The 72,089-nt window shown below is 47.0% G+C and overlaps 1 protein-coding gene across 1 annotated transcript; it reads right to left on the reverse strand.

Moving 5' to 3' along the window:
- Positions 1-11,857: 11,857 nt before the first annotated feature.
- LOC141212743 (uncharacterized) lies at positions 11,858-52,584 on the reverse strand. Its single transcript, XM_073665052.1, has 7 exons — positions 52,519-52,584; positions 32,063-32,196; positions 31,754-31,933; positions 31,547-31,670; positions 20,066-20,163; positions 19,778-19,868; positions 11,858-16,738 (listed from the first exon to the last, which is right to left on the reverse strand). Exons 2-7 carry the CDS (start codon positions 32,153-32,155, stop codon positions 14,625-14,627), a joined length of 2,700 nt encoding a protein of 899 aa, XP_073521153.1. The 5' UTR covers positions 32,156-32,196; positions 52,519-52,584; the 3' UTR covers positions 11,858-14,624.
- Positions 52,585-72,089: the final 19,505 nt, after the last annotated feature.

Below are 72,089 nucleotides of genomic sequence, written 5' to 3' on the forward strand. Positions count from 1 at the left end.
TTCATGTTGCTGTAAGCCCCTCCGGGGAGCTGTGGAGCAAAAGTAACAAAATAGCAGACGGCAGCTATACCGTCTGTGGTCTCTGGAGAAAGGTAAAATCAAAAACGGAAAATATGGTATCACTTTCAAGCCTCGACGATCAACCCAAGATAAGTTATCGCAAAAAACAGATATCTAATAAAAATATGAAGGCTGGAGACCAGCCCCCGTGATGTCATCACAGGGGGTGTGTGGGCAGGTCTCCCCTTAGGCATAAAAGAATCCACGGAGGATGGATCAGCACTTATGTTGGAAGTTACGTATTTTGTGTAGCACGGGTCACATTCGCTGAACGGGCATCGGAGTGCTTCCCTCAACCTATACTAAGTCGTACCTGCTAACTGTATAGAGTAAGTTGAGAATTGGAAGACAACAGTAATGTGTTGCCTGACAAAGGTTTTCTATAGAGTGTGGTGTCCACTTTATGAGATGTTACTATCCCTGTCAGGAAATTATCCAGAAATGGAGTGGAAATCAAAGGTTCGCTGACAGTGAATTTTAAATTTAAGGAATAAGAATTCAAATACAAAACAAATTGTGACACTAACTGGGGGTCACCTCTCCATACCAAAAGTACATCATCAACATATCTACCAAACCCAAAAATGTGCTCAAAAATGGATTATCATCAGAAAAAATGTAGATTTCTTCCCACCACGACATGTACAGAATAGCCAAAGATGGTGAGAATTTGGTGCCCATGGGGGCTCCCAGTACTTGTAAATAATATTTAGAATCAAACATAAAATTGTTGTGGGACAACAAATATTTTATGTTATAATGAACCTTTTTAAATTCACAGAATATCCACTATATTTATTTAAATGGTGTTGAACGGCAATGACGGCCAATGCGTGAGGGATGGAGGAATACAGGTTGACAACATTGCTGGTGACAAACCTATATTCTTCCTGCCACACGAACCTGTCAAAAACCCTCAGGACAGACGTAGTATCTTTCACATAGCCTGGTGTTTGAATAACCAGAGGATACAAATGTTCACCAGCCATTGGCTTAAATTCTCATTCAATAAACCCATACCCGAGATAATAGGGCGAAGGGTGTGGGAGGGGAGATACCCTTGTGTGTTTTGGGGAGACCATAAAAAATGGGTAAAATGGGATAATCAGGTAACAGTCAGCGCTGAATTTTGTTATTAAACACCGACAAATAAATGCCTTCCTCCAGAATAGTGGACAACATTGTTTTATACAAATTGGTAGGATTCATAGAGAGCACCGGAGCAGATTTCCAATATCAACAGTTCTAATAGCACATACTCCGGGGGAACAAAACATTTTGTGTCCATACAGAATACTGATCTCACACATTGTTCTTTCTTTGGTCTTGAAAAAGTTAATTATCCGGTAAGGGGTGGAAACAGACAGAAACCCCTTAATATGCGTGAAGCCTTCTGGATCTGACGTGTAAATACTAAATACCCTTCGGGTAATGAATTTCCGCAATGACCGGTTTTACATCTATTGATGAAATTCATACTGGTTTATTCCCAGCAGACATCTATATGGTGACATTCCAGGTTTTCTGAATTTATTTTGTGTTTTTCCGGTTATTATTTGCCGGTGTACTTATTTGCCTTTCTGTATATTGCGCTATCATCGCTGATTCATCTTCGCAGAACGCACAGAAATGATGCAAATATCTTAAAGATTTTGCAGCAATGACGGAGTATTTCCATTGCAATGTTCTGCAGCTTATTTATCCATTACTCATATATTTATTCTTATCAGTTTTTTTCGCAATATAATTCAATGATTTGTTTTTCGCTGATACAGATAGAAATTCCCGCTACATCCACAGCTTCACGATTCAGTTCTGCATCAGATATTTGTTTTTGTCAGTTTTATTATAATGTAATGACCTGTTTTTCGGTGATACAGATAGAAATGCTTGCTCCATCTATAGCCTCATGATCAGGTTTTCCATCAGACTCTATGCCAGGGGTCTCAAACACGCGGCCCGCGGGCCGCATGCGGCCCCTTAGGCTGCTTTATGCGGCCCGCAGGCACAGACCCCTTGATGATCCCGACCAGGTCCAGGAGGAGCCGCCGACAGCAGCGCTGCATTGCCGCACAGAGACTGTTTCCCAGCACTGCATTTCCAAGGCCAGCCGCTGGCCAATCAGAGGCCAGCAGCTGATATCTGCGTGTCGGCGCAGCGAGTATGACGTCATTGCCATACGCAGCTATCAGCTGCTGGCCTCTGATTGGCCGGCGGCTGGCATTGGAAATGCAGTGCTGGGAGACAGTCTCTGTGCGGCAATGCAGCGCTGCTGTCGGCGGCTCCTCCTGGACCAGGTCGGGATCGTCAAGGGGTCGGACTCTGTGGTGCCTGTGGGCCACATCTGCAGGAAGGCCGCCGAGGGAACGGAGGACAGGTGAGAATCATCTTTTTTTTTTTCTATTTTATGTGTGTGAAGAACAGGGGGCACATAGCCACAAGAGGGGACCTGAATGGGGCACATAGCCACAAGATGGGGACCTGGATGGGGCACATAGCCACAGGATGGGGACCTGGATGGGGCACATAGCCACAAGATGGGGACCTGGATGGGGCACATAGCCACAAGATGGGGACCTGGATGGGGCACATAGCCACAGGATGGGGACCTGGATGGGACACATAGCCACAGGATGGGGACCTGCATGGGGCACATAACCACAGGATGGGGACCTGCATGGGGCACATAACCACAAGATGGAGACCTGGATGGGGCACATAGCCACAGGATGGGGACCTGGATGGGGCACATAGCCACAGGATGGGGACCTGGATGGGGCACATAGCCACAAGATGGGGACCTGGATGGGGCACATAGCCACAGGATGGGGACCTGGATGGGGCACATAGCCACAGGATGGGGACCTGGATGGGGCACATAGTCACAGGATGGGGACCTGGATGGGGCACATAGCCACAGGATGGGGACCTGGATGGGGCACATAGCCACAGGATGGGGACCTGGATGGGGCACATAGCCACAGGATGGGGACCTGGATGGGGCACATAGCCACAAGATGGGGACCTGGATGGGGCACATAGCCACAGGATGGGGACCTGGATGGGGCACATAGCCACAAGATGGGGACCTGGATGGGGCACATAGCCACAGGATGGGGACCTGGATGGGGCACATAGCCACAGGATGGGGACCTGGATGGGGCACATAGCCACAAGATGGGGACCTGGATGGGGCACATTACTACAAGATGTTTGCCATTATTACTATATGATGCTAATTGTAAGACAATATTACTGAATGTGGCCAATTTTGGGAAACAAAATTGTAAAAATCAAAAAAATAAAAATAAAGCATGAAAAAATATTGGGCACTAAAAATGCTGTTTTATATGTAAACTAAAGTAAACACAAAAAAGTGCACGTTTATTATCGCCACATCCATAACGACCCAAGCTATAAAAAAATAAACACGGAAAAAATGTTCAAAAGGTGTATACAAAAAAAAATGGTATCACTAAAAATGTCACATTGAACAAAGAATGCGGCCCCCCAAATTCAAATTTTTTCCATGTGCCGCCCATATACCCAGCTGAGTTTGAGACCCCTGCTCTATGCAGACGTCTCCCATTGCCATTGATCTGTTATACATTCAGCTCTTGGATATCATGGATTTGTACGCTCCATCTAATCTGATTCGCCATTACAATGCTCCACAGTAATCTGATTCGCCATTACAATGCTCCACAGTAATCTGATTCGCCATTACAATGCTCCACAGTAATCTCACCAGTGTTCTGTACTTGTTCTCGTCTGTTTTACAATGATGCATCTATTTGCCTCCCGTTGATATGACAGATAATGCTCGGTATATCTGCGGCTCTATGATCCTTTGCCAGGATATTATACTTTGCACCAGATCAGATGCGGGTGGATTTCCTTGTAAATCTGCTACTATATAATCAATTTTGATTTGCATATTTTTTTTCCCCTTTATATGTTCATTGTTATAGGTTTATAGTTTCTCCATATTGGTTATTGTGCATATTATTTTATATTATATTCTTACGCGTGTCAGATCGATAAGAACAATATTTCTATTCACAATTTAGACATTGATGCGTTTTATCTGTTTATTGGACATTGTTATTGCGATGCTCTATACTGAATCTATCATCCATCTCATGTATACATGTTCCTGTCCCTCTATAATCAGTATATCCTCCCACCTTCCGTTGCTATAGTTGATGGCATTTGTGATGTTCTGACCCTGTGATCTCACACCTGTACACTTAATCCCGGTGTTGTGTTCCTATATGGGATAATCCCCTGGCAGCTAACACTGGTGGTCTTCACACAAATGTCCTGCAATAAACAGTTTATATACAGAGGGGGATACGGATATGCATGAATAAGAGGATGAGGTCTAATTCTATCTTATTTTTCACCATCATGGTGTTTTGCATTTCTGGCTTGTTGTGTGACGCTTGTAATGATCACCTTGTCTGTATTTGATCTCGTTGTCTTCAATGTGAACTGTGGCTGGGATTTTCTTCACACCTTTTGCATGTCTGATTGATTTCTCATTTCGTGTCATGTGACTCCATTGTGCTTGTATATATATATGACTTCATTGTCCTTTTCTCATCTGCTATAACTAAGGGCGCAACCCTAGCGCCAGAAACGCGTAAGAATTTTACATTTCTTGTTTTTTTTAAATGATCCAATAATTTTTTTTCATATTTTACCTGTTGGAGTGCTGATTTTCTCCTTTTTGTTTTCTTCATATGTCTGTGCTCACCAGCGGGACCGGCACCCTTCAGTGGACTATCTTCACCCTGTTTGGATTCAGCGTTGCAGCTCCCTAACCCTCCCTCCTGTTTCTTTACAATATTTTAACACGTATCCTAGGCCTCGATGTTCCCCATACAAACTTGCTGTTAGAATTGTTGAGACGGGAGAAAAAGGTCTGAGGAACGCAGACCGGAACGGACTGAAATATATAAAGAAGATCTGGTAAAATGTCCATTTTGATCACACTAATACAACCAAACCAGGACAAGGGTTTCAAGTTATAATTCATTTGATTTTTAACCATTTGTTCAAGGATGGGGGATATAATTTAAAAGATACAGATCATCCAAGTTCCCCAGAATTTGTATACCCAGGTACTTAATTGTGTCTTTCTGACACTTAAAGGGGAAATTAGAAATTAGTTATTGTGTCAGTTCAGGGTTAAAAGTTATGTTCATGGCTTCTGTTTTAGAGTAGTTGACTTTAAAATTGCTTTCATTGCCGAGTTATTCAAATTCTTTTATTATAGAGGGAAATGAGATCATTGGATTTGAAACATAGAGCAACAAGTCATCTGCGTATAGAGCTAGTTTATAGTGATGTGAGTCTATAGTAACTCCACTAATATCTGGATTTGTGTGTAATGCTACCGCTAAATGTTCCATCACCAATGTGTATAGCAGAGGTGATAAGGGACACCCTTGTCTCGTCCCCTTTTTAATAGAAAATGTGTCAGATAGAAGGCCGTTTACCCTATCGCTTTAGGGTCAGTGTAGAAGGATAGAATTTTAGATAACAAGAAAGAGTCCAACCTAATTTGTGGTAGGGTGCTCTTCACGAAAGTCCAATGCACTGTGTCGAACGCTTTTTTAGCGTAGACAGAAACAAGACACATTGGGAGCCCCTGTTTTTTTCTTGTGAAATTAACAACGTTTTATTTTTATTATCACAAGCTTCTCTGCCCTTAATGAAGCCAACCTGAGCATTGCTAACAATTGAGGATAGATAGTGGGAGAGCCGTGTTGTAACCACTTTAGAGAATATTTTACATTATTTAATGATATTGGATGAATATTAGGGCAGATATTTGGTTCTTTTCCAGGCTTTGATAAAATCGTTATATGAGCCTTAAGTGATTGGGGGGCAAAAGGGGGAGTCTTCTGAGATATCATTGAACACTTTGGCTAAAAATGGTAATAACTGGGGGGAAAACATCTTATAAAATCTATTATTGAATCCATCTCCCCCAGGTCTCTTCCCGATAGGAGAGGCCAATAAATCATTCCCTATCTCTTGTTCAGTGAAAGCTTTGTCTAGTATCTCCTGCTCAGGGGTCTGTAAGGAAGGAACGGCAGTGTCCATAATATATTTGTCATTTTTAGTTTCAAGAATATTAGGTGGCATGTCGTGGTATTATCCATGAATATTATATAGCGAACTATAAAAGAAACTAAATGCTTCCGCTATGTCAATGGGGTTATGAGTTTCTGGCCCGGGTGCCCCTTTTATTTTGGATACGTATGTCCTTTACACGTGTAGATGTAACCTCCTTGTCAATGAGCAACCACATTTATCTGTGAATTCGTACGAGTACCTTCACATGTGATCTTGGCATTTTGTATACGTTTGATCTAGTAAAGACCTTCCCTCCTTTCTTTTTTTCAATCAGATCATTTTTATTTAACAAAACAAAGAAAGACCAACATTTCTTTTTTTAAATAAACTTTGTGACAAAAAAAATAAAAAGAAAAAGAAAAACCAGTAACAATACAAGAACCGGTTTACAATGATATAAATCCCAATATCGCTCTATAGTACAATGGTTTGGAACAGTAATTTTACATTTGTACATAAATATCTGAATACTTCCTGACGGCTTATTTTTTTTCATATTGAGACATCAAAAGAAAAAGAATATATCTAAGAAGGGGCAATTGTGTGGACTGAGACAATTATTATTTGCTGACACCTTAGGTATAAGGATAAAAATTCCTGGTTTACTGTAAGGAAATGGACAAACGATCCAGTATAGTATTTCTGTGAAGGTTCTTTGAAGCAATACCTGGGGTAATTACCATTGTTTCCATATGTGTATGGATTTCTTGAGAGCGTTCCTTTAATATAAGCTCCACTTTCCAAGCATAGAGTGCTATTTATCCTGGATTTTAGTTCTGTTATCGTTGGGGGAGAATTGTCTATCCAATGTAGTGCCATCAACTTTATGGCTGGGAATAATATTCCTGAGCCACCTATTGCCATATGGGAGTCTGGGTCTACGTCCTCTCCCAGGAGTCCTAGGATACAGATTTTAGGTTCCAACTGAAGTTGTATCCCAAATACAGATAGTACAAGAGCGATCACCACGTTCCAGTAGTCGCCAATATTTACACATTCCCACGTCATATGCATCAGGTGGGCGTCCTTTTGAGCACATCTAGGACATGTGTCATCCGTTTCTATTTCAATTTTAAATAAAGTACTTGGGGATCTATATACTCTTATGAATGAAAAGAATTCGGGACAATCTTTGTGACTCTGACAATGACAGATTCTGTGTCAAATCCAGTATTTCCCCCATTGCTCCTCAGATAACGGACCCACATCCTCCTCCCATTTTGTCTTAACTATCAATATTATCCAAATGTAGGGCCAGTAACTGCCTATAAATAAGGGATATTAGACCTTTTGTATCCACTGCTTTAGCAATGGTATATATTGGGTGATGTCTATCAATCAGTATGACGTTTATTCTAGTACTCCTATCCTCCCACTCACTAATATTATTTAGTTTCTGTAGCTCTGGTAAGTTATAGTTGTGCCATAAAGGAGTATAGTTTGTGTACTTTCCAATCCCCAGAATATTTTTACCCCTATCCCACACCTTATATATTAACTTTAGTGTACGACATTTTAAGTAATTTTCTCGAGGAGGCCCTATATCTAGTACCGAGAATGGAAGCTTTCACTTGGTTCCTTCCATAAGTAAATGCCCTGAAATTACACAATATTTGCAAGTACCCCATCCATGAAACTACTTTAGCTCCCTTCTAGCGTTAAGCGGGTCTGCGTATACCTGGAGGGAAGCAGATCATTTATGTTGTTTGTCAAGGAGATCAATCCGCTCAAGCAGATGAGACTTTAGCTGTTCTCTCCTTTTTTTAGCTTTTATCTATGTTTTATTATTATCCCTCTGAGGACACATGTGAGTGCTTCCCCTATAAATGGTTAGGCAGTTTCATCATGCTCATATATTTGAAGGAGTCTATAGTCTCAAGAAGGTCTGAGACACAGAGTGAGTCTTTCAGTAGATTATCATTTAGGTTCCAACATCTGAAGCCTTGGTGGAGTCCGGCATAGTCAGAACTATAATACAACGGGAGATGCGTGTCTCTGTCTGATACCTTTATAGACTGCGCAGTCTGGCTCCAGACAGAAGCAGGCATGGAGCCGTTACAGGTAAGAGGAGCGTATATGGTGCCAGAGATCACAGTTTGCGTAGACACTGAACGCATTCCGCGATCTCCGGCGCCGTACTTACATACTTACCTGACCGGGAGGAGCATTGCCGCGGAGCCTCTCTTCGCCGGAGACCGGGGCAGGAGTGAAGGTGTCGAATCAGCACATGCACATAGCGGTATTCGCAGTGTGTCTTCAGCAAAATGGCGCCGGACAGCGCGGTATGGGCATGCGCATACTCTGGCGCTGCACTCCTCCCCCAGCCTCCGGCAGAACAGAACACCGTAGCGCTGGAGCACAGAGAAGAAAGGTGAGATTAAGTGCTTATTTTATTGTATGTGTGCAGCGTGAAAGGGATGAGGGGTGCCATACATACCAGGATTGGGGGGTGATGGGGCCACACATATCAGGATTGGGGGATGAGGGGTACCAAGCATACCAGGATTGGGGGATGAGGGGTACCATGCATACCAGGATGAGGGGTACCACACATACCAGGATTGGGGGGGTGAGGGGTGCCATACATACCAGTATAGGGATGAGGAGTGCCATGCATACAAGGATTGGTGGGTGAGGGGTGCCATGCATACCAGAATAGGGATGGGGTACCATGCATACCAGGATAGGGACGAGGGGTACCCTACATACCAGGATAGGAATGCGGGATACCATGCATACCAGGATAGGGACGAGGGGTACCCTACATACCAGGATAGGAATGCGGGATACCATGCATACCAGGATAGGGATGAGGGGTACCATACATACCAGGATAGGAATGTGGGGTACCATGCATACCAGGATGAAGGGTACCATGCATACCAGAATAAGGATGAGGGGTACCATGCATACCAGTATAGGGATGAGGAGTGCCATGCATACAAGGATTGGTGGGTGAGGGGTGCCATACATACCAGTATAGGGATGAGGAGTGCCATGCATACAAGGATTGGTGGGTGAGGGGTGCCATGCATACCAGAATAGGGATGGGGTACCTTGCATACCAGGATAGGGACGAGGGGTACCATACATACCAGGATAGGGATGGGGTACCATGCATACCAGGATAGGGACGAGGGGTACCCTACATACCAGGATAGGAATGCGGGATACCATGCATACCAGGATAGGGATGAGGGGTACTATACATACCAGGATAGGAATGTGGGGTACCATGCATACCAGGATGAAGGGTACCATGCATACCAGAATAAGGATGAGGGGTATCATGCATACCAGTATAGGGATGAGGGGTGTCATACATACCAGGATAGGGGATAGGGCGCCATGCATACCAGGATAGGGATGAGGGAGCCATATATACCATGATTGGGGATGAGGCGTGCCATGCATACCAGGATGAGGAATTGGGTGCCATGCATACCAGGTTTCTGGGATGAGGAGGCCATACATACCAGAATTGGGATGAGGGGTGCCATGTATACCAGGATGAGGGATGGGGTGTCATGCATACCAGGATAGGGATGAGGGGTACCCTACATACCAGGATAGGAATGCGGGGTACCATGCATACCAGGATAGGGATGAGGGGTACCATACATACCAGGATAGGGATGAGGGGTACCATACATACCAGGATAGGAATGTGTTGTACCATGCATACCAGGATGAGGGGTACCATGCATACCAGAATAGCGATGAGGGGTACCATGCATACCAGTATAGGGATGAGGGGTGCCATACGCACTAGGATAGGGGATTGGGTGCCATATATACCAGTATTGGGGATGAGGCATGCATTGCATACCAGGATGAGCGATTGGGTGCCATGCATACCAGGTTTCTGAGATGAGGAGGCCATACATACCATAATTGGGATGAGGGGTGCCATGTATACCAGAATGAGGGATGGGGTGCCATGCATACCAGGACGAGTGGTACCATACATACCAGGATAGGGATGAGGGGTACCATGCATACCAGGATAGGAATGAGGGGCACCATGCATACCAGGAAGAGGGATGGGGTGCCATGCATACCAGGAAGAGGGATGGGGTGCCATGCATACCAGGATTGGGGGATGAGTGGTGCCATGCATACCAGGATGAGGGATTTGATAACATACATACCAGGATTGGGATGAGGGGTGCAATGTATACCAGATTTGGAATGAGGGGTGCCATGCATACCAGGATTGGGGGATGAGGAGGCCATACATACCAGGATTGGGGGATGAGGGGTGCCATACATACCAGGATAGGGATGAGGGGTACCATTCATACCAGGATGAGGGGTACCATGCATACCAGGATGAGTGATGGGGTGCCATGCATACCAGGATTGGGGGATGAGTGGTGCCATGCATACCAGGATGAGGGATTTGGTACCATACATATCAGGATTGGGATGAGGGGTGCAATGTACACCAGATTTGGAATGAGAGGTGCCATGCATACCAAGATTGGGGATGAGGGGTGCCATGCATACCAGGATTGGGGATGAGGGGTGCCATGCATACCAGGATTGGGGGTGAGGGGTGCTATGCATAACAGGATTGGGAATGAGGGGTGTCATGCATACCAGGATGGGGATGAGGGGTGCCATGCATACCAGGATGGGGATGAGGGGTGCCATGCATACCGGGATAGGATGGTGGGGGCAGCAGAAATACCAGGAGGGGGGCAGCACATACCCGCATGGGAGACTATATACCAATAAAAATGCTCGCCACCCGGGCATAGAACGGGTTCAATAGCTAGTTACAATATACAGGAGCATGATCTGACCATACAGCAGTTCCTATCTGAGATGTAGGCTGCCATGTAAGCAAGTGATGGCTAATTAATGAAAAGTCTCTACGGCTATATGTATTGTGGAAAGGAGAATAATAGGTATAATCCTTTACGTCTGGATGTAGTATCCTCCATACATCAACCGGTTGAGACCAAAGCACAATTAGCAAAGCTTTTGTTTGTGTTTTAGATTGATGACACCAGCCCCGGGACGCGTCTAAAGAAGGATCCAAGATAAAATTAGAGTCACCTCCAATGATGATAAGGTCCTCCGCAAAATATTTTAGTTTGTTTAAGTAATGACGGCATGTCTTAATTTGGTCACAATTAGGGAGATAAAAGTTTTCCAAAGTCAAAATTTTGGAGTAGATGGAGATCTTAACAAACACGAACCTCCTCTCCGTGTCAGACAGTGTTCCTACAATAGTATGCAGCAGCGATCTGTGGCGGCCTATACTCAGCACCTTAAGGCCCCGTCACACTAAGCGATGCAGCAGCGATCCCGACAACGATACGACCTGTCAGGGATCGTTGCTGCATCGCTAATACATCGCTGGTGAGCTGTCAAACAGGCAGGCTCACCAGCGATGAGGGGAGCAGCGATATCGTGGAAAGAATCGTTCCACGATGTCCTGCTCCCGTTACCAGCCTGCTGCAAGCAGGAGCAGGCTGGTAACTATGGTAAACATCGGGTTACTAAGTGCGCGTGTGCCCCTAGTAACCCGCTGTTTACCATGGATACCACTCTGCTACGGTGGCGGGAGCCTCCGCGCACCGTAGCAGAGTGGTATCCATGGTAAACAGCGGGTTACTAAGTGCGCGCGTGCCCCTAGTAACCCGATATTTACCATGGTTACCAGCCAGATCGTTGGTCCCGCTGGTCACACACAGCGATGTGTGCTGGCCAGCGGGAGGCCAACGACCAAAAAATGGTCCAGGACACTTTGCAGCGATCAGCGACCTCACAGCAGGGGCTTGATCGTTGCAAAGTGTCACACATAGCGACATCGCTGGTGAGGTCGCTGGTGAGTCACCAAAACCGTGACTCAGCAGCGATCTCGCTATGTGAGACGGGGGCTTTAGACTTCAAAACAGCATTTTTCTGGGACGCCAAGATGAATAATATCTATTAGTAATCTGAGGTACAGTATATGATCGCCTCTAAAGTGTGACTCCTGAATACAAAATGTACGTGCTGTTTATGCCTACGATAAAACACTTGAGCTCTTTTCTCTGGAACATTAAGTCCTGACATTCAATGAACAAGTTTTGAGTTGTGCCATATTATATGAAAAAAAGGGGGAATGGAAGAGAGAAAGGTTAAGAGAAAAGAGGAAGTATAGACGGTAGATAGTAACGTCTACCGCTCAGTGTCTAAGAAGTATAGATAATGAATATATCAAAACACCAGGAAATTGCGAAACAAGCAGATCCCAATGCAAGTCCCTAACTGGGGGTTGTCTTTACAGGCGCAAGTCAAACTTTCAGTTCTAGGATTCCTATTAGGGGGAACCATGGAATATAAAGCAAGTAATGTAATACAAAATTTGAACATCCAAAAAGGAGAGAGAGAGATGTAGTAGAGATAATGCTGATGTATAAAAAACATCGCCCTCAATAAATAACGGCCAAAGATTTAGCTGTTATTGCAAAATACTGTATCTTTATTAAACAAAGTACAACATGTAATATATAACAGTAAAAAACAAATACTGTGTTTTTTATACATCAGCATTATCTCTACTACATCTCTCTCTCTCCTTTTTGGATGTTCAAATTTTGATTGCGAGCTCTTCTTATAGGTTTATAAAGTAATGTAATACAGCCTGATATTACAGTAGTATCATGTGAACTCAACTTATATGCCGGTCTAAGATCTTATATGAACTTAGACATTCTATATAGTGGAAGAGTGGCACCTAATGCTCTATTTAGATATATCTAATTACATGCTTAAAGAAATAAGTAAGCATCTGCAAACTGTCTCTCATCAGGGAAGACAAGATTCATTTCTGGAGCTCATAAGATTGGCAGGTTCCTCTCCCATCTGGCTGCATCACCATCAAGTTCCTGATCCATTGAACACCTTCTGTGACGTGCTGGAACTCTCTGTGGCAATGGTGGAGCAGGTGGCCAGTCAGGTATATGGAATGTCCAGGGCATCACAAATAGGTCTCATGTTGCTTGGATCTTTGAAAATATACAGCTGGAATGGGTACCCCCAGGAGTACATCAGGCCATTTTCCCGGATGGCATCAAGTAGTGGTTTCAATACCCTTCTTTTAGCAAGTGTCATTCAGGATAGATATGTGAGCAATTATATGCATTTCCATTGAAATCACCAGGACCCAACTCCTCTGCTTTCCTCATAATGGCCTCTTTTACATTGAAAAAATGTATGCGACAGATAATGTCCCTTGGATGCTCAGGATCTGGGCCATGATTGCCTATTGTACGGTGCGCCTTTTTCAATCTCCACCTCCTTATCAATAGGATCACCAAGGATATTATTGAATAATGATCGCAGTGTAAGCATAATCACTTGTGCATTGATGCTTTCAGGTATACCCCTTATCCAGATATTATTGTGATTTTCTTGATCAGGTGGTTGATTTACTGGCTGTGAAGATCCAGTGTTAGTTTCTGAGCATTATGATGGCCTCTAACTTGGACAATATTATCCTCTAATCTCTGTACCTTGTCAGTAAGCTGTGACAGGATAGAAGTGAGGGGACGTATTTCAGTATCGTATGTGGTCTCCAGCCTCTGAATATATTGCTCCATATCTTCTTTAGTAGGGATAGACGCAATCTGATATACAAATAAGTTATGTTGTTCCCCATATCAGAATAACCTGTGGCTGGGGGGTAAATGTCCCTGTGAAGCATGCGCTGCTCAGTATGTGCTTTGGTGAGAGTACATGGAGATTTGTGGAGCTGTTTTCTTGTGAGGCCTACATTAAGAGAGAAGTTGGTGCAGGACTGACAGGCTGGAGCTGTCTGGCATCATGAGGGTTAAGACTGCTTCTTTTTCCACGCTGAGGTGAGGCAGTAATGGCTCCAGAGCAGGAAGATAAGACCTTCCATAAGAAACGCTGAATACCAGACATGCTGACAGAGGTGGAGGACCTCAGATTAACCTCTGATCTCTTCTTTCTTTCCCATATCGAAAGTCATGTTTGAGGCTGTAAATTGCTTATAATTCCCACAAGAACACGGTCTGAAGAGAGTGCTTTCAGTGTGTGCATTCTCTTGGTGCTATGTCCAGGCCATGTCCTTGCTGTTGATGTTCAATACGTCTAAAGATGGCGTTGATTGGGAGCAGGATTGTGTGATGTAACAATCTTGTGTGATGTAACAATCTTGTGTGATCCTTACGGAAACGCGAGTTGTGACACCCATGGAACGGCGCCAGAACAGGAAGTGCGTATGAGTGTTTTTATTTTAACAAGGCCAAAGATGAGGAATGAGAAGGAGTTGTCCTAGTAGTGGACAACCCCTTTATGAAGATACAATTTTCGGTTAAAAATGAAAAAGGCTTCTCCCCTGTGTGACTTCTCTGAAGTTTGTTAAGAGTTTATTTCCGTGTAAAACATTTCCCACATTAAGAACATGAAAATGGCTTCTCGTCTGTGTGAGTTCTCTGGTGACTAAAAAGTGATGATTTCTTCACAAAACATTTCCCACATTCTGAACAGGAAAAAGGCTTCTCCCCTGTGTGAGTTCTCTGGTGCTTAACCAAATCTGATTTATCTTTAAAACATTTGCCACATTCTGAACAGGAAAAAGGCTTCTCCCCTGTGTGAGTTCTCTTGTGCTTAACCAAATCTGATTTCCAGCTAAAACATTTTCCACATTCTGAACAGGAAAAAGGCTTCTCCCCTGTGTGAGTTCTCTGGTGATTAACCAAAACTGATTGCTGGATAAAACATTTCCCACATTCTGAACAGGAAAAAGGTTTCTCCCCTGTGTGAATTCTCTTGTGCTTAACCAAAATTGATTTCCAGCTAAAACATTTCCCACATTCTGAACAGGAAAAAGGTTTCTCCCCTGTGTGGGTTCTCTGGTGCTTAACCAAAATTGATTTCAAGCTAAAACATTTTCCACATTCTGAACAGAAAAAAGGCTTCTCCCCTGTGTGAGTCCTCTGGTGTATAACCAAATCTGTTTTCCGGCTAAAACATTTTCCACATTCTGAACAGGAAAAAGGCATCTCCCCTGTGTGAATTCTCTGGTGCTTAACCAAATCTGATTTATCTTTAAAACATTTGCCACATTCTGAACAGGAAAAAGGCTTCTCCCCTGTGTGAGTTCTCTTGTGCTTAACCAAATCTGATTTCCAGACAAAACATTTTCCACATTCTGAACAGGAAAAAGGCTTCTCCTCTGTGTGAGTTCTCTTGTGCGTAACCAAAACTGATTTCTGGATAAAACATTTCCCACATTCTGAACAGGAAAAAGGTTTCTCCCCTGTGTGAATTCTCTTGTGCTTAACCAAAATTGATTTCCAGCTAAAACATTTCCCACATTCTGAACAGGAAAAAGGTTTCTCCCCTGTGTGGGTTCTCTGGTGCTTAACCAAAATTGATTTCAAGCTAAAACATTTTCCACATTCTGAACAGAAAAAAGGCTTCTCCCCTGTGTGAGTCCTCTGGTGTATAACCAAATCTGTTTTCAAGCTAAAACATTTTCCACATTCTGAACAGGAAAAAGGCATCTCCCCTGTGTGAATTCTCTGGTGCTTAACCAAACCTGATTTCCAGCTAAAACATTCTCCACATTCTGAACAGGAAAAAGGCTTCTCCCCTGTGTGAATTCTCTGGTGCTTAACCAAATCTGATTTCCAGCTAAAACATTTTCCACATTCTGAACAGGAAAAAGGCTTCTCCCCTGTGTGAGTTCTCTGGTGATTAACCAAATCTGATTTCTGGTTAAAACATTTCCCACATTCTGAACAGGAAAAAGGCTTCTCCCCTGTGTGATTTCTCTTGTGCCCAACCAAATCTGATTTCCGTCTAAAACATTTTCCACATTCTGAACAGGAAAAAGGCTTCTCCCCTGTGTGAGTTCTCTGATGTCTGATAAAACTTGATTTCGCGGTAAAACATTTTCCACATTCTGAACAGGAAAAAGGCTTCTCCCCTGTGTGAGTTCTCTGATGTCTCATAAAATTTGATTTCAATGTAAAACATTTCCCACATTCTGAGCATGAAAAAGGCTTCTCCCCTGTGTGAGTTCTCTGATGTTTGATAAGAGTTGATTTCTCTGTAAAACATTTTCCACTTTCTGAACAAGAAAATGGCTTCTCCTCTTTGTGACTTCTCTGGTGATTAACAAGATCTGATTTCTGTTTAAAAAATTTCCCACACTTGAAACAAAAAAATGTATTCTCTGCTGTGTGAATGCTTTGATCTTTAAGAAAAGACTTTTCGAGGGAAAAACTATTTCCATATTCTGAACATGAAAATGGCTTTTTTGCTTTAGGAGCAATTTGTTTTTTAATGCTTATTTTGTGACTCTGATTTTCCTTAGTAGTTGGTAATGAATCAGAAGACAGGACCTGTTTCAAATGATCAGATGACAGATCTTTCCTGTGAAGGGATGATGGTATATCTGGAGTAATGGTATTCACTTCAGTTGTATCCTGTGGGATCTCAAGATCGTCTGATTTAAAAATTGAAGATGTCAGCTGTCCCTCTGATCTCCTGGTACAGTCATCTGTCAAGAATAAAACCAATTATTATTTATGAATAACATATCCTTAAAATTTATATTGTTGAATATTTCTACTTAAACTCTCCGTAAAAATGTACATTATGTAAAAGTATCATTATTTACCAAGAAAACATCACAGAAAAATCAGCCTTACCAACACCAAATCAGATAACAAATGCATTAGCATTTTAGTGTTGGTTGGGTGTACTGGTGTCTGTCCATGTGGGGTGCACTTATATAGTGCTGGGCAGCCCTCCTGATCTAATAGTATGGGCATCATTAGGCTAAGCCAGACACTGTGCATCACACCTACCTGTGTGACTGGCATCCTATGCAAGCTTCATCTGTGTGCATCTTTAATACTAGGCAACCACACCCTCCATGAATTGGTAGGTTTGTGAGTGGTTGCTCCATCAGTAATTTGCACCTGCCGCTGCCCCCACCTTTATCATGGGGGTCTGCGGCATCCTGCTAGTGCATTTGTTATATGATTTGTGTTGGTAAGGCTGTATCTTTTTCTGTGATTTTTTTTTTATTTTGCCCTATGTTAGCCGTCATTATTCACAAAGACAATAACAGTTCACAGTCTAATAGAAAACCTCATAGGATGAACCAGTGGATCGTAGTGTTCAACTGTTTGTTAATTCTGCCTCCCAAATATGGAATAAAAAGCCACCAAACAATGTTATGTAGGCAAAAATAATATCAATAAAAACTTCTACTCATCTCACAAAAAACAAGTCCCCACTCAGGTCCATCATTTGTCAATGGAAAACCAGAGGTTTCCACATTATTAGTGGCTCAAAGGCTTTTGAAAAGCAACATGGCTTCCATAAACCAATCCAGCAATATCCACTCTCCCAAAGTCAAATCTCCCCCTCGCTTCTGAGCCTTGCAGTGCGCCCAAACCACACTCAGCATCCATGTATTTGACATTACTATAGTGAGAAGAACCCACTTAATTGATGGTGTGTGTCTCCTGGATCACAATCTGGGCACAATGTGTTGGGTAATGAAATTATATATTTGTAATTTTCACTCTCCATCATCCACTGCGTGCTAATTTCCGGAAAGCGCCTGTGGAGTCAAAATAGTCACTACTCCTATAGATTATTTCACTGAGGGTTATAATTTCCAAAATGGAGTCACTTTATGGGGATTTCTACTGCTCTGGTTTTCTGCAATTTGGTCACATTAGGGCTTCTGCAAATGGTGGGTCCCATCTCCTCTGGGATCTGCTCCTGCGACGTCTGCTTCTCTCACCAAGAGCCGTCTTATTCATCCGGCAGGCGGCGCTGGTGATGGAGGAGACGTCAGAATCAGAAGCTCTGGGCGGCGCAGGCTCTGTCCAGCCACTAAGATTAGGGTGCCTGGGACCAGTAGTACCATCCAGTCTGGCAGTTTGGGTGTGTGTGCTGTCCAGCTGGAGTAATCTGCTCCCTGCTTCAGCCAACTGGAAAGCACCACACCCTACTAAAGCTGGAAGCATATTGCCGGAAGCTGCCAGATACAGCCTTGTTCTCCTCTGGTTCAGTCCTCTGTGCTCAGCTCCCGGCTTGTGTATTTGTGTCCTGTTGTGACCTCGGCCCGTTTACTAACTACTTTTGTGTGATTTTGTATTTTCTCTGACCTCCATGTTCTGACCCGGCTATCTGACTATTTTTCTTGCCATCTCACACCACAGAACAACAGGTAACACTGTGGCCCAATCTTAGGGGGTCTCTGTCTAAGTCCAAATACATGTAGAGGGGTTAAAGGATGATGAGCAAGGCAAACCCTGGGATCTGGAAAATGGAGTAGATAGTGCCAAGCCTGTTTGTGGTGGCCATCTTTTGAGCTGCCAGGTGACAATGAACAGTGTCCCCAATACATTGTATCTGCACACTATCCCAGCAAAATCTGCATTCAAATAGCTAAATGTCGCTCCTTCCCTTCTTAACCTGCCATGTGCCCAGACAGCAGTGTACAACTGTATATAGGGGACTGTCAGATTCAAGAGAAGTTGGAAAATAATTTGTAAGGTCCATTTGTTTCCTATTATCCTTTGTGAAGAATTCCAAAGTTATCACCACATAAAGTGACACACGTCAGATTTTAAAAATGGGTCCAGATAGGAACACAAAACTGGCTGCAGGAAGGGGTTAAATCAGAGTATTTTGGGCACTAACTACTGTAGTCAAAACTGTGAGCATAGACAATAACACATCTACTGAAATGATCAAACTCAACAGTCTCCATCAGTGAGTAGTGAGTAACTAGTGGTGAAACCTCTCTGTGGTAATTAGAGTATGGGGCTCGGTGGCTCTTGGCAATCTAAACCATCGTAAGGACCAATATTTTCTGTCAGATGAGTTTCAAGAAGAAATATCAGATGTTCAAAGAGAACTTTTTATAATAGTGCAGAGATGAGGCGTCTTAAATTTAGCTTAGAGATATATCATGGCACAGGTGTAATGCTATTTTTGTTTAGTTTATCACAGTTCTGTTTGAAGTTAGTCAGTTTTAAAAGAAATTGAAAAGTCAGAATAAAGGGAGACTCTGCTGTTATTGTACAGAAATTCACACTTGGCCCTTACTGCACATTTAATGTTGTCGATCATAAAAGTGAAGTTTGGCCAGAAAGACTGGACCTGGTCTTGTAGGGACCATATGAGCACATTCAGCAGCACAGAAGGCAGAGAAGGTAGATTCAACCAATAAGATATCAGGGCCCTAGCAAGCCAACAGCATCATTACCCTCCGCTTTCGTCATAATATTTTTCTTCAAGTGATTTTCTGGCTTTGTGATTTACAGATCTGGGCAGGTAACGTCTCCTAATCACAGGGAGTAGGTGGATCCTCCAGGTTGTAAGTTCTATGGAAAAGGGTTTTAAATGCCCAAAATCATTTGAATATTTTTGGATGGAGGAGAATGTTGTGGTCTAGAGGCAAAATGGTGATCACACGATTGTGATACGGCTGGACTACACCACCGATAAAGCAGCCACAGCCGGTGACTGAGAAGAATCTGTGACGTCTCTGCATTTAGTGGTTACTACTCACCTGGGTAGTCAAATGTAGGAATCTCCTCTTTACACCACTCATTACCCCTCACATATGTCTCTGTAGTATTAATATGGGTCAGATCTTCACCCTGAAACAAATATTGTAAAAGTCACAAACAGATGAGAAGTCACATCTATGATCAGCTCTAATCCTGCCATCTCCACCGTTCTCATTACACAAGTAGAAAACATATAATACTGGTGGATAAAACAAGACTGAACACAAGACCTTCACAGTCGTCTACACATCATAGGGGAGATCTCATGACACCTTCTCTCCATCTACCTGATGATCCTGAGGAACATTGGGATCTTCTTGTTTACAGTCATGTGGAAGAAGAGGACGGGGACATCTCTCTGGTGTTGTCCTCTTACTGGATAGATCTGGAGGAAACACATACAGGGACTGAATTCATTCTTTACATACAGATAATTATAGGCCGTGTGTATTTAGTCCTGTCTATTACCTGGTGATGTGAGGGGCTGGGGAACCTTCATCATGACGTCTTTGTACAAATCTTTGTGTCCTTCTAAATACTCCCACTCCTCCATGGAGAAATAGACAGTGACATCCTGACATCTTATAGGAACCTGACACATACAATGATACAGTCATCCCCCCGATCCTTTCATAGCGGTATTGTATAATGTCCCAGCATTCCCAGCAGTGTCACCTCTCCAGTCAGCAGCTCAATCATCTTGTAGGTGAGTTCTATGATCTTCTGGTCATTGATGTCCTCATGTATGAAGGGGTGAGATGGAGGCCCTGTGATTGGGCTCAGGGGTCTTTCCCATCCCTCAGACACATGGACCTGACAGCGCTCACTAGAGGTCTTCTTCACTACTGTGTAATCCTGGTTATGGAGAGACGTATAAATAAATCTCACTACAGACATTTCCAGAGTCCTCACCTCTCCAGTTCTGTCCATCTGTTATTCCCATAGATAAGAATGATGTAATGTGACGTCATCAGAATCTCTCACCTCTCCAGTAAGACGGAAGAGGATTTCTAGGGTGAGGTGTAATATCCTCTCTGCCATCTTGTCTCTATTCATATCCATCTTTGATGGGTCCATAAGGAAAATTCTCTTAAATAGAAGATCTTCACTGAGATGATCTGATATTGTACGGACCTGAATGAGAAGATGATGAGCTGATGTAACATCATAAAAATCCTGGGTAATAATACAATTACTGGAGATAATAAGGGGAAACATATGAGGACATATATTATTTTACAGTATTTAGTTTTCTTCTTTACATCTAGTAATAAAACCTATATATTTTAGGCCACAGACAGCAAGCAGTTCCTTCCTTGGAGTCTGTAGCTGAACACGTTTCTCAAAGACTCATCTTCCATAAAGCTAATTCTCGTCTTATTTACCGACACTGCAATCGGCATTAGCAATACTGCAGGAGATATTTTCATGTGACATGAGAAATAACTACTTCATGAAGAGGACAACATCTTCATCTTCTACTACGGCTCTTGAAACATATTTAGCCAGAGTTCATCACTGACTACATCTCCACCGGCCGTCTATATGAATGTTTCCAGTCTTCCCTAGACTGTAATCTTCTATCAAGTTAGATCTCATGTCTTAACAGAAAAAAGGCATCTCCCCTGTGTGAGTTCTCTTGTGCTCAACCAAACCTGATTTCCGGCTAAAACATTTCCCACATTCTGAACAAGAATAAGGCTTCTCCCCTGTGTGAGTTCTCTGATGTCTGATAAAACTTGATTTCTCTGTAAAACATTTTCCACTTTCAGAACAAGAAAATGGCTTCTCCTCTGTGTGACTTCTCTGGTGATTAACAAGATTTGATTTCTGGTTAAAAAATTTCCCACACTTGAAACAAAAAAATCTATTTTCTGCGGTGTGAATGCTTTGATATTTAAGAAAAAACTTTTCGAGGGAAAAACTATTTCCATATTCTGAACGTGAAAATGGCTTCTTTGCTTTAGGAGCAGTTTGTTCTTTAATGCTTATTTTGTGACTTTGATTTTCCTTAGTAGTCGGTAATGAATCAGAAGACAGAACCTGTTTCAAATGATCAGATGACAGATCTTTGCTGTGAAGGGATGATGGTATATCTGGAGTAATGGCATTCACTTCAATTGTATCTTGTGTGATCTCAAGATCATCTGATTTAAAAATTGAAGATGTCAGCTGTCCCTCTGATGTCCTAGTACAGTCATCTGCCAAGAATAAAACCAATAATTATTTATGAGTAACATATCCTTAAAATTTATATTGTTGAATATTTTTACTTAAACTCTCCGTAAAAATGTACTTTATGTAAAAAAGAGATTTTTGTGTACTCACCGTAAAATCTCTTTCTCTTAGCCTCTAATTGGGGGACACAGGACCTTGGGTGTTATGCTGCTGTCCACTATGTATAATCTGAAAAAGATTAAGCGTGGCTCCTCCTCTGCAGTATACACCCCTGGACGGCATCAGCCTTCTCCAGTTTGTGCAAAAGCAGTAGGAGGAACGTAACATGGATAACATAACCATGCCTATAAGAAGGCAACTATGTACGAGCTCAAAGGAAAAACAATATGAGAACTCAACATAACAACGGCCCAGAACGGACAACAGGGTGGGAGCTGTGTCCCCCAATTAGAGGCTAAGACAAAGAGATTTTACGGTAAGTACACAAAAATCTCCTTTACTCTGTCGCCTCATTGGGGGACACAGGAGCTTGGGACGTCCCAAAGCAATCCCTGGGTGGGAAGCAATGGACGAATATTGTGTAGACGGTCGCCGCCTGCAGAACACGTCTGCCCAGGCTCGCGTCTACTGAGGACTGGGTATGAACCCTGTAGTGTTTGTTAAACATGTGTAGGCTAGTCCAGGTGGCTGCCTTACACACTTGTTGTGCTGAAGCCTGGTGCCAAATGGCCCAGGAGGCCCCTACCGCACGTGTGCCATAATACCAGCTGGAAGAGGAAAATTTTTGAGGCGGTAGACCTCTTGTATGGTGGATTTGATCCACCTGCCAAGGGTAGCTTTGGAAGCTGGCAGACCCTTGCTGCCGCCTTCCAGAAGAAGGAAAAGAGAATCAGACTTCCAGAAGGGCGCAGTCCTAGACACATAGATACGCAATGCCCTGACAAGGTCAAGCGTATGCAGAGCCTTCTCCACTCTATGAACCGGGACCGGACAGAAGGATGGCAGTGAAATTTCCTCATTGAGGTGGAAGTTGGACACAACCTTCGGGAGGAAGGATGGGACCGTACGGAGGACTACCTTGTCCTGGTGAAAAGCCAGGGAGGCCGTCTGCTGGAGAGTGCTGTCAGTTCAGACACCCTGCGTAGCGAGGTGATTGCCACCAGGAAAACCACTTTCTGGGATAGAAGGCGGAGTGGGACTTCCCTATGGGGTTCAAAGGGTGTTTCCTGCAATGCTGTCAGCACCAGGTTGAGGTCCCACGTTTCTAGTGGTCGTCTGTAGGGGGGAACCAATCAGGAAACCCCCAGAAGAAATGTCCTTACTTGCGGCTTGTTAGCGATGCACCTCTGAAAAAGCACTGAGAGAGCTGACACCTGGCTCTTAAGGGAGGCCAGGGACAGTCTGGCCTCCAGACCCGATTGGAGAAACCCAAGTACCCTGGGGAGGGAATAAGGGAATGGGATCTGGCCACTAGAGATTCGCAACAGGTAAAGAAGGCTTTCCAGGTACAGTAATAAATCTTAGCAGAGGTTGGCTTCCGTGCCCTGAACATGGTTCCAATGACGTCCGGCGAGAACCCTGACTGGGTTAGAACCCAGGTCTCAATGGCCACGCCGTCAAATTGAGGGCCCCTGAGTTCTGGTGGTAGAACGGGCCTTGTGACAGAAGATCGGGGTGGTCGGGGAGACGCCAGGGGACATCTGCTGTGAGCTGTACAATGTCAGTGTACCATGTACGTCTGAGCCAGTCCGGTGTGATTAGGATGGTTGGAACTCCCTTTTACTTGATCTTCCTCACCACTCTGGATATCAGGGGAAGAGGTGGAAAAATGTACAGGAACTGGAACTGGGTCCAGTCCTGGACCAGGGCGTCCGCTCCTAGCGCCTGCGGGTCGTGTGTTCTGGCCATGAAGTTGGAGACCTTGGCATTGAAGTGGGATGCCATTAGGTCCACGTCCGGAGTCCCCCAGCGATGGCAGATCTGTCAAAAAACTTCGGGATGGAGAGACCACTCTCCCGAGTCCATTCCTTGCCGGCTGAGGAAGTCTGCTTCCCAGTTGTCCACACCCGGAATGTGGACCGCAGAGAGAACTGAACCTGTGTCTTCCACCCAGTGGAGAATGTGTGTCACTTCTCGCATCGCCTGGGCACTGCGGGTCCCCCCTTGGTGATTCACATATGCCACAGCCGTGCCGTTGTCCGACTGTATTCTGATGTGAGAGGCTGCCAGTAAGTGATGGAAGGCTCTCAATGCCAGGAGGATGGCACGAATTTCCAAGATGTTGATGGGCATGGTCGCTTCCACTGGGGACTACTTGCCCTGTGCTCTGTGGTGTAGGAGTACCGCACCCCAACCCGTCAGGCTCGCGTCGGTGGTCAGAACCTTCCATTGACCAGTGAGAAAGGATTTCCCCTTTGTTAGTGAGGTTGGGTTGAGCCACCAGTGGAGGGACCTCTTGGTTGACGACGTCAGCTGGAACTCCCTGTCAAGAGAAAGAGGGTTCCTGTCCCATGACTTGAGGATGGCTAGTTGGAGAGGCCTGAGGTGAAGCTGGGCAAATGGGACCGCTTCTATTGCCGCCACCATCCTGCTAAGGACTCTCATGGCAAACCGGAGAGATCAAGGGGGTTTGCTGAGGAGGGTGCGAACTCCTAGACACAGAGGCAGTGCCTTGTCCTTGGGAAGGAGCACTAGACCCCTGAAGGTGTTGAATAGCATTCCCAGGAAGGTCAGAGACTGACTCGGGGTTGGTGATGACTTTTGTAGGTTGACTAACCAGCCCAGGCGACTCAGAGTGTCCATTGTGATTGAGACACTGAGCTCGCAGTCCTTGAAGGTGGAAGCCTTGATAAGGAGATCGTCCAGGTATGGAATGACTACTATGCCTCTGGAGTGCAGGACGTCCATGGTGGCTGCCATGACTTTGGTAAACACTATGGGAGCCGTGGCGAGTCCGAATGGGAGAGCCACGAACTGGTAGTGGTCCTGGTCGATTGCGAACTTGAGAACTCTCTGATGGGCAGGTGCAATTGGTATATGCAGGTATGCGTCTTGTATGTCTATGGAAGCGAGAAATTCTCCCTTTTCCATAGACGCAATGATGGACCGAAGGGACTTCATGCGGAAGTGACGTACCCGTACATATTTGTTGAGCTGCTTTAGGTTCAGTATGGGCCGTACACCGCCTCCTTTATTGGGGACTACGAATAAATTGGAGTAGAACCCTCGGAAGCGCTCGGCCGCGGGGACTGGTACTATGACTCCTGCTTGAAGAAGAGAGAAGACCGCTTGGCGGAAGGCACGAGCCTTGTGTGGCGGTTTTGGGGGAACAGAAATAAAGAGTCTGTTTGGTGGGTTGGAAGTGAACTCTATCTTGTATCCCGAAGACACTAGTTCCCTGACCCACCTGTCTTCTGTAATAGGCAGCCATACTTGATGAAAGAGCAAAAGTCAGCCACCTACAGGTGGGGTGTCTTTCAGCGTCAGTGAGTCATGATGAGGAGAAGGTCTGAGGTTTTCCTCCTTTGGACTTTGACTGGCCTGCTTTTGACTGCCAGGTCTTGTCCGACTTTTGCGTCAGCCACGAGTTGTCCCTGCGTGGGAGGCGGTTGCTATTTTGTGCTGGCCGTGAGGCGGACCAGCCAGAAGAGTTCCGAAAGGATCGGAATCAAGTTTGGTTATGCTTATTGTAAGTGCGTTTGGGTTTCAGTTGGGGGAGGAGAGGTACTCTTACCCCTGGTGGCGTTGGATATCATCGTGTCCAACTGATCACCAAAAAGTCGACCACTGCAGTACGGGAGGTGCGTAAAGGACTTCTTTGAGGCTGCGTCTGCTTTCCATTCCCGCAGCCAGAGGATACGCCGAATCGTGATGTCGTTTGATGCTATCCCCGCTGCACCCCTTGCATAATCCAGAGCTGCATGAAGCATGTAATCAGCTACAACTGCTATTTGAACCGCTTGGTCCGACAGCTCAGGAACAGATACTGGGAGGCCAGCTTGTAAATTTTGGGCCCAAGCCAGGATGGCCTTGGCAACCCAAACTGAAGCGAACGCGGGAGCCAGGGAGGCCCCTGCAGCCTCGAAAATTGAACGAGCCATGCGTTCTACCTGCCGGTCTGCTGCGTCCCTGAGGATTGAGCTATCTGGCAGTGAAAGGAGTGACTGTGCTGCTAGCCTAGAGACTGGGGGATCCACTTTGGGTGGATCTGTCCATTCCTTGGTGGTCTCCTGTGGGAAGGGGTACCGCGCTTCCAGATATTTCCGATTGGTAAACTTCTTCTCAGGCTGTGAGAACTGCTTTTTAAGGATCGACTTAAGCTCTGGGTGGTCAAAGAAGACCTTAGGCGGCTTCAGAACTCCTTCAAAGGAAATCTTGTGTTGTGGTGCCTCCAGGGGCGGATCAGAAATGTCCAGCACCTGATGGATGGACGAGATTACGTCCTCAACTAGCGCTCTATTGCTAGGGGGAATTGGGATCAGGGACCCTTCAGTTTCCTTGTCTGAGTCGGAATCACAGATGCCTTCTGAATTCTGTGTATCGCTAAGGCGTCTCCTGCTGGGTGAACCGGGGTGGAGGACTTCTCTGGTCAGGGATCGCTGCGGAGAACTGTATTGTTTGTCCCTGGTAGGGGACGGTCTAGATGATCTGGAACTACGGTATGTCTCCCTAGAAGGGGATGACTGTGTGCTATGGGATGACGCAGATGAACATGACCTGTGGGTCCGCTTGCGTCCTGACCTGGATGTGCCTGGGTCGACATGTCCCTGAGTCGAGCTTTCCCTTTGCTGGGTAAAGTTCATAGCCAAGGCATGACTCTGCAGAGCCTGAAGCAATGTGGAAGTTAGGTTATCTATAGACTGTGTCATAGATTGCGACATCTGAGTGACCCATTCCAACGTGGCATTAGACACCGAAGCATTGGAAGGGGCTTCTTGGGGCTCTGGCACAGTAGTCTGGATGCAGTCCTGGTAGTGCGGATACATGCTGCCGCTGGGGAGAGTATTGCTGCAGGCTGTACAGAGTGCATAATAGCAGTCCTGCCTGGTTCTCTTGGACCTTGACCCCGGCATAGTGCACTGGGGTGGCTATGCAGAGGGCCCTACAGGTCAGGCTATGCAGAGGAGCCTATAAGGAATAATGGATTCACAGTCGAGGAAGAACTCCAGCTGTGATCTTATCCCACCAGTGTGCCCTTAGGTCCAGAGCCAAAGATCCGCAGTCCTGTGCCCCCCAGAGACTGGCTGTGTCCCTTATTCTGCAGCAGATAATGGCCGCTGGAGTAAAGTTAAGAAAGAAGGGGGGCGGAGAGCTGAAAGGGCGGCAGAACTGTGTAAAATCGCGCCCTTTCAGTCTCGATCTGCCCCCTCTATGACACTGTAAAGTGTAATATTTGTCATTTGGGGGGCGGGCCGGGGAGAGGAGGTGGCGGCTTCGGCTAGGCCGAAGTCGCGGCCTAAATTGGGTGCCTGATGCCCAAAGGGACTCCAGGCCGGCGCAGAAGTCCGGGAGGGGGGCTGGATCTGAACCAGACCTCACCGGATTTAAAGGCAGGGTAGCGGTGGGGTAGAAGCGAAAGGGGGGGGGGGCCCTGTGAACGTGTGAAGAGTCCCCGTGAGGCACCATAGAACTGGTGCTGCCGCAGAAACAGGGCGCAGGAAGGCCTGTGCCTCTGTTGTATCATGCCTGCCTGCGCTTCCCCGGCCCCAACAGGAGCCCGCAGTAGGGCTGGGGTCCTTGGTGCCTGTACAGGCCCTACCCGAGGCGTTTCAACCTAATACCCCCAGGGGGGGATTAGGGAGGTTGGCTGTCACCATCAGGGGGCTATATCCTCGCCTCGACCTCAACCCAGAAACCGAAAGGAACTGGGGAAGGAGGGGGGTCTCGACTTCGAACCAGCACACGAGGGGCTGGGGAAGAAGTGACATGGGGAATAGCCATCTCGACTTCAACCGTGCACCCTGTATCAAGGGGCCGAGGAAGGAGCCATGCCGGGAGTCTCGCACTAGACCCACTTTTCTTCATCTGTAATCCCATCAGTGAAAACGGAGTAAAGGTTTTACGTGTGCCTCCTATGCGACACTAAGCAAAAACTGGAGAAGGCTGATGCCTTTCAGGGGTGTATACTGCAGAGGAGGAGCCACGGTTAATCTTTTCCAGATTATGCATAGTGTCGCCTCCTAGTGGACAGCAGCATAACACACAAGGTCCTGTGTTCCCCAATGAGGTGACAGAGTAAGTATCATTATTTAACAAGAAAACATATCACAGAAAAAAATCAGCCTTACCAACACCAAATCAGATAACAAATGCACTAGCATTTTAGTGTTGGTTGGGTGTACTGGGGTGTCTGTCCATGTGGGGTGCACTTATATAGTGCTGGGCAGCCCTCCTGATCTAATAGTATGGGCATCATCACTATCCTAAGCCAGACACTGTGCATCACACCTACCTGTGTGACTGGCATCCTATGCAAGCTTCATCTGTGTGCATCTTTAATACTAGGCAACCACCCCCTCCATGAATTGGTAGGTTTGTGAGTGGTTGCTCCACCAGTATTTTGCACCTGCGCTGCCCCCACCTTTATCATGGGGGTCTGCGGCATCCTGCTAGTGCATTTGTTATATGATTTGGTGTTAGTAAGGCTGTATCTTTTTCTGTGATTTTTTTTAAATTTTGCCCTATGTTAGCCGTCATTATTCACCAAGACAATAACAGTTCACAGTCTAATAGAAAACCTCATAGGATGAACCAGTGGATCGTAGTGTTCAACTGTTAATTCTGCCTCCCAAATGTGGAATAAAAAGCCACCAAACAATGTTATGTAGGCAAAAATAATATTAATAAAAACTTCTACTCATCTCACAAAAAACAAGTCCCCACTCAGGTCCATCATCTGTCAATGGAAAACCAGAGGCTTCCACATTATTAGTGGCTTAAAGGCTTTTGAAAAGCAACATGGCTTCCATAAACCAATCCAGCAATATCCGCTCTACCAAAGTCAAATCTCCCCTCACTTCTGAGCCTTGCAGTGTGCCCAAACCACATTTAGCATCCATGTATTTGGCATTACTATAGTGAGAAGAACCCACTTAATTGATGGTGTGTGTCTCCTGGATCACAATCTGGGCACTATGTGTTGGGTAATGAAATTATATATTTGTAATTTTCACTCTCCATCATCCACTGCGTGCTAATTTCCGGAAAGTGACTGTGGAGTCAAAATAGTCACTACTCCTATAGATTATTTCACTGAGGGTTATAATTTCCAAAATGGACTCACTTTATGGGGATTTCTACTGCTCTGGTTTTCTGACATTTTGTCATATTAGGGCTTCTGTAAATGGTGTGTCCCATCTCCTCTGGGATCTGCTCCTGCGATATCTGCTTCTCTCACCAGGAGCCGCCTTATTCATCCTGCAGGCGGCGCTGGTGATGGAGGAGACGTCAGAACCAGAAGCTCTGGGTGGTGCAGGCTCTGTCCAGCCAGTAAGATTAGGGTGCCTGGGACCTGTAGTACCATCCAGTCTGGCAGTATGAGTGTGTGTGCTGTCCAGCTGGAGTAATCTGCTCCCTGCTTCAGCCAACTGGAAAGCACCACACCCTACTAAAGCTGGAAGCATATTGCCGGAAGCTGCCAGATACAGCCTTGTTCTCCTCTGGTTCAGTCCTCTGTGCTCAGCTAACAGCTTTTCTCTGACCTCCATGTTCTGACCCGGCTATCTGACTATTGTTCTTGCCATCTCACACCACAGAACATTAGGTAACACTGTGGCCCAGGCTTAGGGGGTCTCTGTCTAAGTCCAAATCCATGTAGAGGTGTTAAAGGATGATGAGCAAGGCAAACCCTGGGATCTGGAAAATGGAGTAGATAGTGCCAAGCCTATTTGTGGTGGCCATCTTTTGAGCTGCCAGGTGACAATGAACAGTGTCCCCAATACATTGTGTCTGCACACTATCCCAGCAAGATCTGCATTCAAATAGCTAAATGTCGCTCCTTCCCTTCTTAACCTGCCATGTGCCCAGATAGTAGGATACAACCGTATATAGGGTATTGTCGGATTCAAGAAAAGGTGGAAAATAATTTGTAAGGTCCATCTGTTTCTTATTATCCTTTGTGAAGAATTCCAAAGTTGTCACCACATAAAGTGACACATGTCAGATTTAAAAAATGGGCCCTGGATAGGAACACAAAACTGGCTGCAGGAAGAGGTTAAATCAGAGTATTTTGGGCACTAACTACTGTAGTCAAAAACTGTGAGTATAGACAATAACACATCTACTGAAATAATCAATCTCAGCAGTCTTCATCAGTAAGTAGTGAGTAACTAGTGGCGAAACCTCTCTGGGATAATTAGAGTATGGGGCTCGGTGGCTCTTGGCATCTAAACTATCTTAAGGGACAATATTTTCTGTCAGATGAGTTTCAAGAAGAAATATCAGATGTTCAAAGAGAACTTTTTATAATAGTGCAGAGATGAGGCGTCTTAAATTTAGCTTAGAGATATATCATGTCACAGGTGTAATGTTATTTTTGTTTAGTTTATCACAATCTGGTTTGAAGTTAGTCAGTTTTAAAAGAAATTGAAAAGTCAGGATAAAGGGAAACTCTGTTGTTATTGTACAGAAATTCACACTTGGCCTCACTGCACATTTAATGTTGTCGATCATAACGGTGAAGTTTGGCCAGAAAGACTGGACCTGGTCTTGTAGGGACCATATGAGCACATTCAGCAGCACAGAAGGGAGAGAAGGTAGATTCATCCAATAAGATATCAGGGATCTAGGAAGCCAACAGCATCATTACCCTCCACTTTCTCTTACAGACCCATCATAATATTTTTTTAAGTGATTTTCTGGCTTTGTGATTTACAGATCTGGGCAGGTAATGTCTCCTAATCACAGGGAGTAGGTAGATCCTCCAGGTTGTAAGTTCTATGGAAAAGGGTTTCAATGCCCAAAATCATTTGAACAGTTTTGGGTGGAAGAGAATGTTGTGGTATAGAGGCAAAATGGTGATTACACGATTGTGATACAGCCGGACTACACAACCGATAAAGCAGCCACAGCCGGTGACTGAGAAGAATCTGTGACTTCTCTGCATTTAGTGGTCACTACTCACCTGGGTAGTCATATGTAGGAATCTCCTCTTTACACCGCTCATCACCCCTCACATATGTCTCTGTAGTATCAATATGGGTCAGATCTTCACCCTGAAACAAATATTGTAAAAGTCACAAACAGATGAGAAGTCACATCTATAATCAACTCTAATCCTGCCATCTCCACCGTTCTCATTACACAAGTATAAAACATATAATACTGGTGGATAAAACAAGACTGAGCACAAGACCTTCACAGCCGTCTACACATCATAGGGGAGATCTCATGACATCTTCTCTCCATCTACCTGATGATCCTGAGGAACATTGGGATCTTCTTGTTTACAGTCCTGTGGAAGAAAAGGACGGGGACATCTCTCTGGTGTTGTCCTCTTACTGGATAAATCTGGAAGAATCACATACAGGGACGGAATTTATTCTTTACATACAGATAATTATAGGCCGTGTGTATTTAGTCCTGTCTATTACCTGGTGATGTGAGGGACTGGGGAACCTCCATCATGACGTCTTTGTACAAATCTTTGTGTCCTTCTAAATACTCCCACTCCTCCATGGAGAAATAGACGGCGACATCCTGACATCTTATGGGAACCTGACACATACAATGATACAGTCATCCCCCCGATCCCTTCATAGAGTTACTGTATAATGTCCCAGCATTCCCAGCAGTGTCACCTCTCCAGTCAGAAGCTCAATCATCTCGTAGGTGAGTTCTAGGATCTTCTGATCATTGATGTTCTCATGTATCAGGGGGTGAGATGGAGCCCCAGTGATTGGGCTCAGAGGTCTTCCCCATCCCTCAGACACAGGGGCCTGACTGCGCTCACTAGAGGTCTTCTTCACTACTGTGTAACCCTGGTTATGGAAAGACACATTAATAACTCTCACTCCAGACATTTCCAGAGTTCTCACCTCTCCAGTTCTGTCCATCTGTTATTCCCATAGATAAGAATGATGTAATGTGACGTCATCAGAATCTCTCACCTCTCCAGTAAGACGGAAGAGGATCTCTAGGGTGAGGTTTAATATCCTCTCTGCCATCTTGTCTCTATTCATATTCATCTTTGATGGGTCCATAAGGAAAATTCTCTTAAGTAGAAGATCTTCACTGAGAGGATCTGAAATTGTGTAATAATACAATTACTGGAGATAATAAGGGGAAACATATGAGGAGATATATTATTTTACAGTATTTAGTTTTCTGCTTTACATCTAGTAATAAAACCTATATATTTTATGCCACAGACAGCAAGCAGTTTCTTCCTTGGAGTCTGTAGCTGAATACGTTTCTCATAGACTCATCTTCCATAAAGCTAATTCTCGTCTCATTTACCGACACTGCAATCAGCATTAGCAATACTGCAGGAGATATTCATTACACGTGACATGAGAAATAACTACTTCATGAGGAGGACGACGACATCTTCATCTTCTACTACGGCTCTAGAAACATATTTAGCCAGAGTTCTTCACTGACTACATCTCCACCGGCCGTCTATATGAATGTTTCCCGTCTTCCCCGGACTGTAATCTTCTATCACGTTAGATCTCATGTCTGATTCACACACAGAAGTTTGATACATGGTAAGGTTTTTAATATTAAACAGTGTAGGACTATGCCGAATGGGTTCATTTTACCATGGTGGGATAGCTTTCATGCTCAAAAACAGTGTTACTAAGAATCCTATTTTATTTAAATGCACTTTTGGTTTTTATTTATTTACAGCAGGGTTTATGATCATTTTTCTTCTTATAGGTTTTTTTCTGATTTATGGCCATGCATTTATGTGCTGCATGGATACCAACTTAAACCAAGCTCAAATTCTGTGTTTTTTCACGGGCACCATAGTGGCCCTGTGGGCTGCTGCTATGGATGATACACCCCTAACTATCCAACTATCATATGGTAAAAATCTCATAGTTCCTGGATTCATTAGTATCTGCACGAAGAATGGGGCTAAGTGAGTATTTATTAAAGGGAATCCACTCCACCGACTACCCCACGGCCAGCAAGCATCAGAATCTTCACTGAATAAAAAGCCATTTCTCAGCAAACAGACCTCTAATATGAGGCATACAGGTATGTATAGATTCACATTTCTATCACCTGTATGCCCATATTAGAGGTCAGATAAGTCCCAGGGGGTGACAGATTCCCTTTCATCAGCCGTGGGGTAATCATAAAACCAGATAAGTATCAAGGTATTCTAAGGTGGTTAATGGTTGTGTAGTCAATGGGAGGCATGTGTCACAGAAATGGCTGGTCTCTGTGATGTAACCCGGAGTGTTTCTCTAGGGCACATAAGCACTAAGAGGATCGTTTGGTGCATCTGGGAGCCGGGTTACGGGTAGCTAGGAGTGAATGGGCGAGTCCAGCTACCCACATACCGCTCCTCTGGGTGTGGTTAACAGCCTATAAAATGAAGGCTGTTGTTTGGCACATGGTCTGTGTGTTTGGAGGGAGAAGGCCTCCTGTGTATGTTTGTCTTCAGACCAAGCCAGGACACTAAAGGCTATTTTCTTTTCTGTTTGGCTTCTGGGTTTATGAAGCAATAAACCCACATGAACTTTTAAAGGAACATGCCTCCTGTTTTCCTCCTGTCACACCCAAGTGAGTAAAACCTCCACAATTAGTGTTAGACTTGCGGGCAGCGTTCCCAGCAGAGACGTGTGACTGCTACAGGATGGACTGCAAGCCCTGGGTGAAGTCTGTCGCAAGCCAGCAAGCATCGCCAGACAAAATGGAGGACCTGCTGAAACACCAGGTCCAGTCGCAGCAGCATCAACAGGAGACCAACAGGCTGTAGTTACAGCAGATCCAGCAGCACTAGCAGGAACAACATCAGCAGATGCAGCTTCTGGCAACCGCCATCCAGGGCAGGATGAGCGCTCCAACCCCAGGTCCGACTGATGACTCCCATGTCCGGAAGGCGGTATGACGGGCTTTGCAGAAAATGACCCTGGGGGGGATGACGTTGAGACCTTCCTGATGGTGTTTCAAAGGGTCATCGAGAGGGAGAAATTTCCACAAGAGCAGTGGGCAGAGGTACTGTTGCCATACTTGACTTCGAGAGCCCCAGAATTACGCATAGTAGGTGTACTATGATTTAGCTTTGCAGGATGCCAAAGAGTATGGCAAGCTAAAAAGTGAGATTCTCGCACCCTTGGGGTTGACAATGACTATCAGGGCACAGCGGGTTCTTATCACCGGAACAAACCACCTCCGTCCCAAATGTTTGACCTGCTGCACCTGGTCCAGAAGTGGCGCAGCCAGAGGCCTCAATGCCTGCGCAGTTGGTAGAGTGGGTGGTGATGGACTGGTTTGTGCACTCCCTGCCGAGGCCCATACAGTCTTGGGTTGCCCAGGGTGATCCCCGGTATGCGGATGAACTGGTCGGACTGATCGAGAGATACCAGGGTGTTGAAGGTTCCTTGGGAAGGCAGCCCACTACATACTGGAGTTCCCAACAGGGGGTGGAGGCCCAAAAGGTGGTGGGACTTCCAAGGTCCAAATGGACGAGGGAGGTGGTGCCCAAGGTCCATACAGGTGATGTTGTTTGCTGGAGGTGCCCCGGCCCAGGCCATATAGCTGCCCATTGTCCCCTGACCCTTGAGCCGTTGGACTGCAGCATAGGACAACGTTGTTCATATTATGCTTATCCGGCCTACAGTGTGAACTGTCCACCCAGCGAGGGGCCACAAGCATGTCACGTGAAGGTGAACAGATGGGAGGTAACGGCACTGCTAGACTCCGGGAGCCTGGTGACCCTTATGAGGGTCACCCTTCCTCTCCAAATTATCCCGGGGAAAAAAGTCGGCGTTCAGTGCATTCATGGTGATGCTAAAGACTACCCTACAGGCCAGAGTGGACATTGAAATGGCCCACGGTACAGAGTCCCACGAGGTCGGCGTCGTTCAGGACTTGTTGCACCCTATTATTATAGGCTGGGACTTTTGCTTGTTTTGGGATCTGTGGGGGAAGGGTTCTGGGTTCGCTGGCTCAGATAAGAAAAAAATTAACCCTAATGAGGTATCACCACACCCAGAGTCAGACAGGTTTCCTTTTTGTGTCCTTGTGGGGGATGAGGAGGTAGTGCCCCATGAGTCTGCCATTCCAGAGTTAGGGGTGACCAGCGAGAATTTTGGGTCTGCCCAACATAGGGACCTAACTCTGAAGGAAGCCTTTAATAATGTCACTATTATAAATGGGGTTGCACAGGAGTCGGGGGCTGACACAAGGTTTCCCCATTTTATGATGAGTAAGGAGTTGTTGTACCGGGTCAAGAAAGTGAGGGAGGAGAGTGTGGAGCAGTTAATAGTGCTGGGCCCTTTTACACGGAAGGTGTTGGACATGGCCCATTCACATGTCTTGGGGGGACATCTGGGAGTTGAAAAAACGCAGGAACGGATCGTGCATAGGTTCTATTGGTGAACATTGGACATAATTTCAAAAAACATCACAGTAAAAGATAATACCTTACCAACACCAGGTCAGATTGCCAATGCACTGCAGGATGCAGCAATCCTACATAATAAAGGCAGGGCCAGCACATGTGCAAAATACTGAAGCAGACAGCCACTCACTAACCTACCAAATTCATGGAGGGGGTGGCTGTGTAGTATTATACATGCACACCGATGGATTCTGCATAGGGCGGGCGCCAGTCACGCAGATATGTGTGATGCACAGTGCAAAAAAATGTGCAAAAAAGATGAAAAATAGTGTACAAGATAAATACACCACATGATAAATACCCCACCAGGCCTCTTTAGTGTTGGCTGGGTGAATTGGGGCATATGTCTTGTGGGCTTGCATGTATATAGTGCTTGGCAGCCCGTCTAATCAAATAGTATGGGCGTCATCAATAGGCTGCAAGCCAGACAATGTGCATCACACATATCTGTGTGACTGGCGCCCTATGCAGACTCCATTGGTGTGCATGTATAATACTACACAGCCACCCCCTCCATGAAATAGTAGATTAGTGAGTGGCTGTATGCATCAGTATTTTGCACATGTGCTGGCCCCGCCTTTATCATTGAGGCTTGCCGCATCCTGCAGTGCATTGGTAATCTGACCTGGTGTTGGTAAGGCATTATCTATTAGGGTATGTGCCCTCGATGAGAAACAAACTGGCCAAATGCATAATATAAGACGAACCCTGGAGCTGAAAACAATGAATCAGACACCAGGTTCATATTGCCTACTCGTTGATCAGATGCAAAAAAGGAGAACAAAGAGAGCAATATGGCAAAACAGACAGCAATTTTATTCAAAAATACATTAACAAAGTGTTAAAAGTCATATGGAGATAACACAGCAATGAGGTAAAAAGAGGTGCCAGAACTAAGGCATCTCCTGGAGATCATACAGTGGGATATCCGACCCTGGCAGGTACATCTAACAGGAGGACAAGGAGTCCAGATATGGGTGCATAGATAGATCAATTAAAAACCCTCCATTGAGAGGGAAACAGCCCCATTGTGGGGCGGGAAATCCAATACAGTCAGTAAAACAGTATATTGAGTCTAATGCAATAATTAGTGACTGACAAATAAAAAATGCACCCATATCAGGCACCAATATATAGTAGATTGCAGTGTCCAGGATGCACCTAGAGTCTAGTACATGGCACTCACCCAAGCAAGCAGAAGGGGAGAAACCTGAGTATAGAAAAGTCGGCCAGATCCCAGGGGAGCCACAGAAAGTGCAGGTAGTAAAGGACGCGCCCCGACGCGCGTTTCGCTTCTTCTTTCTCAAGAGGCGCCGTCACGTGCCCACGATGCAGAAATGCTCCGGATTTTTTTCTGAGTGTTTCGACATCTCCCTGGCAGAAAAAACGCATGTGGATTGTACGGAAGTGAAGCGTTCTTCACATGCATTTCCCCAAGCGGGTTGTCAAGCGCTTTCCAAGCCATTTTAGCATCACTTGGAAAGTGCTTGACAACTTGGTCACACTATATAAATACATGCAACCGGCATGGATTTATATAGGGTGACCGAAAGAATGGTAAAAAATAAATATATACTTACCTTCTGATGGCCCCCGGTGTCTTTATCCGATGCGTCCTGGCTTGCCGGCAGCTTGCGGTAGACTAAAGGACCTGCCGACGTCAGCGGTCGCGTGACCCATCACATGACTAATTGACGTCATGGCAGGTCCTTTTCAGACCATCGCGAGCTACCGGCAAGAGGAGAAGCATTGCTAAGGACACCGGGGGCCATCAGAAGGTAAGTATAATGTATATTTTTTATTTTATTCTTTTTTTTTTACAGGTTCTATGGTACCCGGGTCCGGAGGAGAGTCTCCTCTTCTCCAAACCTGGGTACCATCCGCACATTGAAACGCCTGGATTGCGCATCTGCAGATGCTATGATGCGGATTCCATGCGTTCCAATGTAAGTCAATGGCGGCGAAAATGCCGCGCTAATGCAAAATAATTGGTAGTGTTGCGGATTTTTCCGCAATGATAATCCGCAGCGGAAATTTCCGCAGCATGTGCACAGCACATGGGATTATCATTGGGGAACATGGCAGACCTTCTACCAAGCGTTTTTTAAGCACTTCTGCAGCGGAATTGCCGCTGCGGAAGCGCTTAAAAAACGGATAGTGGGCATACAGCCTTACTGTGATGTTTTTTGAAATTATGTCCAATGTTCACCATTTTTAATGTTTAGTGTTAGGACTTGCAAGTATGAGGACCCTTGACGTTTGGGTTGCGAGCTTGTGTATTTTGGCCAAAATATCGACCAATACCTCATGTGGTGTATTTATCTTCTACACTATTTTTCATCTTTTTTGCACATTTTTTTTGCAGGATGCAGCCAGGCCTCTTTAGTGTTGGCTGGGTGAATTGGGGCGTCTGTCTTGTGGGGGTGCACGTATATAGTGCTGGGCAGCCCGCCTGATCTAATAGTATGGGCGTCATCAACAAGCTGAAAGCCAGAAACTGTGCATCGCAAATATCTGTGTGACTGGCGCCCTATGCAGACTCCATCGGTGTGCATGTATAATACTACACAGCCACCCCCTCCATGAATTGGTAGGTTAGTGAGTGGCTGTCTGCATCAGTATTTTGCACATGTGCTGGCCCCGCCTTTGTCATGGAGGCTTGCTGCATCTGGTGTTGGTAAGGCATTATCTTTTACAAAGGTTCTATTGGCCCGGGAAATATTTAAGTATTGCAGGTCTTGCCCTACGTGCCAGTTAACCGCCCCCACCTCTCACTTTTGAAGTCCCCTCGTGCCATTGCCCATTATTGAAGTGCCGTTCGAGAGAATTCCTATGGACTTGGTCAGTCCCCTGGTTGAATGTGCTCGTGGGCATCAATTTATATTGGTTATCCTGGACTATGCCACACGCTATCCTGAAGTGATTCCACTGAGAAACTCCTCCGCAAAGAATATATCCCGTGAGTTGATCCACGTTTTATCCCCAACAGGCTTACCAAAGGGAGATACTCACCGACCAGGAAATTCCCTCTATGAGTAAGGTGATGAGGGAGTTATGCAAAGCCCTCCAAATCTCCCAACTGAGGACTTCAGTATACCATCCTCAGACAAATAGCCTAGTCGAAAGGTTTAACAAGACTCTGAAGAGTATACTGAGGAAGGACATAGAAAGGGACAGTAGAGACTGGGACTGTCTCCTACCGTATCTGTTGTTCTCCAACCGAAAGGTTTCACAGGCCTCTACAGGGTTCTCGCCATTCGAACTTTTGTATGGCTGACATTCGCGGGGTCTTCTGGATGTCACAAAGGAAATCTGGGAAGCCGAATTCACGCCCCACAGGAGCGTCATTGAGCACGTTGCTCTGATGCAGGAGAGGAATGTGAAGGTGATGCCCATCGTAAAAGAACATCTCCTCCAGGCACAAGAAGCTTATGCCAGAGTCTACAACCGGTCAGCCAGAGCGAGGCAATTCAATCCAAGAGACCGGCGTCCTCATGCTAATAACTACGGTGGAAAGTAAGTTCTTGGCCAAGTGACAAGGGCCGTATAAGATGGTGGAAAAAGTGGGTGAAGTGAACTACAAGGTTCATCAACCGGGACGACGTAAGCCGTACCAGATATACCACATCAACCTCATCAAGCCGTGCCAAGACAGAGAGGCTGTGGAAGCTCCATACTTGCTGGGCAAGCTAGAAGGTGACGTTGGAGGAGTCGCAATAGCGGAAACGCTAACGAAGGCCAATAAACAGCAGTGTCGGGAGTTGATGCAGAAGAACAGGGATATGTTCTCGGAATTGTGGGGCTGCACAAGGGTCACAGAACACAAGATTCTGACGGAGCCACATGTGCAGGTGAACTTGAAGCCCTATCTCATACCTGAGGCCCGACGAGCATTGATATCCAAAGAGGTAGCTTGTATGCTGAAGCTCAGTGTCATTGAAGAATCCAAGAGCAGTTGGTCGAGCCTGATCGTCTTGGTCCCAAATCCCAATGGTGAGTGGAGATTCTGCAACGACTATCGGAAGTTGAATGAGGTTTCCAAATTTGATGCATATCCAATGCCACGCGTCGTCGAGCTGATCAAGAGGCTTGGGCCAGCAAGGCACATAACCACCTTGGATCTGACGAAGGGATATTGGCAGATCCCCATGGCACAGGTAGCCAAAGAGAAGACTGAGTTTTCTACGCCCGACGGATGCTTCCAGTATGCCCGGATGCCGTTTGGACTGCAGGGGCCCCTGCAAAATTCCAGAGAGCTATGGATTGCATCCTTGCATCCCATAAGAAATATGCACAACATACCTGGACAATACTATCTTCAGTCCAGACTGGGAGAGTCATCTGGAAAAGATTCAGGCTGTGTTTGATGCTCTGAGGAAGGTGGGGTTTTCAATAAACTCGAAGAAATGTGGCATGGGGAAATAAGAAGCCAAGTACTTCGGATATGTAGTGGGTAGAGTTGAGATAAAACCCCAAAAATACTAAAGTAGAAGCAATCCAAAATTGGCTGAGACTGGTGTTGAAAAAGCAAGTCAGAGCCTTCCTGGGAATCGTGGGATACTACAGGAAATTCATCCCAAACTTCGCCATGATGGCCGCACCCCAGACTGACCTCCTTAAAGGGACAAAATCAGCCAAGGCCAAGTGGACTGCAGAGGCGGAGACGTCCTTTCAAAAGATGAAATTGGCTCTGTGTTGGCAACCGGTCCTGGTTGCCCCGGACTTCAATAAAAAGTTTATACTCCAGACAGATGCCTCAAATGTCGGGATAGCAGCAGTCCTTTTCCAGGAGATACACGGGGAGGAGCACCCTGTCCTCTACCTGAGTAGAAAGCTGTCCTCCAGCGAAAAAAATTATTCGGTCATAGAGAAGGAACGCTTTGCTATAAAGTGTGCAGTGGACACCTTACCGTACTATCTGTTAGGTCGAAAATTTAGATTATTATCTGACTATGCTCCACTCAGATGGATGAGGGAAAAAAGTAAAAAAATGCCAGAGTCACCCTCGAATTTGTAGCCCTACAGGACTCCTACTTCCCTGTAGAACATAGAGCAGGGAAGCTACATGGTAATGCCGATGCTCTCTCGAGAATCCCTTGTCTGGTAGTAAAAGGTGTCAAACCCACGGCTTTAGGCAGAGGGGGGGGGTATGTAAGGTGGCAAATGGTCGCGTAGTCGATGAGAGGTATGTGTCACAGAGATGGCTGGTGTCTGTGATGTAACCCGGAGTGTTTCTCAAGGGCACATAAGCACTAAGAGGATCGTTTGGTGCACCTGGGAGCCGGGTTACGGGTAGCTAGGAGAGAATGGGTGAGTCCAGCTCCCCACATACCTCACCTCTGGGTGTGGTTAACAGCCTATAAAATGAAGGCTGTTGTTTGGCACATGGTCTGTATGTTTGGAGGTAGAAGGCCTACCCTGTATGTTTGTCTTCAGACCAAGCCAGGACACTGGATGCTACCCCAGCTTGTGTGCCACACAGGCCTGGCTGAGCAGAGACCTGTTAAGGACATTTACTTTGTTTGCCTGATCTAAAGGCCATTTGCTTTTCTGTTTGGCTTTTGGGTTTATGAAGTAATAAACCCACATGAAATTTTAAAGGAACATGCCTCCTGTTTTCCTCCTATTGTGCCCCTACAATATGTATAAAGGAAAGGGTATGGTACTCAGAGAATGTTTCAATAATCCGCCTCAACGCATTTTCCCAACAGGTTCATTAGGAGGCTTGATAGAGGGATGATAATTCATGATGTTCAGCATAGTGTGCCTAATAGCCAGGTGTCCATGTTTAAATATCCCACTTCATCCAAAACCCCTCCCAGACTAGGAGGCTCATTCCCATTCCTAGAGGTGAATTGTCACAGGATATACAGAATAGAGTCTGTCTACAATAATATACTGCGCCTACGCTACTTCTCATGAGCTAGAGGTCTGATAATGTCCATCACCTAGTGTGCATGTCGGGAAGTGACGTGCTTTATGCTGAAACACCAGATAAACTGATTGCCGCCACGCCACTCGTACCTGTGACTGTGCATGCCCGTAGTTATCATTCCATCTAGGATCATTATCCACAACTGTGCATGCCCAGATGTCTGCGTTCCACACTGGAGCGCATATGGTATTGGATTGCATTCCACCAACAGAAAAATCCTCTCTCTGAGATCAGTATCATGGGAGACTAAAAATAAGTATTGCACATCCCCCCATCATGCAATCGGCATGTGGATCTACTTTATCACTACAAAATATATGGGATGGTGGCCCACAGTATACTCCTAAATGGTCATATTTGACCCCTATTGCATAATTAGAGATACACAAGGAACACCACACTTGTTAGTTACTAAATAGTATAATTGGGATATAACTGATAAGAAATAATTCTGATATAGAAGCTCAGATATCTTGATGAAGTAAAACAATATGTGAACCTCGTTCACAGGGAACTGAGTAGCAATGGGTAGAGTATAAAATGTAATCCGGAATGGGTCATACAAAACAGGCATAGGAAATTTGCTCATTCAGTCCCTTAGGGCCTAGTGAATCCAGTCTGGAAATCCACTCACTTTCCTTTTTGAGGATACATCTATTAAGATCACCACCTATCACATTGGGTTTAACCACTTCAATGATGCAAAAGGAGATGTCTCTTGTTTCACCTCAATGTGCACTGTTCATGTGTCTCACTAATGGGGTGTCCTGATGTCACGCCAGGTGTGAGTGCAACACAGAGGAGAAAGGGAAAGAGAGCCCACATACTAGGGAAAAGGGGGAAGAGGTGACCTCCTAATCTGGACTAGCATCACCCTGTCTCTCCCTAACGTCCCTATACAGCCTCCACAGCTGTCGCCCATCACATGCCTCGCCCAACTATCCCTGGCATAAGGCTATAGCTGGGGGTGGAAGGAGATGAGCACTAGTTTACCTCCGCTAGCACTCTAAAGACAAAAGGGGAAGACAACACAGGGGAATTACAACTTCGCTTTAGAAGAAACTCCAACAGGGCACACGGCCTCAAGACTCCAAAGAGGACGTGATGCTGCTTCAGCCAAGTTCCAAGTAGAAATGAGTATACCCGGCGACGCCAACATAGACACACCAGGTATATATACACCCAGACTAAATGGAGGTAGAATCTGGGTCCTAAACACAGCCTCCCATCTAGGCAGATGTCTGCATTGCCAAAACGTGGAGATCACTTGCAAACCCCTGCAGGGCGACTGTCTGTCACCTCTGACACACCGTGACACACCGTGACACTCCAACCATGGAGTATTTCGCCAAAATGCCCCCTCCACACTCCTCTTAGACTGCCTCTTGGTCGTGCATACATAATCTAGGAGGTAGGGGCATGTGGCCACATATACAAGTCCTGAGGTTTTACAGTTGGAATAATCCCTCTGGAAAAAGGTTTCACCTGTAGAAGAACTCGAAAAAGATTTACATGGTCTCATTCAATTACAGTGCTAGCCAAAAGTATTGGCACCCCTGCAATTCTGTCAGATAATACTCAGTTTCTTCCTGAAAATGATTGCAATCACAAATTCTTTGGTATTATTCTCTTCATTTAATTTGTCTTCAATGAAAAAAAACACAAAAAGAATTGTCCTAAAGCCAAATTGGATATAATTCCACACCAAACCTAAAAAAGGGGGTGGACAAAAGTATTGTCACCCTTTGAAAAATCATGTGATGCTTCTCTAATTCGTGTAATTAACAGCACCTGTAACTTACCTGTGGCACCTAACAGGTGTTGGCAATAACTAAATCACACTTGCAGCCAGTTAACATGGATTAAAGTTGACTCAACCTCTGTCCTGTGTCCTTGTGTGTACCACATTGAGCATGGAGAAAAGAAAGAAGACCAAAGAACTGTCTGAGGACTTGAGAAACCAAATTGTGAGGAAGCATGAGCAATCTCAAGGCTACAAGTCCATCTCCAAAGACCTGAATGTTCCTGTGTCTTCCGTGCGCAGAGTCATCAAGAAGTTTAAAGCCCATGGCACTGTGGCTAACCTCCCTAGATGTGGACGGAAAAGAAAAATTGACGAGAGATTTCAATGCAAGATTGTGCGGATGGTGGATAAAGAACTTCGACTAACATCCAAACAAGTTCAAGCTGCCCTGCAGTCCGAGGGTACAACAGTGTTAACCCGTACTATCCGTCGGCGTCTGAATGAAAAGGGACTGTATGGTAGGATACCCAGGAAGACCCCACTTCTTACCCCGAGACATAAAAAAGCCAGGCTGGAGTTTGCCAAAACTTACCTGAGAAAGCCTAAAACGTTTTGGAAGAATGTTCTCTGGTCAGATGAGACAAAAGTAGAGCTTTTTGGGAAAAAGCATCAACATAGAGTGTATAGGAAAAAAAAAGAGGCATTCAAAGAAAAGAACACGGTCCCTACAGTCAAACATGGTGGAGGTTCCCTGATGTTTTGGGGTTGCTTTGCCGCCTCTTGCACTGGACTGCTTGACCGTGTGCATGGCATTATGAAGTCTGAAGACTACCAACAAATTTTGCAGCATAATGTAGGGCCCAGTGTGAGAAAGCTGGGTCTCCCTCAGAGGTCATGGGTCTTCCAGCAGGACAATGACCCAAAACACACTTCCAAAAGCACTATAAAATGGTTTTAGAGAAAGCACTGGAGACTTCTAAGGAGTCCAGACCTGAATCCCATAGAACACCTGTTGAGAGATCTCAAAATGGCAGTTTGGAGAAGGCACCCTTCAAATATCAGGGACCTGGAGCAGTTTGCCAAAGAAGAATGGTCTACAATTCCAGCAGAGCATTGTAAGAAACTCATTGATGATTACCGGAAGCGGTTGTTCGCAGTTATTTTGGCTAAAGGTTGTGCAACCAAGTATTAGGCTGAGGGTGCCAATGCTTTTGTCCGGTCCTTTTTTGGAGTTTTGTGTGAAATGATCAATGATTTGATTTTTGCTTCATTCTCTTTTGTGCTTTTTCCTTGGAAGCAAATTAAATGAAGAGAACAATACCAAAGAATTTGTGATTGCAATCATTTTCAGGAAGAAACTGAGTATTATCTGACAGAATTGCAAGGGTGCCAATACTTTTGGCCAGCACTGTACATGTACAACTTTCTACACATCTAAATAAACCACAGATTCTTCTATCTTGACATGTCCCCTTGGGTGCAGTTTTTTTTTAGAAACTATGCACTAAACGGTCCCTAATTGACCAACCCTTTCTGAAAGTTATTGTGGGAGTAGATCACACAGCACCCTCAGGTCCAGGTCGGCCACAAGTACATCCTAGTGTTTCCTGAGGATATTAAAGATATGCTCACTCTGATTGTCACAAGTTCCTATTACTTGTGTTATCCCATATTTTTCTTGGTGTCTTGGTTAGGTATGGAGGAGTGTATCTCTCTGTTTTTCTGCAAACAATCGTGCGGAATCCAAAATGTACTGTGGGTACCTTTTTCCCTGAATCTGGTGTTTATGTCTATTGCCTGTATATTAATATCTGTGACATTAGAGCAGTTTCTTCGCAACTGTAAACATTAGCACTTGGATATTGTTTTTTTTTTTTTTTTTTTTAAGGAGGATGGGGTGGTGGCTATCCCACTTTAATAGTTTATGGTAGATGAGTGTCCCTAGGGTCCAAACCAGGGCTGTGGAGTCGGAGTTGGTGCCCATTTTGGTGGAGTCGGAGTTGGAGTCGGTATAAAAGGGACCCACTCCGACGTCTAAAATATATAATAAATTGGGTACAATAGTTCAATGCAGTTTGTGAGGAATAGTTTTTCATAAGAATTTGGGAAAGTTATGAAATGTCCTATAAATGTCTGTCCTATTCCTGATCTAAGGGTCTAGACTTTTAGCTGAGAAAAATGTGTCTTACTGTAAATTTATCACTTAAACATGAGCCATGTATGAGGGAGTCGGAGTCGTGAAGTCGGAGACGGTGTCATGGAAATTTAGAAGTAGGAGTCGAAGGTTTGGCTTACCAACTCCAGAGCCCTGGCTCCCATCCTGTACTTTCTTGATTGGTACATTCAGGAAAGGCAACTGGTAATAATTAAACTCTGATATAAATCTAAGGCCCAATCTATGGATATTGAGTTCCCTGACAAATTCAAGAAATTGTTCACTCGTCCTTGACCAGATGATAAAAATGTTGTCTATATATCTATATCATGCCCTAATATATGGTTGCCACCACTTATAATCATCCCTGAGTATTTTGGTTTCCTCCCACCAGCCCAGGAATAGATTAGCAAATGAGGGGGCACAGGGGCTCCCCATCGCAGTACCCCTGAGCTCGTGTAAGTACTTCCTGTCAAAAGAAAGACGTTATGAGTAAGAATTAATTTTAGAAGATTCTCCATGAAGTCATTATGTCAGCTACACTCTACGGATCTCGATTTGTATAAACATCTTACTCCTCTGATATAATCCTCATGCGATATATTACTGTACAAAGCCTCGATATCTAGTAAGGCCTGCTACCCTACATGCATGTATACATGCTCGAGGGTCTACATGTAGGGGAGCAAGCAAAGGGAAAACCATTGCCGGAGGGATTATTCCAACTGTAAAACCTCAGGACGTTTTCCAACTGCAGGACCTCAGGCGATACTGTGGGAACATTATACTGTGTGAGGGCATCATCCATACTGCATAAGGGGCATAATGGGGGGCATCATACATACTGCATAAGGGGCATAACGGGTGCATTACACTGTGTGGGGCATCATACATACTGCATAAGGGCATAATGGGGGCAGTACACTGTGTGGGGCATCATACATACTGCATAAGGGGCATAATGGGGGCATTACACTGTGTGGGGGCATCATACATCCTGCATAAGGGGCATAATGGAGGCATTACACTGTGGGGGGGCATCATACATCCTGCAAAAGGGGCATAATGGGGGCATTACACTGTGTGGGGGCATCATACATCCTGCATAAGGCGCATAATGGGGGCATTACACTGTGTGGGCATCATACATACTGCATAAGGGGCATAATGGGGGCATTACACTGTGTGGGGCATCATACATACTGCATAAGGGGCATAATGGGGGCATTACACTGTGTGGGGGCATCATACATACTGCATAAGGGGCATAATGGAGGCATTACACTGTGGGGGGCATCATACATCCTGCATAAGGGGCATAATGGGGGCATTACACTGTGTGGGGGCATCATACATCCTGCATAAGGGGCATAATGGGGGCATTACACTGTGGGGGGCATCATACATCCAGCATAAGGGGCATAATGGGGGCATTACACTGTGTGGGGGCATCATACATCCTGCATAAGGGGCATAATGGGGGCATTACACTGTGTGGGGCATCATACATCCTGCATAAGGGGCATAATGGGGGCATTACACTGTATGGGGGCATCACACTGTGGGGGGCATCATACATCCAGCATAAGGGGCATAATGTGGGGAATTACACTGTGTGGGGGCATCATACATCCTGCATAAGAGGCATAATGGGGGCATTACACTGTGTGGGGGCATCATACATATTACATAAGGGGCATAATGGAGGCATTACACTGTGGGGCATCATATGTAGCACCCTGAGGATTCGGCTGCTACAGGGGTATTGCACCTCAACCCAGAGGTGTGATATTCCACTCCCGGGTAAGGATGGAGTGTGGAACTGAGCTCGGTAGGCTGCATGCACTACATACATCCCATTTCCGAGGAGCAGGCCGACGGTACTCCCACTTAGAAATGTGCAGGTACGACCGAGTCTGTTCCTGGCTGGAGTGGGAGGGGGGTGGTACATCCCAAGTAGTGTAGGGGCAGATAGGGGGAGCAGCCTGGGTAAAGTTAGGAGCTCATTGGGTGCTGGTCACCTGAGCTCACACATAGAGGGTGTATATAAGGTGGGCACCATCAAAGAACAGGGTCAGTCAGCCACAGTCAGTCAGGCTGTGAGTCTTTGCAGAGAGAAGTCAGAGGAGGAAGAGGAGCAGAGCAGCCCCAGAGAGAGAGAGAGGAGAAAGAAAGAGAGACCCAGAGGGGGAAACAGAAGAGGACTCTGAGAACCCAAAGTCCATCAGCGGGTGAAGAGTTGGCATTAGGGTACCGGAACCCAAGCTGGTGGGGGCAAAAACACACCCCAGCCAGAGACCGGAGGCCGTGGGCAGCGTCTGCCACGGCCACCCACCACATCCACCACGAAGGCATACCACGTGGAGGGTCAGGGAACCCAAGGCCAAGGGTCTCCCAACAGAAGGCCCGAGGGAGCTGGACCTGGGTGGATCAATAGTGGGGACGGCCAGAGAAAGGACAGAAGGAGAGCTCAGGGTCACGCTCCGGACTTGCTTGGGGGTTGGCTGGATCCAGGACCTGGTGGATGCAGCACGGCTCGGGAGGTCACTCGAAGCTGGAGTGACCGGAACATCAGCAGTGAGTAAATACCCTAAACTGCACAACCCGACTCTGTCTTCATTTAACACCTATGCTGCACCACCACAACCCCCATCCTCTGCACCTGACCCCCTGAGGCTATACCCCACCCGTTGGGGGTTATACCATAAAAAGCTGCACCTACACCATCAGCCTCAGCGGACCCTGCTGCAGCGGCGGCCATAGTGACCGCAATACAACGGGTGGCGTAGTCGACATTAAGAACTTATTAACATCTGTAGGACTGCCACATACAACTGAGTTTGACACCCTGGGCACGGACCGGGTCACAGCCACTCGGAAGACTACAACTCCCATCTGATCCGGCTCCGGATATTCCCCCCTAAAGAATATGGCCCAGGGGGCGCGTCAACTTTGGCGTAGTCGGCAGGATTACGTGCCCGCAACAACCGGGTACTGCGTGCCTGAAGAAAAGAATGAGTTTACCTCAAAAAGAAGTCTCCTGCCGGTTCCGGAGGGTCCCCGCCATCGGACCCCATCACCAGTCGATTCCAGCCGGTTGTCCGCCATTAACCGCGTTTTCCCGCCATCTGCAGAGTTTCCCGCCACTGGGAAGCGATTCCCGCCATTTCCAAAGGTTTCCCGCCTTGGAAGAGCGGACGCCATTATGGGCGTGCCAGAGGGTGGCGAGAGGCCACCTCCCATCGTGGGCCAGGACCGAAAATGGCGCCAAAAGTGGAAACCGCCCCCACCAACAGAGACTGTGATGCTAGAGGTGTCTGTCAGCGTGAAAGAACAGCCCCTGGAGCTGACAGTCACCAAGTGGCCCCGGGACCGCCCTCGAGGTGGGAGGAGACGAAAGGAGAGAACAAAGATGGGTGCCGCCTGGAGCAGTCTAGAGAGAGCGCACCCGGAGGCAAGAAGCCTGGAGAAGAGTATCGGAGGAGCTTACCCGGAGATGGCGAGAAAGCAGAGCAGCACCGGCCCGTTGGCCAGGAGCCTGCTAGAAACAGAGGAGGGAGAGCAGAGCAGCACCGGCCCGCTGGCCAGGAGCCTGCTGGAGACGACTGTAGGAGAGCAGAGCAGCACCGACCCGTTGGTCAGGAGCCTGCTGGAAACAACGACCCCACTAGGACTAATGGAGGTCCTAGCACAGCTCCCCCGAGACCGGGAGTGTGCACAGACCGCTCTGGAGGGCCTCGCAAGGAGGATGGCCCGGGTGCAGCGAGAGACGTTGGCGGAGTGGAGCCGTGAGATGGCCCAGCAGACCGAGACCTGTCAGCGGAGCACGCCACCCGAGATGAGGAGACAGACCGCCTCTGAGGATGGCGCGGGAGGACTGAAGGCCGGAGACGGCGCCGAGAAGGGAGCCGAACGAGTGGAGGCAGGTAAAGGGGACGTCTATACCCCAAACCTGGAAACCGCGTACCTGCCCCAGCTCCCCGTCGCAGAGCCCGAAGTCTATCCTGCCGTGCCCGTCGCTGCAACGTCACCGCCGCAGACTAGGCCTCAAACGGGAGCCGCGACCCCTGTGACGTCACACGCCTCGACCCCGAGCGTGACCAAGCAGGAAGTACCACCAGCCTGGTCGCAAGGCCTAGTACCCCCGGGCGCCGCAATGCCAACAGCGCCCCCTACCTCCGCGGAGCCCCCGGCCTGGTCGCAGGGCCAAGTAGCCCAGGGCGCCGCCGTCCTTACGGTGCCCTTTACCTTCCAGATACCCCAGGCCTGGCCGCAAGGCCCGGGCAACCAGGGCGCCACCACCACCGCGCCCATAAGACCAAGAGTGCCGCATCTGGGAGAGGACCTGTACGCCCAGCATACGTGCCCGGATGGGCAGCCATTTATATGGCCACCGGAGTTCCACCATCCCCGACTCCGGAGAGAGAGACCCCTGGATGAACCCCTGATCCCGGCTCCAAAGCCCGTAAAGAGGATCTCGCCCCCGCTAGCGGAAGCACAGTTTGAGTGGGACCCCACCGGAGAAGATCTTATGGGGTTCACTCAAGAGACTCGGGCAGCTGCAGCGGAGCGTGCTGAGTGCTGCCGCCAACAGCTCGAGGACTTCGAGAGGGAGCGGAGAGAGAGGCGGGTCCGGGAACAGCTAGCTCAAGTAAAGAGCGCGGAGCAGAAGAGCCGGGCCAGGAGAGACCCCCGTGCAGCGCATAGTCCCCGCACCACCGGGACTGTGATAAAGTTTAACCTGCAGCATGGGTGGGGCTTCATCCGAGACCACCACACCCTAGGCGACGTCTTCGTAACCAGGAGAGACGTTGAGTCCCACCTACCGGAGGGACACAGAGGTCGTGACCTTTACATCGGGGACGAGGTCACCTTCACCCGGCACAAGTGTGCCAAAGGTCCTTACGCCCTCCATGTGCATCGCCTGACGGAGGAAGAGCTGCGGTGTGAGGAGGAAGAACAAGAGGACCCGGACGGGTCTGAAACTAGAGCCAAAGGTAACCAAAAAGCAAGAGCAGGAGGACGCCGTCGCTAAGGACAGCGAAGCAGAAGCTGTATATAGTTGCCCGTCGGGGTACAGTAAACCGTAAACTGAAACTGAAACTGTTGTTGCTAATATAGTCCCCGTTGGGACCAGCATGTGTGAACTGTTACCCGTATTTCCCTTAATCCCACTGACCGAGGACTGAGAGCGGTCATTCCTCCCCAATACCTGGCCGAGGACTGAGAGCGGCCATATTCCCTGTATATAGTTGCGCGTCCTAAAGCGCCCCCTACCGGTTTTATAGGAAAACCAGTTTTCCAGAGAGACTGTCGCACTTTACCCGGTCACACGTTGCACAGTGACCGGAGGAGGAGCCAGAGGCGACGAGAATGTTTATATATATATAATGTTTTATATGTTTTATATGTTTATGCAAAAATTTGTATGTTTTGGTGTTATGTCTTACAGCCCGAGGACGTGCTGTGATTTACCAGGGGGGAATGTAGCACCCTGAGGATTCGGCTGCTACAGGGGTATTGCACCTCAACCCAGAGGTGTGATATTCCACTCCCGGGTAAGGATGGAGTGTGGAACTGAGCTCGGTAGGCTGCATGCACTACATACATCCCATTTCCGAGGAGCAGGCCGACGGTACTCCCACTTAGAAATGTGCAGGTACGACCGAGTCTGTTCCTGGCTGGAGTGGGAGGGGGGTGGTACATCCCAAGTAGTGTAGGGGCAGATAGGGGGAGCAGCCTGGGTAAAGTTAGGAGCTCATTGGGTGCTGGTCACCTGAGCTCACACATAGAGGGTGTATATAAGGTGGGCACCATCAAAGAACAGGGTCAGTCAGCCACAGTCAGTCAGGCTGTGAGTCTTTGCAGAGAGAAGTCAGAGGAGGAAGAGGAGCAGAGCAGCCCCAGAGAGAGAGAGAGGAGAAAGAAAGAGAGACCCAGAGGGGGAAACAGAAGAGGACTCTGAGAACCCAAAGTCCATCAGCGGGTGAAGAGTTGGCATTAGGGTACCGGAACCCAAGCTGGTGGGGGCAAAAACACACCCCAGCCAGAGACCGGAGGCCGTGGGCAACGTCTGCCACGGCCACCCACCACATCCACCACGAAGGCATACCACGTGGAGGGTCAGGGAACCCAAGGCCAAGGGTCTCCCAACAGAAGGCCCGAGGGAGCTGGACCTGGGTGGATCAATAGTGGGGACGGCCAGAGAAAGGACAGAAGGAGAGCTCAGGGTCACGCTCCGGACTTGCTTGGGGGTTGGCTGGATCCAGGACCTGGTGGATGCAGCACGGCTCGGGAGGTCACTCGAAGCTGGAGTGACCGGAACATCAGCAGTGAGTAAATACCCTAAACTGCACAACCCGACTCTGTCTTCATTTAACACCTATGCTGCACTACCACAACCCCCATCCTCTGCACCTGACCCCCTGAGGCTATACCCCACCCGTTGGGGGTTATACCATAAAAAGCTGCACCTACACCATCAGCCTCAGCGGACCCTGCTGCAGCGGCGGCCATAGTGACCGCAATACAACGGGTGGCGTAGTCGACATTAAGAACTTATTAACATCTGTAGGACTGCCACATACAACTGAGTTTGACACCCTGGGCACGGACCGGGTCACAGCCACTCGGAAGACTACAACTCCCATCTGATCCGGCTCCGGATATTCCCCCCTAAAGAATATGGCCCAGGGGGCGCGTCACATACATCCTGCATAAGAGGCATAATGGGGGCATTACACTGTGTGGGGCATCATACATCCTGCATAAGGGGCATAATGGGGGCATTACACTGTGGGGGCATCATACATCCTGCATAAGGGGCATAATGGGGGCATTACACTGTGGGGGCATCATACATCCTGCATAAGGGGCATAATGGGGCCATTACACTGTGTGGGGGCATCATACATCCTGCATAAGGGGCATAATGGGGACATTACACTGTGGGGGCAGTAAAGGGGTCCTGTACTATGAGAACAATACGTTTCCTCCCTTCCCGTCTCCATAGTTGGGTCGTATGTATCTATTACAGGAAACAGAACAAAAACCTTATGATTCTTATAAAGGGGCAACACAAGACCCCAAAAGAGTCTCCGTGCTGAAGGGGTTAATGCCCCCTGCGCCCAGTAATGGGGGATCTCCACATACCTCCACCTGCAGATCCGCCACCACATATATGGCTGCTCTGTGCGCACAGGAGCTGTGATGAGGTCACAGGAGGGGAGGAGTCAGGGGTCACATGATCAGGGGCCTCAGTGGATGCAGGACTCTGCTGTGCTGGTTGTCATGGTGCTGGATGAGCTGAAGTTTATGTGTGGGGTCAGGAGGGGTTTACAGTGTGGCTGTAGCAGAGCCGTGTGTGTACGAGGTGTACGGAGCGGAGCCGCGCGTGTACGAGGTGTACGGAGCAGAGCCGCGTGTGTACGAGGTGTACGGAGCGGAGCCGCGTGTGTACGAGGTGTACGGAGCAGAGCCGCGTGTGTACGAGGTGTACGGAGCAGAGCCGCGTGTGTACGAGGTGTACGGAGCAGAGCCGCGTGTGTACGAGGTGTACGGAGCGGAGCCGCGTGTGTACGAGGTGTACGGAGCAAAGCCACGTGTGTACGAGGTGTACGGAGCAGAGCCGTGTGTGTACGGAGCGGAGACGGGTGTGTACGAGGCGTACGGAGCGGAGCCGTGTGTGTACGAGGTGTACGGAGTGGAGCCGCTCGCGTAGAAGGTGTACGGAAAGGAACAGCGTGTGTACTGAGCGGAGCCGTGTGTGTATGAGGTGTGCATATATGTGCGCTGTAAGGTGGCTGCCGGACAGGTCGTGGACGGGAGGTATGTGTCCCCGAAGTACCAAGCTTCGGTGATGTAGGACCCGGAGAAGCAGGCTCCAGCACACATATTGCTGAGAGGGAGTTAATGGGCCTGGATTAAAGGGCCGGGTTTTACGAGCAGCTGAAAAAGCTGGGGGAGAGGAACAGCGTGTGAGCGAGGTTTATGGAGCAGAGCCGTGCGTGTACGAGGTGTGCGTATCTGTGCGCTGTAAGGTTGCTGCCGGACAGGTCGTGGACGGGAGATATGTGTCCCTGAAGTACCAAGCTTCGGTGATGTAGGACCCGGAGAAGCAAGCTCCAGCACACATAGTGCTGAGAGGGAGTTAATGGGCCCAGATTAAAGGGCCGGGTTTTACGAGCAGCTGAAAAAACTGGGGGAGAGGAACAGCGTGTGAGCGAGGTTTATGGAGCAGAGTCGTGCGTGTACGAGGTGTGCGTATCTGTGCGCTGTAAGGTTGCTGCCGGACAGGTCGTTGACGGGAGATATGTGTCCCTGAAGTACCAAGCTTCGGTGATGTAGGACTCGGAGAAGCAGGCTCCAGCACACATAATGCTGAGAGGGAGTTAATGGGCCCAGATTAAAGGGTCGGGTTTTAAGAGCAGCTGAAAGAGCTGGGCGGGATCAGCTGCTCACTTACCTCCAGTCCAGGTCTTGGAGGGCCTGATTTAAGACAGCTGCGCCTGTCTCAGTGTGTTGTGTGTTGTGCAAGGTGAGCAGACCTTGCATGTGCTGCTCAGAGTCTGCTGGAGACAGAGAAAAGTACTATATTTAAACGGCTGAAGCCGTGCTGCATATGGACGGGTTATTTTGAATTTTGTTCTATTATACCTTTTGTGCCAGAAAAAGTCTGTTATGTTTTGTTTTCCTGGTTGGTTTATGCACATTTAATAAACCACCAGTTTGCTTTGGAATCTGAGGACTTCATTCCTGTGTGAACCTGCACCTACCCGAGAGCTAATCTGTCACAAATTGGTGGAGAATGTGGGCACAAATCCCAAGGGGCAGTGTGACTGCTACAGGAAAACGTATATGTCCTGGGTGAAGGCCGCCAGCCAGCAAGGTTCGTCTGGCAGCATGGAGGAGCTGATAAAGCAACTGGTGCAGGCGAATATGCATCAGCAGCAAGCTCAGCAGGAGACTAACAAATTAATAGTACAACAGTTCCAGCTTCAACAGCAATAGATGCAGCAGTAGGAACAGATGACGCTCCTGGTGGAGGCCCTCCGTATCAGTGAAGCCGCACCACCTCCAGGCCAAAGCGACAAGACCCAGGTGAGGAAAACCGTGAGAGGGGCGTTGCAAACGATGACTCCGGGGGATGACGTTGAGGTGTTCCTGGCCGTGTTTGAGAGGGTGGCGGACCGTGAGAGACTACCACCGGAGCAGTGGGTGGAGGATCTTGTGCCATATCTGATCGGGGAACCACAGAAGGCGTATTTTGATCTGGCACTGCAGGATTCTAAGGAGTATAGCAAGTTTAAAGCTGAGATCCTGGCGTGGCTGGGCATAACCTTGCAGTCAGAGTACAACGAGTCCACCTCTGGGACTTCCACAGGGACAAACCTCCTTGGTCACAAATGTTTGATCTTCTGCACCTGGTACAGAAGTGGCTGCAGCTAGAGACTTGTTCCCCAGCCAGATGGTCGAGAGAGTGGTCATAGATCGGTTTATCCACTCTCTGCCAAAGCCGATTTAGTCCACTGTTGCCCAGGGAGATCCCCAAAATGCAGACAACCTGGTGGGCCTAGTAGAGAGGTACCGGGCGGTAGAGGGTTCCTTGGGTGGTCAAGCAGTGGTTAGGTCACCTTTCTAGGGCTCCAAAAGAAGGGGACTAAATCTTCTTCACTGGGCGTTCGTCCAAAGTCCAAGAGGCAGATGAATCGCAGCTGGGGAATCAGTCCCAATCCATCGTCTGTTGGAGTTGTCATGCCCCTGGCCATATAGCTGCTCGGTGGCCCAGGAACTCTGAGCCAATGGACTGTAGCGTAGGCCGGCATTGCTCCTACTTTGCCTACCCTGCCTGTAGCGCGGTTCATCAACACGGCGAGAGCCCTCAGGCGTGCTCAGTGTCCGTGAACGGATGCAAGTGTCTGGACTGCTGGACTCAGGAAGTTTGGTAACCCTGATAAGCGCCAAACTCCCTCATTGGCTGGTTCCTGAGAAGGTGGTGGGTGTCCGGTGTATCCATGGGGACGCTAAAATATGTCCTGTTGCCCGGGTGGATGTAAATGCGGACTGTGGCACCACAGCTCAGGAAGTGGGGGTCGTTAAAGACTTGTTGCACCTGATAATAATCGGACGGGACTGTGCATTATTCTGGGACGTGGGGGAAAGTGGTGACACCTGGTTGCTCAGATGACAGCCAGAACACCCCTGAAGAAACCTTGCCGCAGGCCATAACCGAAGAGTTTCCCATGTGTGTTTGTGGGCGATGAGGATGGGGCAGCATCCCCTGACGCCAACATCCCTGAGCTGGAGGTATCCAAGGGAAACTTTAGAACTGCCCAACTCAGGGATTTAACTCTTAAAGGGACATTTGATAATGTGTCTATACTTAACGTTGTTGCTCAAGAGCCGGGGGTGACACCAGATACCCATACTTTGCTGTCAATGGGGACTTGCTATACCGAGTCACCAAGGTGAGAGGGGAGCTCGTCGAGCAGTTGCTGGTGCCGGGAACATACAGTCGTAAGGTATTAGACATGGCCCATGCACATGTGTTAAGTGGTTGCTTGGGGGTAGAAAAAACACAGGAACTAATCCTCCAGAGGTTCTATTGACCCGGTTGTCACCGAGAAATTGTAAATTATTGTAGGTCCTGTCCCACCTGCCAGCTGACCTACCCCGGTGACACGCCTCCGGTGCCGTCACCTATCATTGAGGTGCACTTTGATCGCATAGCCATGGATCTGGTGGGGCCCCTGTTAAAGTCCCCCAGAAGGCATCAGTATATCCTGGTGATACTCGACTATGCGACATGGTATCCGAAAGCTACCTCCAAGTGTATAGCTCGGGAGTTGGTCCATTTTATTTCTAGAACGGGGTTACCTAAGGAGATCCTAACTGATCAAGGGACCCCATTTATGTCAAAGGTGTTGAGAAAGTAGTGCAAAACTCTGCAAATCACACAACTACGGACCTCAGTCTACCATCCACAGACGGATGGCTTGGTGGAAAGGTTCAACAAAACCTTCAAGGCCATGTTAAAGAAGGTCGTAGAGAAGGACGGCCGAGACTGGGACTGCCTACTTCCGTACCTTCTCTTCTCCATCAGAGAGGTACCACAGTCCTTTACTGGATTCTCCCCTTTTGAACTGTTGGATGGCTGACACCCCAAGGACTCCTGGATGTGGCAAAGGAGACCTGGGAGGCGGAGTCTATACCCTACAGGAGTGTAATCGAAGACGTGGCCCAAATGCAAGCGAGAATTGCCAGGGTGATGCCCATCATGAAAGAGCACCTCCTCCAAGCACAAGAGGCGCAATATAGGATGTACAATAGATCAGCACGATTGAGACACTTCAACCCTAGGGATCGGGTACTGGTACCTACAGTGGAGAGCAAATTCCTGGCGAAGTGGCAGGGCCCCTACGAAATAGTTGAAAAGGTTGGTGAGGTCAACTATAAACTCCACCAGCCAGAGAGAAGGAAGCCCTACCAGGTGTACCACGTCAACTTGATTAAGCCATAGCGAGATAGGGAACCCATGGAAGCTTCGTGTTTAGTAGCTGAGCCTGACGCTGATGTGAAAGAGGTCAAGATGGCAGAGTCACTGTCACGTGCCCAAAAGCAACAGTGCAAAGAGTTGCTACAGCAAAATAAAGACCTGTTTTCGGAGTTGCCAGGACTCACTCAGGTCATAGAGCATGAAGTACTCACAGAGCCTCATGTTCGTGTCAACCTAAAACCATATCGGAGACCAGAGGCCTGCAGAGAGGTGATCTCGAAAGAGGTGAAGCGGATACTGAACCTGGGAGTCATTGAGGAGTCCAAGAGTGGCTGGTCCAGTCCTATAGTCTTAGTGCCGAAAGCAGATGGAGAATCACGGTTTTGCAACGACTATAGGAAGCTGAACGAGGTCTTGAAGTTCGACGCCTACCCAATGCCTAGGTTAGATGAGCTTATTGAAAGGCTAGGACCCGCTCGGTACATCACCACCCTGGACCTCACTAAAGGATATTGGCAAATTTCCCTGTCCAAAGAGGCCAAGGAGAAGATGGCCTTCTCGATGCCAGACGGATGTTATCAATATGTCAGGATGGCGTTTGGGTTGCAGGGAGCTCCGGCCACCTTCCAGAGAGCCATGGACTGGATCTTAGCACCCCGCAAAAAGTATGCAGCGGCCTACCTAGATGACATCATCATATTCAGCCAGGACTGGGAAAGTATTTTTGGAAAAGTTCAAGCCATACTTGACACCCTAAGGAAGGCGGCTTTAGCATCAACCTGAAGAAATGTGCCATGGAGATTGAGGAAGCAAAGTATCAGGGCTACGTGGTTGGTAGAGGAGAAATAAAACCACAAATAAATAAGGTCGAGGCGATCCTGAACTGGCCACAGCCCCTCTCGAAGAAGCAGGTCAGGGCATTTCTAGGCATCGTGGGCTACTATCGAAGATTTGTCCCTAACTTTGCCCTGATAGCAGACGGATCTGCTGAAAGGGACGAAGTCAGCTATGGCCAAGTGGTCTACGGAAGCTGAAGTGGCCTTCCAGGAATTGAAACTGGCCCTCTGTAAACAGCCAGTCTTGGCTGTTTACCCAACTTCTATAAAGAGTTTGTGGTCCAGATGGATGCAACGGATGTTGGGGTGGGAGCAGTCTTGTCCCAGCAGATTAACAGAGAGGAACACCCTCTAATGCAGGGTTCCCCAACTCCAGTCCTCAAGGCCCACCAACAGGTCATGTTTTCAGGATTTCCTTAGTATTGCACAGGTGATGTAACTATTGCCTGTGCTGATGATGGAATTATCACCTGTGCAATACTAAGGAAATCCTGAAAACATGACCTGTTGGTGGGCCTTGAGGACTGGAGTTGGGGAACCCTGCTCTAATGTACCTCAGTCGGAAACTGTCCACATGCGAGAAGAACTGCTCTATAGTGGAAAAAGAATGTTTAGCCATCAAGTGGGCGTTGGACACTCTGAGATATTGCCTGTTAGGTAGAAGGTTCAGGTTAGTGTCGGACCATGCCCCACTGCGGTGAATGTGAGAAAAGAAGGGGAACAATGCCCGAGTAACTAGATGGTTCCTAGCCCTTCAAGATTTTAGTTTCCAGGTAGAGCATAGGCCTGGGAAACAACATGGGAATGCTGATGCCCTGTCAAGGGTCTATTGTATGGTGGCAGAAGGTGCCAAGGCCCCCGCTTTGGGTAGAAGGGGGGTTATGTAAGGTTGCTACCGGACAGGTCGTGGACGGGAGGTATGTGTCCCCGAAGTACCAAGCTTCGGTGATGTATGACCCGAAGAAGCTGGCTCCAGCACACATAGTGCTGAGAGGGAGTAAATGGGCCCGGATTAAAGTGCTGGGTTTTACGAGCAGCTGAAAAAGCTGAGGGAGGGGAACAGCTGCTCACTTACCTCCAGTCCAGGTCTTATAAGGCCTGATTTAACCCTCCGTCAGGGGCAACTGATCTGACAGGCGCAGCTCACTTAGTTTTATTTCTCTATTTTCAGTGGTTTGTCTGGGAAACACCCTCCTCCCAGTACCTTCCTAACTTTAAAGGCTGTGTGATTATGTGTATTCTCATTTATTACATTCTTATTAAGGTAACTGATCACTTTTAGAGCATTGAAATTTTAAAAAAAGGAAAATATAGCCAATTTTCTAGCCTGTGCCTGACATGCACAATGCCCCTAAACTCGTTATGAAACATATTGCCCCTGACGGAAGGTTAAGACAGCTGCACCTGTCTCAGTGTGCTGTGTGTTGTGCAAGGTGAGCAGACCTTGCATGCGCTGCTCAGAGTCTTCTGGAGGCAGAGAAAAGCATCTGCATTTAAATGGGTGAAGCGTGCTGCATATGGACTGGTTATTTTGAGCTTTGTTCTGTTATACCTTTTTGTTCCAGAAAAAAGACTGTTATGTTTTGTTTTCCTGGTTGGTTTATGGACATTTAATAAACCACCAGTTTGATTTTGAACCTGCAGGCTGCATTCCTGTGTGAACCTGCGCCTACCCAATAGCTGATCCGTCACAGCATGTAAAAGGGGTGCGAAGCAGAGCCGTGCGTGTACGAGGTGTGCATAGCCGTGCGTGTACAAGGCGTACGTAGCAGGGCTTTACGTGTACAAGGTGTACGGAGCGGAGCCGTGCGTGTACGAGGTGTACGAAGTGGAGCCGTGTGTTGTGGTGTTTACAAGACGTTCTTTATACTCCATTTAAAGTCTGGCAGTTGTGTGTTGTTCCAAACTATTCACACTTGGTTGCTGACCAATACCATACTACAAGGCCAGTACCTAAAACCGTGGTCGTCATACATATCAGATATTACTGCGATACTAATCCAGAAATTTTTAGGGAACGTGTCAAATATTCCCTCACCTACTGTAATCACCCATCCCTTGTAGATTGTGAGCCCTCGCTGGCAGGGTTCTCTCTCCTCCTGTACCAGTCGGTTACTGATTTTTGTTCAAATTATTGTACTCGTTGTTTGCTATGTATACCCTTTTACACATGTAAAGCGCCAAGGAATTAGTGGCACTATAATAATAATTATACTCCGTTTAACCCCTTAAGGACTGAGCCACTTTTTTAGGTTAGTGACCAGGCCATTTTTTTTTTAAACCATTGTCACTTTATGAGGTAATAAATCTGGAACGATTCAACGGATCCCCCTGATTCTGAGACTGTCTTTTTTTTGTGACATTGTACTTCACAACATTGGTAAAATTTCTTTGACATGACTTACGTTTATTTGTGAAAAAAAAATGGAAATTTGGCGAAAATTTTGAAAATGTCACAATTTTCATACTTTGAATTCCTATGCCTTTAAATTGGAGAGAGATTTCACTAAAAAATAGTTAATAAATAACATTTCCCACATGTCTACTTTACATCAGCACAATTTTGGAACCAATTTTTTTTTTATTAGGTAGCTATAAGGGTTAATAGTTGACCAGCGATTTTTCCAACAAAATTTACAAAACCATTTTTTTAGGGACCACATCACATTTGAAGCGACTTTGAGAGGTCTATATGACAGAAAATACCCAAAAGTGACACCATTCTAAAAACTGCACCCCTTAAGGTGCTCAAAACAACATACATGAAGTTTATTAGCCCTTCAGGGGCTTCACATGAACTAATGGAATGTGAATGGAAAAAAATGAACATTTTATTTTTTCCCACAAAAATTTTATTTTGTCCAAAATTTTGCATTTTCACAAATCTAACATGAGAAAATGGACCATGCAATTTGTTGTGCAATTACTCCTGAATACACTGGTATCCCATATGTGGTGGAAAACTAGTGTTTGGGGCACGGCAGGGCTCGGAAGGAAAGGATCACCATTTGACTTTTGCAACAGAAAATTGGCTGGAGTCGGTACCGGACGCCATGTTGCGTTTCAAGAGCCCCTGATGTGCCTAAATAGTGGAAACCCCCTACAAGTGACCCCATTTTGGAAACTAGACACCTCAAGGAATTTATCAAGATATGTAGTGAGCACCTTGAACCCACAGGTGCTTCACAGAAGTTTATGACGTTGAGCCGAGAAAATAAAAAAATCTTATTTTTACCACAAAACTTCTGTTTTATGCCCAAATTTAGCATTTTCAGAATAGGAAAAAGAGAAAATGCACCACACCATTTGTTGTGCAATTTCTCCTGAATACGCTGATACCCCATATGTGCTCCGTACACCTCGTACACACACGGCTCCTCTCCGTGCGCGGCTCTGCACACCCCGTACACGCGGCTCCACTCCGTACGCCTCGTACACACGCGGCTCCGCTCCGTACACCTCGTACACACATGGCTCCGCGTGCCTCGTGCGTGGCTCCGCTCCGTACGCCTCGTACAGACGCGGCTCCGCTCCGTACGCCTCGTACACACGCGGCTTCGCTCTGTAAACCTCGTACACACGCGGCTCCGCTCCGTACGCCTCATACACACGCGGCTCCGCTCCGTAAGCCTCGTACACACCCGGCTCCGCTCCATACACCTCGTACACGTGCGGCTCTGCTCCGTACAAGCGCGGCTCCGCTCTGTACACCTCGTACACACGCGGCTCCGCTCCGTACACCTCGTACGCACGCGGCTCCGCTCCGTACACCTCGTACACACACGGCTCCGCTCCGTACACCTCATACACATGCGGCTCCGCTCCATACACCTCGTACACATGCGGCTCCGCTCCATACACCTCGTACACATGCGGATCCGCTCCGTACACCTCGTACACACGTGGCTCTGCTCCGTACACCTCGTACACACGCAGCTTTGCTCCGTACACCTCGTACACACGCGGCTCTGCTACATCCACACTGTAAACCCCTCCTGACCCCACACATAAACTTCAGCTCATCCAGCACCATGACAGCCAGCACAGCAGAGTCCTGCATCCACTGAGGCCCCTGATCATGTGACCCCTGACTCCTCCCCTCCTGTGACCTCATCACAGCTCCTGTGCACACAGAGCAGCCATATATGTGGTGGCGGCTCTGCAGGTGGAGGTATGTGGAGACCCCATTACTGGGCGCAGGGGGCATTAACCCCTTCAGCACGGAGACTCTTTTGGGGTCTTGTGTTGCCCCTTTATAAGAATAATAAGGTTTTTGTTCTGTTTCCTGTAATAGATACATACGACCCAACTATGGAGACAGGAAGGGAGGAAACGTATTGTTCTTATAGTACAGGACCCCTTTACTGGCCCCACAGTGTAATGCCCCCATTATGCCCCTTATGCAGGATGTATGATGCCCCCACACTGTGTAGTGCCCCCATTATGCCCCTTATGCAGTATGTATGATGCCCCCACACAGTGTAATGCCCCCATTATGCAGGATGTATAATGCCTCCACACAGTGTAATGCCCCCATTATGCCCCTTATGCAGGATGTATGATGCCCCCACACAGTGTAATGCCCCCATTATGCCCCTTATGCAGGATGTATGATGCCCCCACACAGTGTAATGCCCCCATTATGCCCCTTATGCAGTATGTATGATGCCCCCACACAGTGTAATACCCCCATTATGCCCCTTATGCAGTATGTATGAAGCCCCCACACAGTGTAATGCCCCCATTATGCCCCTTATGCAGGATGTATGATGCCCCCACACAGTGTAATGCCCCCATTATGCCCCTTATGCAGGATGTATGATGCCCCCACACAGTGTAATGCCCCCATTATGCCCCTTATGCAGTATGTATGATGCCCCCACACAGTGTAATGCCCCCATTATGCCCCTTATGCAGTATGTATGATGCCCCCACACAGTGTAATGCCCCCATTATGCCCCTTATGCAGTATGTATGTGTAGCACCCCGAGGGCTCGGCTGCTACAGGGGTATTGCACCTCGAACCAGAGGTGTGGTATTCCACTCCCGGGTAAGGATGGAGTGTGGACTAGAACTCAGTTAGCTGCATGCACCACATACATCCCATTTCCGGGGGACAGATCAACGGTACTCCCACCAGATAGATGTGCAGGTACGACAGCGTCTGTCCCTGGCTGGAGTGGGAGGGGGGGGAGGAATATCCCAGTGGTGCAGGAGCAGAGAGGGGAGGGACTCTGGGCATAGGAAGGAGCCCATTGGTGGCTAGTCACCTGGGCTCGGGTGTCAGAGGGAGTATAAAAGGTGGGCACCATCTTAGGAGTTCAGTCAGACAGAAAAAGAGGAGAAGAGTAGTGACAGGGAGCAGCAGCCCTGTCTGGGTGCTGCTCCTGAAGGGAGCAAGAGAGAGAAAGACAAGAGGAAAGGAACAAGGAAGGAATGGAACCTGGAGAAAGGCCCAGAGACATGAAGGAAGAGGGAACCCGAACACGCTAGGAGTCAGCGGGTGAAGGGTTGGCAGATCAGGGTACCGGATCCCGAACTGGTGGAGGCCACTTATCCTCAGCCAGGAACCGGAGGTCGTGGCCACGTCTTGGCGCGACCACTCACTACACTCACCACGAAGGCACGCCACATAGGGTCAGGGAAACCGGAGATAGGTTTCGCCACCAGAAGGCCCGAGGAAGCTGGACATGGGTGGGTCCCTAGTGGGGACGGCCAGAGAAAGGAACGGAGAAAGGAGTTCAAGGTCACACTCTGGAACTGCCTGGGGGTTGGTCGAGCCCCGTACCTGGTGGACGCAGCACGGCTCGGGTCGTCATCACCTGCAGGACTGACACTGATAACATCTGTGAGTAAAGCATTGAAAACTGCAATCAGTCTCTGTGTTCCATCGCACTACCAGCACTAAAGGTACCGGGACGCCCTTTCTATCACTCCCTTCACCCGCACCAGCTGCCCTGAGGCCATACCTCTCCCGTTGGGGGTTATACCACCATTGCTGCACACATACCACCGGCCTCAGCGGACTGTTCTGCAGCGGCGGCCTTGCGACCGCAAATCAATGGGTGGCGTAGTCGACACTTAAACAACATCTACAAAGACTGCCACACACTTAGTTTGACCACCCTGGGCACGGACCGGGTCCCCGCCACTCGGAGACTACTACCCCCATCGGATCCGGCTCCGGGTATTCCCCCGCGCACACGTGCGGCGCACTACAGCACTGGCCCAGGGGGCGCGTCATATGATGCCCCCCACAGTGTAATGCCCCCGTTTTGCCCCTTATGCAGTATGTATGAAGCCCCCACACAGTGTAATGCCCGTATGATGCCCCTGTGAACGAAATACTCTCTCCTCTATGCCTTCCGAACTCCAAATTAATAAGATTTGTTTTACAAGCGCTGGGGAAATCAGTACAGCCCAGCCAGGAATGGTGTACTAGAAAAGACTTCTGCTTTGTTAACACATGTGGCACTTTAAATAGGGTCAGAGACAAAGGAATAGTTCTCTCTGACCTATGAACCTATAGTAACCTTAGGGGAGTGAATAGAAATGTGAAACCTCACTGCCCCTCAGTGTTACTTGATCACCATTACACTGAAGTTACAAGACAAGATGGATACCACATACTCAAAATGGATTCTTTTCTCTCACATTTCCCCCCTTTTGTGACCAATTATGGCATCTCAGTAGGTATATAGGAGCGCGCTAGTCGCGTCCTCGGGACTTTCCTACCTGCTTCTCCTCAGTTCCCTACCTAAACACCTCTAATTGTATCACAACAATGGATCTGTTCTTGTCTGGGGTCCATAGTATACAATCAGGGGTTCTGTGACACTGTTTTCCTTACATATAAACCTGAGTAACTTAGGTGTAACATAGATCAGCGCTTTTACGGCTACATATATCAACAAGCAGAATAATAATAATTGCATACATGTATGTATAATCCCTGAGAGCCACCCACCTAGACCCTTGAACCAATTAGTGGGATTCAGGAAAGGAAATGTTTCTCCCACCAGGACTCCTTGTTTGCGTCATGTTGCTGGAACCACTTATCCCTTATCTCGGTTATCTTCTGTATATCAGTCCTAACCTGGAGATTTCCCATAATGTCGATGTAATGACAACATGCAGGACCGATGATCTGACACATCCCTTCATAGTGGTCAGGTAGTCCAGCACTATGGTGTGTTGTCAGTGACTACAATTAGCTTCTTCTGTATTATATTAGATGCATTAAAGACATCAAGCACCTGGAAGATCTGGTCATCTAGATAATCAGTCACCTCTACCAGCTTATCCCATCTGCATTATGGATGGGTAAATCAATACGCTGCTCACAATATTATTTGCCACCCCCATTTCTACAAGATGAGGTTTACCATTGGGTAAATGAGTGTAGAGGGATTGCTTTAACATTTACTCTGATGTGAGGCACTATAAAGGTTGATGGGGTCAGGAAGGCCAGTGTGCAGACCCCTGTGAAGTTATTAGGGAACCACTTGTAGGCCTGATGTCCACATACAATGTACAAACTCTCTGGTGCTCCCATAACAGTGTTATTGAATAGACTAGCAATCCATTTAGACAACAAGGTGGAGCTTAATATGTCCATCATCTTTTCCTGATACTAAGTGTCATTTGACATAATATCTGATATCAGTCTTTCCAAGGTGACATTTACACAGTGAAGCTCAGGATTGAGTGTGGCATCGACCGCTATACACTGTGTGATGTCGGTACAGACCCATTACACTCAGAATACTGTAGAGAAAGCGACGTCTCTGGATCTTATCTGGATGCAGCTGCAAGAGGTGAAGTCCGGATAACAGGAGAGGTCAACAGGACTAGAAGCCCAAGGCATTCCTGTCTGTCTTAGAGGCAGACCACTCCTGTTGAACAACAACCTTGGCTCTGTCACCCATGCAGGTACAGGGAAACCTACAGCTCTTTCTTTCCTGTTGTTATCTAGCGGGAAAAGTGCGCTTACTCAAATAGAACATTTCTTTCAAAGTCACTGGAATGGCTAAATAATGCATAGTATTAGAGCTCACAGGGCTGTGAGTGCAAATCCAACAGTCTTTTGGTAATGTACTCATGTCCATGTCTTTTAAAAGTACTTGGTGATGTCTAATGAATTTATTATCCCAGTCACCATTCAGAACTTCATTTAATGTCTTTGCTAGAGGCAATGCCACCACTATCCCCATTAGAACTGGTAAAAAGGTCATCATTCTGCTGGTGGAGTGACTCGTTTACAGTGGCTGGCGTGTATCCTATTGGATTTTCCCTCAAGCTTCACTGAATGTCGCTGTGGTCAGAAGAACTTGGAATGGCCCATCAAATCTTGGATCAAAACTTTTTTTTTTTTACGTGTCTTTTTAGGACCACCCAGTCTCCAGGCTTGAGATCATGTGTTCCAGACACTGAGTCAGGGTCTGGAATGGGAGAATACACCGGTTTATCACACTGTTTAGGCGATTATGCAAGGCTTGCACATAGCTAGTCATGCTGTCATTTTGCATCTGAAGTGATTGTGGCAAATATAACCCTGTTCTTGGTACTGAACCAAAAAGTATGTCATATGGACAGAGACCTGTTCTTCTACCTGGAGTGTACCTTATTGAGAAAAGAGCTAGAGGCAAGCATTCGGTCCATGGTTTGCCGGTTTCCTCTTTTGCCTTCTGAATCTTTAACTTTAATGTCCCATTCAGTCTTTCTACCTTCCCACTACTCTGTGGATGGTAAGGTGTGTGTAAACCCTGCTCAATTCCCAAAGACTTTAAGATCTCTTTCATGATCTCTCTAGTGAAATGTGTACCTCTATCACTTTCAATCATGTCAGGAACCCCATATCTACATACCACCTCCTTCATGAGTTTTTGAGCAGTAACCTTTGCTGTAGCTTTCCGCACTGGATATGCCTCAGGCCAGCCTGAAAAGAGATCAACACACACAAGCATGAACTCATATACCCCTACACGTGGTAGTTGTATATAGTCAATCTGCAATCTCTGGAACGGGTAGAACGGACGAGGGGTGTGTTTCTGCGGGGTCTTCACAGCTTTCCTTACGTTGTGTCGGGCACATGTCATACAAGACTGCGTGTGCCTGGGTACTGGACCCTGGCGCCACCCATACCTTGTCTACTAAAGCACACATAGCTGTTTTTGAGAAATTTGTTAGTCCATGGGTTACCTGGGCCATCACTGAGTAAAGAGCTGGCGGCAGGCAGAGCTTACTGCCCTTTTTTCCACAAACCTTCCTCAGTAAGCTGGGCTCCCTGCGTCTCCCACTCCTTCATTTCCTGTTGAACCCCCTGTTTCTGCAGGGATTTAAGAATATTGGGAGTGACAGGTGCCACTGAGGTCACGGTCTGTACCGCTGCTAGACTCTCAACTCTCAGCCTCTTTGCTGCTTTCTTGGCAGCAGCATCCGCACGAGCATTTCCTCTGGCTTCATTGGCGTCATCTCGAGTGTGAGCTTTATTCTCACTATGCCAAGCTTAGTTGGTAACGGGAGAGCCTTCATCAGAGCCCTTACACTCTCTGTGGTTTTATAGGTTTTTCATGTGACTTTAGGCAAGATCTACTATCTACACACACATTTGGCTGTCTTACACTTTGCCGCTCTACACGCCTCAGTGAGTGCCCTCAGCTCTGCTTCCTGTGCCGATAAGTGAGGAGGGAGTGGTTCAGCTTTTATTACCTCATGTTGTGTGACCACAGCGTATCCAGTATAGAACCAACCAGCATCTTGGCATTTGGATCCATCTACAAAAAAACTCAAAATTTGCATTAACAATGGGTTCATCTGAGACATGTTCAAACCCTGGTGTCTCTTGCTACATCAGAGCTACACAATCATGGGGTGTATGTATTTCGCCTATTTCCTTCTCTGTCAGAGTATGTAAAAACAGTTCACCCCCCCCATCTTTCCCCCCTTTTTGAATCCAATGGCAGAAGCGTAACTGGATTCAAAACTGCCCGTCGTTTGAGTTCTACATTTGGGGGAATGAGGAGGGCACATTAAAGTAGAAGTTGCTGGGTCATTGAAATGTACCTAGGATGTACCTGACTGAGGACACCATGAATGTCATGTTGAGTGTAAAGTGTGACCTTGTAATCAAGAACTATTTCTGTGGCCTTTTCAATCATGGCTTGAACCGCAGAAATGGCTTTAACACAAGAGGGTGCACCTCTGGCAACAGGATCCAGCCTAGCTGAGTAGTAGGCCACTGGTTTTTGTAGTTGTCTGTTTTTGGGTAATGCAACCTACTGTATTGTGACCTTTCTTTCCTCTGTGAAATGTCTGGTGTATTGTGACATGCCATGTCCTAAGAAGACTACCTTCTGGTGATTAAACCTGTGGTTTCTTTTTAGAGGCCTTACATGCACGTTCTGCTAGGGAACACAAAAGTGAGATAGACGACTCCTGACATGAGACTTTATCAGGACAAAGTAATAAATCGTACACATACTCTAAAGCATCACAACCTCCAAACATGGAGGAGTCAACAAATTTTCAAAATGAGAAAACATTGCAAAAGTAGACATTATCGGTGAATTCTGAGCACCTTGTGATAGCACCATCATCCATGTAAATTGTTTATGACCAAGGAAAAATAAATAAATAAAAACAAATAAATCCCGGCAGTCTGGATGCAGAGGCGCGGAAATAATGCATTGTCTAAGTAAATCACCATGAAATGCTTTGATGATTTCTCAAAGAAAAACATTAATTGCATACAGACCAGTATCTATTAAGGAAAAAAAATAAAAATGTGCCTGGAGTTCATTTTAATCATTGAAATAGAACCTCTAAAATTTGAATTTCTGTCATTATAGTTTTTATCTAGTGACTTTCAATAATTATATGAAGGGAAAAAGTCATTCCCAGCTATCTGCTATGTGAGTGGGGGCTTCTGCACTCCTGTTTCCCCCCACCTTTTTCTATGGTAAGGAAAAAAAACTTACTCTCTTTGTTCTGCAAGTTTGGATCAACTCTTACTCCACCCCTTTGGCTACTTGTAACAAATCCCTTGGGTCCTTCCCCCTCCACTCTTGGTGCATTTTTTTACAAGTCCCTCTCTAATTGATTTCTTTAACCCATCCACAAAAGCATCTCCCAATATACATATATTAAGAGTGCCCCCTGGTAAATATCCCATATCTGTCCAAGTCATCTGTAAAAGGGCAAAATATTTTTCTACAGCTTCATCTTTTTCTTGAGTTACATCATTTAAAGATATAGATTGTTCTCTCTGTTTTGTCAATGCCCAATGCTGCAACATCTTACAATATTCTTCCCCTGACTCTAATGTCTGTAAATATTCTGTTCCAGGTCTGTCAATCAGATAGTCTTTTCACGGTCCTGTCTCTTGCTTTATAATATGTGCAGTCACATCTCCTCCTTTTGCGTCTACTAACGATTCTAAATCCTGCCATGTACAGTTGTATGTAACCTGTATCTGCTGAATTTGTGTATAGAAAGGAACAGGCTTCTTGTCAGGGTCAGAAAGCTGTTTCATCATAGCTAATTGCTCACTGGGGCTCCAAGACTTGTATTCCTTTGTAGTCACCTTGTGAGGGGGGCCCATGCCTCGTGTGCGAGGAGTAGTAGTCATTGGTATGTGAGAGTATCCTCTATCAGCCCCCCCCCCTCTCACTGCTCTCTTCCCCCTCCCCATCCCATGTAATTAGCTCTGGGTGAGGAGGCATACTATCAGCTACCACATTCATCTTTGTTATAACTGGAAAAAACTGGAAAAATCAAAGCATTTGGGGAACTGAATTTAGATTTAGTTGTCTTGCAATTTGAACAGTTATTTTTCCATCCCATATTCTGTACATGTCCACCGTCCTGGTCCGTTATATGGAGGAGGTACTGATGATTCTGTCTCATTAAGGCTGGGTGCCCACGTAGCGTTTTTCAAGCGTTTATGCTGCGGAATTTCCGCCGCGGAAATGCTTGTGAAACGCTAGGTAATCTGCACCCCATGGTCCCCAAGGGGATTCCGCATGTTCTATGCACATGCTGCGGATTTTTCCGCAGCGTTTATGCTGCGTACAAAAATCCGCAGCATTTCATTTAATTTTGCGGAAGCGCAGCGGAACTCCCGCCATTGACTTGCATTGAAACGCATAGAAAACGCGACTGTACATTTGTACAAGCGGCTTCTATGCGTCTCTATGTGCGGATGGTACCCAGGTCTGGAGGAGAGGAGACTCTCATCCAGACCTAGGTACCATTCTACCTGTAAAAAAAGAATAAAATAACAAATAAAGTTTATACTCACCTGTCCGAAGGCTTCTCTCTGAATGCCGGCATCGCTTGAGGACCTGCGGTGACGTCACAGTCATGTGACCGCAGGCCCTTCACCGCTCTGTCTTGCGATATGCCGGCAGCCGGGAACCAGACAGGAACGAGCGCTGCAGCCACGCCGGGGCCTCGGGGGTGAGTATAGCTTTATTTGTTTTAATTTTTACGGTTCACACTGTATAAATCCATGCCGTTTGCATGGATTTATACAGTGTGACCTAGTTGTCAAGCACTTTCCAAGTGATGCTATCGCCTGGAAAGCGCTTGTCGATCTGCATGCGGAAACGCATGTGTATCCGCATGTGTATCCGCATGTATTCTGCAGGAAAAACGCATGCACAATCTGCATGCGTTTTTTCTGCCAGGGAGATGCAGATATTTTCTGCTTCATTTCTGCATCGTGGGCACATAGCCTTAGTCCGTTCAGTCCATTGTCAAAACCACTCACACAATACTTTTACTTATAGCGATTTTCTCACACTGTCTGCACTAATTACTTCCAGAGCCAACATTCTTTACCTGCCCAGCCTTCTCCCTGAACACATACAGACCAGACCCCCCTGTGGGGAATTTCAGTCATTTCAACATTCTTTTACTATCCGTTATGGCATCCTTGCCTTCACGTTATCTGAACATTCTACTTTTTGCTGTCTTTCCATTGGGTTTCTGTCTCCATTTACATGACAAGTTTTCCATACTTGCCTCAAAATCAGTGCTAGCACAATATCAACAATAGGCACAAAGCCATGGGTCCAATAGGCAGGCACACAGCCACAGATCCTATTACTATGTAGTCAGGCACTCAGCCACTATTACTACAATAGACCCCGTAAATGGTCCATAAGATACCCCTCTGGTGAGATGATCAGTCTTATCAGCCAAACAAGATTCAGCAACACAACAATCCTCTAAGTATAAGTACCACTATATCACACTCATACACTGATCAGATCACATGCACACAGTTCAAAAAGGCATAGGTAACTCTTCCCAGTTCTTGGACTAGACTATTAATTGCAAAAATAACTCACCCGGATTGGAGGTGACCAGCTCACAGTAAAAGTGAAATACTATTGTAAGAATAAGCTTCTTACCTTATGCTGCAGCGATTGAATTCACTGTTACTGGAGAGTCCTCCTCACTCTAGATATGGATGGTATAATGCGCGTCTAGTCCCGGGACTTTTCGGCACCAAATTCTGTGAGCGAAATACGCTCTCTTCTATGTCTTCCGAACTCCAAATTTAATAAGATTTGTTTTACGAGCGCTTGGGAAATCAGTACAGCACAGCCAGGAATGGTGTACTAGAAAAGACTTCTGCTTTATTAGCACATGTGACACTTTAAATAGTGTCAGAGACAAAGGAATAGTTCTCTCTGACCTATGAACCAATAGTAACCTTAGGGGAGGGAATAGTAATGTGAAACCTCACTGCCCCTCAGTGTTACCTGATCACCATTACACAGAAGTTACAAGACAAGATGGATACCACATACTCAAAATGGATTCATTTCTCTGGCAGGCCCCTCCTCCACCTCTGGGCCTGGGTGCGGCTGCATCGGTGGTGTGTCCGCCCTGACTGAACCCCTCGCTGCGGCTCTGAGCAAATGTAATATTATTTTCACACAAACGAGTGGTAAAGAAATCAGTGAGACACCTGTGGGATAAGAACGTAAGAACGCCCATTACACCCTCAGATGACTTCCCTTGTGGGTACAGTGTCCGAAATGGGGTCACTTTAGGGGGCACGCCTCGTACACACGCGGCTCCGCTCCGTACGCCTCGTACACACACGCGGCTCCGCTCCGTACGCCTCGTACACACACGCGGCTCCGCTCCGTACGCCTCGTACACACACGCGGCTCCGCTCCGTACGCCTCGTACACACACGCGGCTCCGCTCCGTACGCCTCGTACACACACGCGGCTCCGCTCCGTACGCCTCGTACACACACGCGGCTCCGCTCCGTACGCCTCGTACACACACGCGGCTCCGCTCCGTACGCCTCGTACACACGCGGCTCCGCTCCGTACGCCTCGTACACACACGCGGCTCCGCTCCGTACGCCT

This window comes from Phyllobates terribilis, unplaced genomic scaffold (assembly GCF_046119375.1).
Source record: "Phyllobates terribilis strain yellow unplaced genomic scaffold, ASM4611937v1 Scaffold_183__1_contigs__length_3771566, whole genome shotgun sequence".
NCBI lineage: Eukaryota > Metazoa > Chordata > Amphibia > Anura > Dendrobatidae > Phyllobates > Phyllobates terribilis.

Coding starts and splice junctions, on each gene's coding strand:
- LOC141212743 (XM_073665052.1), bottom strand. CDS start 32,155: ATGGACCCATCAAAGATGAATATGAATAGAGACAAGATGGCAGAGAGG. Junction 31,934..32,062: donor TCTTCCGTCTTACTGGAGAG/GTGAGAGATTCT, acceptor TTCCATAACCAG/GGTTACACAGTAGTGAAGAA. Junction 16,739..19,777: donor TCCTACATTTGACTACCCAG/GTGAGTAGTAAC, acceptor TATTCTTGACAG/ATGACTGTACCAGGAGATCA.